Genomic DNA, 53,392 nt, shown 5'->3' with positions numbered 1-53,392 from the left:
AAGTAAGGATTGGATTAAGGGCTTCTGTGTGGCAGCTTCAAGAATTTAGGACTATGGTTGGTGGGTCTTGATCATTTGAGTTTTTCTGATTGGCAATTTGTTCTGGACTTGCATTTGGAGTTATATGTGCAATCGGTTATAATTCAGGGGTTTTAATTTGTTTCTTGTTGGTGTTACTTTTCATTTTCTGGGATTTGGTCTTAAGAGTGGCAAATGAGCATTTCAGAATGAGTGGGGCAGGAGGATTACTTGTCAATGGATGCCCCGGACAAGACATTCTCTGATATAGTTGGCATCGTGAAATCCTGGATCCCTTGGCGGGCTGAACCAGCTAATGTGTCAAGGGACTTTTGGATGCCTGATCATAGCTGCAGGGTATGCTACGAGTGTGATTCACAGTTTACAATATTTAACCGTAGACACCATTGTCGACACTGTGGACGGGTGTTCTGTGCCTGGTGTACAACAAACTCGGTCCCTGCACCCTCTTCTGATCCAAGGATTCCTAGGGAAGAGTGTGAGAAGATTCGGGTCTGTAATTTCTGTTTCAAGCAATGGGAGCAGGGCATAGCCACTCTTGATAATGGGATCCAGGTTCCCAGCCTGGATTTCAGTACTCCATCATCAGCAACAAGTGTGGTTAGCCCTAAATCTACTGAAACCGCTAACAGTAGTTGCATTACACTTAGTTCAATGCCATACCCAGTTGGACCTTATCAACGTGTTCCTTACAATTCAAGTCTCAGCCCACGTCAATCAGCACTAACAGAAACAGGCATAGATAGGCAAGGCATAGACATGGTAGCATCCACAAGGAGCAACAATCCTATTGCAAGCATGGGGGACCCGTCTCCAAATCAATTTGGATACTGCATGAACAGGTCTAATTTCATCTCCCATCTTGTTTATTTTTCCTGTTGTTCACTCCAGAATATTTTGCTTGTTTAGCAACCTCTAATTTTTTTGCTTAAGAGTTTTTTTTCCTGCCTATCCAAAACCAAAAAAAAAACTATAATTTATTCTACTTAATTGGTCTCCTGAAAGTTTTGCAACTTGTTTTAGAACTGGACAAAGATGTCCTGTGCTTAATGGATCCCATGGCACCTATAAACTGACATGTGGAATCCAAGTGGAAGGCATAACATGATCTGTTAAACTAAAGGTACGCCTGGCCTTCCTGAGGTAGAAGGCTAATATTTTCCATATCTTCCAGAAAAATGATCCGCAGTGCTTCTCATTTATGGCATGTTAAGAGTTTAAGATGCACTGTACAGATTTACTGGCTGTCCATTGAATCCATTGACACTAGCACTATGATATAATGACTCAAGGTCTTTGGCATGTTGCCGCCATAAAACGTCACTAAGGTAACAATATGCCCCATTCCTTTTAATGTGGTGCAGACATTCCCATCCTCCTTAGAAGGACGGATTCTCTACTGGTATTTGAGGGACAGTTTGCACATGTTATTTGATTGCTCCTATAGCCTGTCATGGTACTGCACTTGCGCTCAGACTGCTTGCTGAGGCTCTCGCACTTGCTAAACTGGCTATATAGTGCTCCAGGGCATTATTCAAAAGCACACGATCAGAAAAATCTGAGCCTTTTCTTTTTCTGGTTTCTTAAGGTCTTGTTTATTCATAAGTCAAAATGAAAGTACTCTTTTCTCCCTCCCAAGCTTCCTCCTGGCCTGCTCCACATTCTCCTCGTATTTGCTTTCTTTTGCGATCTTTACATCATAATAACTTCCCCTTATCCCCAAGAAGAACCTTCCCACTCAGAGTTGCTTGTTTTTGCACATATAGAATATGCATGTATTCAGTTGCTTATTTTTGCACATATATAGAATAGGCAGGTATTCATCTCCAACCTGGAAGACAACTATACTATGGTAATATGTATAACCTATTTTATTGAGCTTTATGATTTTCAAAGTAGATTGCTCAGTTGGCAGTTTGAAGCAGTAGGTGTTATTTCAATTCACAATTTAATGTAGTTTAAATTAAGTCCACTGATCGGATGGCCTGGATCAATGGGCAAACCATGAGGGATGTGGTTTTTATTGCATGTTAGTAGAATAGGACATTGCTAGGTTTACTAGTGTTTGTACCATGTCTTTAGCAGTTGTTAACTGATTGTTGAGTACTTGTTGCTTTCTTGTTCTCCGGTATCAGGAGTGATGATGAGGATGATGAATATGGTGTTTATCGCTTAGATTCTGGAACAAGCCATTTTCCTCAGGCAAATGATTTCTATAGTCAAGTTGACTTTGATGAGATTGATAATGACTATGGTTCACATAAAGTTCATCCTGATGGAGAAGATTCCAACACAAAAAGTTTGAGCAGCTCTCCATTGCACCATAGTTGTGATTCACAGGGTTTGGAAGGAAACCAAGAGGTGGGGAAAAAGGAAGATGAACATGATATTGGAGATGAGTGCGAAGCACCTTCCTCTTTCTATGCTGCAGAGGATGTTGACTCAGAACCTGTAGATTTTGAAAATAATGGACTTCTCTGGCTCCCCCCTGAACCGGAAGATGAAGAAGATGAAAGGGAACTTAGGGAAGCTCTCCTCTTTGATGATGACGATGATGGGGATGCAACAGGAGAGTGGGGCTATTTACAACCTTCCAGCAGTTTTGGAAGTGGGGAATATCGCAATAGGGACAGATCTACTGAGGAGCACAAGAAAGCTATGAAGAACGTAGTTGATGGGCATTTTAGGGCTTTGGTAGCTCAGCTATTGCAAGTTGAGAATCTTCCTGTAGGTGAGGAAGATGATGGAGAGAGCTGGTTGGAGATAATTACATCATTGTCCTGGGAAGCTGCTACACTTTTAAAGCCTGACATGAGCAAAAGTGCAGGAATGGACCCAGGAGGATATGTGAAGGTGAAATGCTTGGCTTCTGGGAGGCGCTGTGAGAGGTAAATGTTTTGATAATTTATGTTATCTTTCATATAGCATCCATCATGATGCTCTTGTTGCATATCTCAACTTCTTTCCCTTCGATGAAGATTTTGATTACTTTTCTTGCAGTATGGTCATCAAAGGAGTTGTTTGTAAGAAAAATATAGCTCATCGAAGAATGACATCAAAAATAGAGAAACCACGCTTGTTGATCCTTGGAGGAGCTCTTGAGTACCAGCGGGTTTCCAACCTCTTGTCAAGTTTTGATACTTTGTTGCAACAGGTTGTGATCATTTGCCTTTCTATCTGTTCAGCTTGCTATCTATACTTGGGAATGTAAAGAAAAGGGATATAAATTCTGTGACCTGGAATACTTTATTATTCTAGTTACTGGTTGTTAGTGCATGAGCAAAGAAATATGTTTATTTACTGGATTTTTACTTTAATGGGGTTTACATACTTTATAGGAAATGGACCATTTGAAGATGGCAGTTGCAAAGATAGATGCTCACCACCCTGATGTCCTTCTAGTTGAGAAATCAGTTTCTCGATTCGCACAAGATTACCTTCTCGCAAAAGACATCTCACTTGTTCTTAATATCAAGAGGCCACTTTTGGAGCGAATAGCCCGATGCACAGGTGCTCAAATTGTCCCTTCAATCGATCATCTCTCATCACAGAAGTTGGGGTACTGTGACATGTTCCATGTGGAAAAGTTTGAGGAAGAGCATGGCACTGCTCGACAGGGTGGGAAGAACTTGGTGAAGACATTGATGTATTTTGAAGGCTGCCCAAAGCCATTGGGTTGTACTGTAAGTTCAAACTTCCCGTGCTTGTGGAAAGTATTTAAATTTGTTATTAGTGGACCATGCAATTGAACCTTCTAATAACTAAGTTGATTTGATAGACCTTCTACATAGAATTCATCTGGCCCTTTTCTTTTTATCTATTGCAGATTTTACTTAGGGGTGCTAATAGGGATGAATTGAAGAAAGTGAAGCATGTAATCCAATATGGAATTTTTGCTGCCTATCACTTGGCTTTGGAGACGTCTTTTCTTGCTGATGAAGGAGCCTCTCTTCCAGAACTCCCATTGAATTCTCCTATAAATGTGGCACTTCCAGATAAACCATCAAGTATTGACAGGTCCATTTCAATGGTACCTGGTTTTACTGCCCTTCCTAGTGAAAGGCAACAGGAATCTCAGCCTAGTGATGATGCACAAAAATCCAACAGTGTCCCTCCACTGATGAATGCCACATTTCTCCAAATGGAAATGGCATCATCACCTAGTTTACCTAATGGTCCCAGCTTGCAATACACACAACCTATTTCAAGCTCCATTAATTCTACTGGTTTCTCCTTCATTCCTTCTTCAAAGCAAGAAGTTTCAGATTCTTACCATAGTAATATCCTTCCTTATCATGCATTTGTGGAAAATAAAATGGATTCCTCAGAATCATTAGAGGTGAGGGATTTTGCAACCAATGCTGGTGAAGCATTTATGTATAATCATCTCAGTTTTAGAGGTTATGGGTCTCTAGAGACAATGGGAGAAGGTGGTGTTGCCAACAATGGCCAAAATTATTATGATGCAACTGTTACAAATCAGCTAGGTACCTCAGAGATGATATCCTTGCAACAAGATATTAAAAACCATCATGGGGAGCCAGGATCATCAAAAGAAGAATTTCCTCCATCACCTTCTGACCATCAGAGCATTTTGGTTTCCTTGTCGTCACGGTGTGTGTGGAAGGGGACTGTCTGTGAAAGGTCCCATCTCTTTCGCATCAAATACTATGGCAACTTTGATAAACCTTTGGGGCGGTTTCTACGAGACCATTTATTTGATCAGGTAAGGTTTCTGTTTCTCACATTTTCACTCTCTCAATAAAAACTTGTAACATTCTGTAAGACTGAGGAAGCCTTTGTTATCAGAGTTTCCGGTGCCGATCTTGCGAGATGCCATCAGAAGCACATGTTCATTGTTATACTCATAGACAAGGCACCCTCACGATTTCCGTTAAAAAACTGCCAGAATTTCTCTTACCAGGTGAAAGGGAAGGAAAGATCTGGATGTGGCACAGGTGCTTGCGGTGTCCACGAAATAATGGTTTTCCTCCAGCAACCCGAAGAATAGTGATGTCTGATGCTGCTTGGGGTTTATCTTTTGGGAAATTTTTGGAGCTCAGTTTTTCAAACCATGCAGCTGCAAGCAGGGTGGCTAGTTGTGGTCATTCCCTACACAGAGATTGTCTTCGGTTCTATGGGTATTTCTTCTTCTCCCAAATTTCTTTTACTTGTAAAAAATACATAAACTTGAGTATTATCAAGAGCTCTTGTTTCCTACAGAGGACCTGTGCAAAAATGGCTGTGAGCTGATCCTGGAAATTTCTTTATGCCATTTGTGTGGCATTTTTGGATGAGTTCAGATGAACCCTGCTGTTTTAATTAATCCTGTCAGTTGATATCAATTCCCATTTTGCATGTTCACATAGATTTGGTGAATGGTCCCGGAAAAAAAAATCAAATTGGTATCATTGTAGTGTCCATCCAAATGAGGGATATTCGTAATCTGGTTGATACCTTGGATGGGAATGATTAAAAGCAATAAAGTTATCTTTTTCATTCATTTATGTGCACGATATCCATCCCAGAATTATTTCCCATCTGTTCCTCTGTTACAATCTTGATGTCACGGCCATCCTCCCACTGTCTGCCTCACCTTCTCACTGGCTGTTTTTACATCCGCAGATTTGGGAAGATGGTTGCTTGCTTTCGCTATGCATCGATTGATGTTCATTCAGTCTACCTTCCCCCCGCAAAACTTGAATTCAACTATGAGAATCAAGAGTGGATACAAAAAGAAACAAATGAGGTGCAATGATTATGATTTTGGGTTTCTGAAGTCATTTGAAATCTCACTGGTCCTCAGTGATCTAATTATCTGGTAAAAAACAGGTGGTTGACCGGGCAGAACTACTATTTTCTGAAGTATGCAATGCTCTCCATCGGATTTCAGAGAAAGGACATGGGATGGGGTTGATTACTGAGTCAAGACACCAAATTGCTGAACTAGAAGGCATGCTACAAAAGGAGAAGGCAGAGTTCGAGGTGAGGTTCTTGGTTTTGTATTAAACTTCATCCAGCCTTGGTAACAGTGATTCTATTTACTCCCAATAAAATAAAGCAATCAATAATGATCATTCAACTATTAATAATTTCTGTATTATGTTCATTGTTCTACTTGTAAACCCTTCTGATTAATCTTCAATTGTTTTTCATTTGGCCTGAGGAATGCCAGACATTATTTGGTTATCTCAAAGTGCATAGCTTTGTTAATGAATCCTTTGGTTTTATATTTTTATGTTTGCATCAGCATTATCCTGTTTGAAGTGAAAATGATATCTTGAAATTTTTATTAGTATGTTGAAGATTTTATGTTCTAGAACCCAAAAATGTAAAAGATTGGAAATTCTTATAATGCTCCAAATTTAAAACCCAACTGCTTTTATTTTCTGAGTTCTAATTGATTTTTTTTTTCTTTGACATTGTTTTAGGAATCACTCCAGAAAGCCGTTAGTAGGGAAGCTAAAAAGGGCCAACCGCTTGTTGATATTCTCGAAATCAATAGACTACGAAGGCAGCTACTCTTTCAATCTTATGTGTGGGACCACCGCTTGATCTATGCAGCTAGTTTAGACAAAAACAGTATCGTGGATAATGTCAGTGTATCCATTTCAGAACATGAGGAGAAACCCCAAGCTACTAGTGACAAGCTTATTGACATAAACAGGCCTATTAAGCCAGGCAAGGGCTTTAGTAGTTGTGACTCTCTTCTTGTGGATGCAAAGCTCAATAAGGGCCCTAATCAAGGAGAGGGGATTAGTAGTCAATCTAGCCAGCATGACACTGTTTATCAAGGAACAGACATGGTTCAAGATTCAAATCATAAGGAAGAAGACCAAGGTAATCTTCCTGCAAGCAGCAACGTCTGTGATCAGCCTGATCCTCTGGAATCTGGGGTAGTTGTTCGCAGGGCCCTCTCTGATGGGCAGTTCCCAATTGCAGAGGATTTGTCACACACCCTTGATGCTAAATGGACAGGAGAAAATCACCCAGGAACTGGAGCACCCAAGGATAATACCTGTGCACTTCCTGATTTAGCCTTGGCAGATTCTTCAACTGCATTAGTTGTGCCAGAAAAGTTGGAGTTGGAGGACCATACAGAAGAGCGGACTGGGCTCAAGGTAACCCTTTCTTTTTCATCACTGTTACCTGCCAAGGGCCAAGATACCATTGAGGACTCAGCCAGCTGGTCAGGAATGTCCTTTCTAAACTTCTATCGAGCATTCAACAAGAATTTTTTGGGGAGTGCTCAAAAGCTTGATACACTTGGTGAGTATAACCCCGTCTATGTCTCATCATTTCGGGAGTTGGAACTTCAAGGTGGGGCTAGGCTTCTTCTCCCTGTTGGTGTTAATGATACTGTCATTCCAGTTTATGATGATGAGCCCACAAGTATTATATGTTATGCACTGGTTTCACCACAATATCATGCCCAATTGTTGGATGAGTGGGAAAGGCCAAAAGACGGTGGAGAACCTATGAGTTCCTCGTCACTTTCTGAGTCAGTGAATTTGCAGTCATTCCTTTCTTTTGATGAAACAGTCTCTGAATCTTTTAAAAATTTTAGTTCAATAGATGACAGCTTTTTATCCATGTCCGGATCACGTAGCTCCCTGGTTCCGGACCCATTCTCATACACAAAGGCTTTGCATGCCAGAGTTTTCTTTTCAGATGATAGCCCTCTTGGTAAGGTGAAGTATACCGTGACTTGCTACTATGCAAAGCGGTTTGAAGCCTTAAGAAGAATTTGTTGCCCGTCAGAGCTGGATTTCTTGAGGTCCCTTTGTCGTTGTAAGAAGTGGGGGGCGCAGGGTGGAAAGAGCAATGTCTTCTTTGCAAAATCCTTGGATGATCGGTTTATCATTAAACAGGTTACAAAGACAGAGCTGGAATCATTTATAAAGTTTGCTCCTGCATATTTCAAGTACCTATCTGAATCAATCAGCACGGGAAGTCCAACATGCTTGGCAAAGATTCTGGGGATTTACCAGGTATTTCCTGAGGGCTTCAAATGACAATTAGACTAGATTGTCAGTGCCCACATTAACCTGACATTTGCTAAGATCTACCACCCATATTGAAATGCTGGTATCTTTGCTATGATTACCTCTCCTAACTTAGCATGGATTTTTTTGCTTTATAAAGAGGTCATTTTAGTTAGAATGCCTAGATAATGACTGATGAAACCAACAAAGGAATTGTTGATTGATTATTGAGAATCTGCATTACTTCTAATAATAAAATACTGCTGGTGAAAAGCAAATAGTTATGGGCATTAAATAACTTGTATAATTTTGTTATAAACAACAGGTTGATTTATTTGGCTGACCACTGAAGCGCCAACCATAATAGTTGGCCATTGCAAGGTGTGTGCACACCTCGGTCATTGGTCATGCTAGTTACATCATGTTTGGCTTCCTTTTCTCTGCCTGGGTTTATTTTATGAGGCAATGCAGGTCCTGGCTTAGATTAAGCGGGTGCTTTAGGAGGTGTTAGAGATTTTTATTACAAGTGACTTCACTGCATTTTGTAATTAATCTGACAATTATAGCTTGTTATCTCAGAGTTGTCCAGAATGTTCCTGTAAATAATTCATCTAATAATTATTGTTTAATATAAAAATATCAGCTGAAGTATTTGAGCTACATTATTTTCAATCCTTTATAATTTGGGTTTTGAATATTGGTTATTCATTTAAGTTGGCTGTGTCATATTGATTGCTACTGTAAACTAGTTTTGGATTCTCTCCTATGGTCCTACCATATATGTCGAACAGGTTGAGGTCAATTAGCATCATCCTTGTCACAACTCAAATCCTATAATGTTTGTGAAGGTAGTTTTTCAGATGTTTAAGTGGGTTTTGTGTTGGGATGATACAGTTCTTCAATTGTCACTATAAAATCTCCTGCATTTAGAGAATCAAAGATGGTCTTTTGAGCAATATAGTGATGCAAGTATTTAGGTGTATGCTTATAACAAAAATAGATAGCTTTATACTTTGAGCAATATAGTGATGCAAGTATTTAGGTGTATGCTTGTAACAAAAATAGATAGCTTTATACAAATCTTAATTTTTTTCATTTTTTTTTAGTTAAATTCGTTATAGACCTTTTGAATATTGTGGTATAGAAATTTCATATGGTTACCTCTCCATAACAGTCAATTATACCCAAAGCTCCATCTGCACTGACTTTCTCTTCTTGATGTCTTTATGTTGGAAGGTTACGTCCAAGCATCTGAAAGGAGGGAAGGAATCAAGGATGGATCTTCTGGTTATGGAGAATCTTCTGTTTGAAAGGACTGTGACGAGGCTTTATGATCTCAAAGGGTCTTCTCGATCCCGCTATAATGCAGATTCTAGCGGGAACAATAAAGTTCTGCTGGATCAGAACTTAATTGAAGCAATGCCAACTTCTCCCATTTTTGTGGGGAACAAGGCAAAGAGGGTGTTGGAGAGAGCTGTCTGGAATGATACTTCTTTTCTTGCAGTAAGTTTTGAAACCGATTGTGTTGCTCCCAAAGTCAATATGTAGGCTGTTCCAATTTTCAAGTAGATTAAATGCTTGTATCCATTTTAATGTCTCTTTACATTATGCTATTACAGTCTGTTGATGTGATGGATTACTCATTACTGGTTGGGGTGGACGAGGAGAAGCATGAGCTAGTTCTCGGGATCATCGACTTCATGAGGCAGTATACATGGGACAAGCACCTCGAAACTTGGGTGAAGGCTTCAGGCATCCTTGGTGGGCCCAAGAACTCATCTCCTACTGTAATTTCACCCAAGCAATACAAGAAAAGGTTCAGGAAGGCCATGACCACCTATTTTTTGATGGTCCCAGATCAATGGTCACCTGCTACTCTAATTCCAAGTAAATCACAGTCCGAATTATGCGAAGAGAACACACAAGGTGGGACCTCCGTCTAGTTTACTGTGAATTATGTGCTTGTACATGTAGTACATTGTTTTTTTCTTCCATGTATTCCCCCTTCTCCACACTGCAATTCTTTTGGATAGCAGTTTCATTTGTATTCTTGTTAAAAATAGAAATTCAAGATTATTTGTTAGAAAGATGCGGAACAAGGCTGTTCAAGCCAAAGAATTCTTCTGGGGGTATGATATTGGATGACCTCTGCACGAAATCTTTGTACAAAAATATTTTTGATGTATCTAGAATTCCAATATGTATATGTAATCCATGTGCATTCTTTGTGCTTCATATTTGAAGTTTTGATGTCAACTTCCAATACAATCTCCTTCCTTCTCTATTCCTTTTCTATTTTCCTTGGAAGAGAGGGTAGATTCATTTTCTGATTAAGCTTTTGTGAACATTAGACTTGCATATCTTCTACTTATTTGCTCTCAGCTTAATGGACTCAGCCTATTTTGCTTTAGATGGCTCTCTTTGAATTCTCAGCTTCAACCAATTTAATTATATGGAAGATATCTAATGATATCCTGTATCGGATAGGGGGAAGAGGTTTTTAATACTACATGTAGTGAGTTCATCTTCACTACGTGGTTATATTTTAAAGTTGTGAGGATCTATCAGACCTTAAGTAGATATAATATCTACATGAAAGGGAGTAGCTCATTATAATAGCGTTTATTATAAATAGTATTAGTATTAGAGTTAATCCGAGTGAGTGTTCAATTTTGAGTAGCATTGAAACAACTATTACCTTGTATATGCATGTGGGTGGGTTCCTCTTAATCATGAGGACGCTTTCCAAAACCAGTCGCAAAGGCCCATTGAATTAAAATCGGATGATATCAACACGAGAGGTAGCAGATCGTAACAATACTGCACTCATTGTACCTTTTAGTTTTTTCACATCATCTAATTGTAAATGTCACCTCATCATACAAGCTCTCACACACACATATGTAACCATTTCTCCTTGCCATTTCCAATTTCCCCATTTCAGATTGGTTCAACTGTTAGAAGCACTGTGTTGGCATGTACAATTTTTATTTATTTAAAGGGGGAGAAGTGAAACAAGAAAATAATGGGGTGAGAGAGAAGGGGGAAAATGTTCTTTGTGAAGAGGAAATCGAAAGGATGCATTTCAATACAAGAACCAAAGTGTAAGCCTTTTTTACATACAGTTCATGGTTGAAGCAAATGGCATGTGCCCATGTTCTCTGATCACCAGTATGTGTTATAACCATTCCAGTTGAGGTCCTCTGGCACACCAACTGCGACCTCATCCCCTTTAACTATCTGAAGCCAGTTTTGTTGAAGAAGATCAATGATCTCTGCATCCCTATTACTCACATATCACAACAATTTGTTAGAATTAGGGAATTGGGTATATCTTAATACTCACAATTCTCTTCGTTAATTACCTTGGATGATAGTTTTTCCTCTGAAGCTCATGGTGTAGACGAGGGCCTTCATCATATCCTTCACAGACTATCTCCCCTTTATCATCTCTGTAACAAACTATACCCTTGGACTGATCCTCAAAAACCTGTTACAAACAACCCAACCACACATTCAATCATTCTCTAAATCGAAGTTTTTGATGAAACAAGATGTGGGTGTATCAAGAATTAGATAGAAAAAAAGTACCTTGTTTCTGAAGGAGGATTTGATCTCAAGTGCTGCTATCTTCCTGACTGAAACTTGACTCCTGTGTTCAAGCATCACCATGATTCTACCAACAGGCCTCCTGATAGGACAAGAATCTAGAACCAGGATTTGAGTGGTGGAATAAGCCCTTACTGCCATTGATTCTGTGCAACAAGAAGAGGAAGGAGGAGAAGGAGAAGACTCGGATGGATCTGTGGCTGAAATACCAGGAATTTAATAGTGGGTAATTGCATAGAAGTGTTAAAAAAAATCATATATAAAATTCGAAGGAATGGAAATGATAGGCGAAGTCTTGTCATGGTGAATTATTTATAGATATGGGGTTAGGCTGGCCCCCATGGGGCTTATCTTCTCACCATTGATGCTGTCGATGCCCCAAGCCATTTCGTAGGTTGGTGCCACGACTTTGTGTGTCTTGATATAACTGTTGATGGTGGTGAAAAAACCATCATCCGCTAGTTGACGAATGAATTGGTTGGTGGGTCTATTCCCACTTTATATATTTATATATATACTCCACCAGAGCTGTGGTTACAAGCTATTGCAGTATTACTCAAAGCCTTTCATGTATTGCATGTTGAATGATTGGACGTATTTCATGTCTTTTTTTAGAAAGGCCTGTACAACTCAAAAAATTTGGATGATTTTGAGTCGAGGTAGTAACTTTTTCCTATGATATTACATGTTTTTATCCGACCCCGCTTCAATACAGCTTGGACCCGATCATGGGTATGAAAAATGAGATGAAGGTGACCAGAGTACAAAGAATATGACCCAAGTATGAAAAACATAACAATGAACTAAGAAAGTTTGAATGATTTTAATTGTGGGTAATATCAGTTTTCGCTATGACATTGGATGTCATCATTTTTACTCATGTCACAAGATAAAAATGACAGGGTCTAAAGAAGGTGATCCTTCAGGGTGGAAATAAGGGTGAGTTTGATAGGTGATACTAAAAAGGAAAATTCATCATTTGATTTTGAGCCATTGGAAGAATGTGGCCTAACAAGAGGAGGCAGCCCCCCAGGTGGATGGCTAAGATCAATGGAACCATGTGACTGAGAATTGGGTTTGACATTTAAAATCAGGATCAATTATTCTATTCTGGTGGGGTTCTTGAGGGTGTCATCCCACCACAGCTTCCACCCTACAAACAACAACAAAGCTTACTGTATCATAGTTGTTATTTTTTATTATACAAACAAACTATGAGTTTGGCTATGATACCCTATGCTAACAAAGATATCTCCAATGAAAGGGTGCCACATATGAATTCCGAGTCCACTTTGGCTTATTTACTTTGTACTAGACATTTTATTCCTTTCCATCTTAGTTTTACTTTGTATCATGATTTCAATTTTTCCTTGGTCTTGTACATAAGTGTTTATATTTGACCGATGAATTGGTATTACAAATTTTTCTCTAGCCTATTTACAAAAGTTTATACTTGTCAAATCAAGCGACATTTTTTTATTCTCTAGAAAAGATATATGATCCATATATGGTCGATTCTTCAAAGAAAGGTGCATAAAAATTGACAGCATCCACCCTGCTGCTCAAGGGTACCAATCCCTTAGATTGGGGATGGAAAAAATTGAATGCTTTTGACAAAAACGGAATGTTGTAGACCTGAGAAAAAGCTTGTAAAAAGTAAAACCATAATGGCTGACATCACGTAAATATCAATTATATATATATAAAAAAAAAAGGAAGATTTAGGTGGTGTTTGTTTCTTGGACTTTTTGCTGAAATTAAGTTGTTTTCAGAATTTAAGTTATTTATTTTTTTATTTTTTTATAACTTATTATAAACTTTTTATTAAATGAAAAAAGTTAAAATATGTAATTTTTTTTTAAATAAAAAAATAACATATTGATTTTTCTTTATATTTAAATACTTAATATAAATAAAATACTATGAAAATAAATAATCTAATATTTAATATTATTAAATATTAAGGTTTTATTTTGAATTAAGTAAAAAAACAAACATCACCTTACACTTAGAGTCATATCCGTAGTGACCTAAAAAAAATTCTTGTTTTTCATTGAAGAAGAAAAAGGTTTTTATGCATATGGAGGGAAACAAATTTTGTTAGCAAACAAAACTCAATTGCACCGCCTAATGTCAGCAAACAATTAGATACTGTATCTCAAACAAGGCTATATTTTTATTAGGGCATTTCATAGATTATGCTTTTAGGTTGAATCAGTACTTCAAAGTAGTGTTAGAATAAATCCCACCATTTTGAAGAATAAAAAAAATGTGTTTAAATGGACGTCCTTGTCTCATCCTTATCTAATAACTTAAACCCTTAAGTTTAATTAGCAAGTTAAGCTGATATCATGACTTTATTTTATTGAACATCAGCCTAAAATTAATTGGTCAAAAGACAGAGATGTAACCCAGATCTACTGTGTGTACATTTGCTTGATACACATGATTAGTCCACTATAAGCAAAATTGGTGGCAAGGAGTTCAAAGGAACTATTAAGGCATTGAATGGATACCCGAGTTTGAATTTGGATTATTGAAAATATACTATGAAATTTAGGTTATTAAATATAAGTAAAAATATATGATATGATGATATAAATAAATGAGGTAAAAATGGTATAAAGTAAATAATATTGGAGTGATAATGCTCATGGAAGCCGTGTTCTAAGAGGGGCTAAAATAAAGAAAGAGTTGATAAGAGAGGGAGAAGGGAGAGAATAAAAAACCAAAGGAAGAAGCTTCGCTTCCCCAAAAGAACTCAAAATAAACAATGATGGTTGAGGGGTTTGTATAATTTTATAAGATGAGGAGTGATGAGTGCTTTTTCTTTCCACCTCCCAAGGCCTTCACACTATTCTTTTGATGAAGTACTATTTTGTCTTGTTTCTGTGAGAATTAAACTACGTGACTGTAGTGTTGTTTTGAAGCAAGAGCTCCTTCTCCATGTGAGCCTCTCCTCAAACAGTATTTTAGACCTTTAGTTCCTTTGCAGTCAATGCTTTTTCCCTGTTTGGCATTCCTGTTCAACTGCCTCCTCAGTCACTTTCCCAACGCCACCTCACTCTCTTTTATCAATATGATTCTTCTGAATCTCATACAAATCCCATCACCCCCAGCCCCGGGTTCCAAATAGCTTCTATCTCTTGCCTCACTACTCCTTTTTCACCCCACACCACCCCCCCCATGGATCTCACCAGCCCCAGATACATTCAAGCTCCTCCTTTGTTTGCTTCTCTTGGGGTATGCTTCCTTTTTCTTTTCTTTTCTTTTCCTTTCTTTTTTCCCCCCCATCTATCTGTGGCTTTCTGTTCATTCATTCTGGATTTTTATTTTATTTTTTTCAGGAAACACCATTGGAAGGGGACACAAGCCTCTGTGGGAATAGCAAGGGCAACCCATTTGCAGATGCCTTCTCTGACCCACTCTGCAAGCTCAATCTCAAGGAGACTTCTGAGTTTGTCAAGTCATTTCCGATGGCAAACAATGCCGCTGAGGGGGGCAGAGGTTTTCTTGATGTCTCAGCTCAGAGGAGGAGGGAGGGGGTGAGCTCAGTGGCACAGAGGAAGCTTGAAGCTCCTCCCACTCCTGGCAGACCTGTTTTCAGCTTCAGTGTTGGTAATCTCACCAGAAAGAGCTTTCCTTCAAAATGGGATGATGCAGAGAAATGGCTAATAAGCAGCTCCTGCCATGAATCCCCTGCTCACCCCATGAAACCACCCTCAGATTCCTCAAAGGTTTCAAAGCAATGTGATGAGGTGAAGCAACAAGTGGAGGTCTTTGCGGAGAAGTGCAGGGTCACTGAGGAAAAGGTCTCAAAGGTGGCTTCAGGCTTTCCAAGTCCGGTAGCTTTGGACCATCATAACTCAGCCAGACCTTTCAATGGGGTCTTAGCCTCGGCAGATGTACTTCTAAAAGGTTAAGATCTTCATTCCAAAAGCTTCATCACTTTTGCTTTACTTGCCCCACCAACTCCTTTTCTTTCTCTCCACCATTATCATCATTCTCTTCTTTTGTCTTCCACTTTTAAAACTCTTGCTTTCTCTCCGCGGTTTGATTTTTTTTTAACTTCCCATTACCTTACTCCATTTTTCTGGTCTTTCCATGGTCAATGGATTTAAACTTTGTTTGTGGGGAAGCAAAGGAAAGAAGAGAACATAGTACAAGTTTGACTCAGAAGAATGTGTTCTTTCTGGGGTCCCAAACAAACTGAAAATTTTAATTTCTTCTATTTTCCCAGCAACCAAAGGGACCATCATCCTCTCTAAGATGATCATTTTTTTTTTTTTTATGTATTACAAAAGTAAGCCTTTTTTTGTACATACCCAAATCCTGTTTTGGGGGGGAAATTGCAATATTAAAGCTATTTAATAACCATGACTCCCATTTGAATTTGTTACTGCAGATAAGTTCACAGATGGGGTGGACCCAATTTTCCCAAATTTCAGATACTCAGAGCCAACTAAAGAAGGGTTTCTGTTTGGAAACTCAGTGGATGAATCCATGAAAGATGCAGCCACAGAAGTGTTTCATGAGGTTCACCACAGAGACATTGGCACAGAGATGACTCCAATTGGCAGTTCCACAGTTTCAAGGTGTCATACACCCATCAAAAGCTCCTCACCAGCCCGCCATAACACTCCTGCTAATAGGTCAGGCCCATTGGCGTTAGGGAGCTCCAACAGCACCAACACAACCATTGACATTTCCCAGCTGCAAGAGTGTCATTTAGCTAAGCTGCAGCTTGGTTCACAATTTGATTCGGTTGGGTCTCATTGGAGTTCAAGGGAGGAGGAAGAAGAAGAGGTATCAAAGAGCCTTAGACACTCTGAAACAGGCAATTTCTGCAGAAAGAGTATCTCAGAGGCCAAATCTGCTTCATGGGAAGAAGAGGAGAAAACCAAGTGCTGCCTCAGGTAATTTGGCGCCTGAGCTTTGGAATTGTCTTGTTTTGTATCTTATGTCGTGCACCAATTCTGATTTGAGTTGCAGGTATCAAAGAGAAGAAGCAAAAATCCAAGCTTGGGTGAATCTACAGAAGGCCAAGGCAGAAGCTCAATCAAGAAAGCTTGAGGTACTGTTCTCCATCACAAGAACCTTTTTTACCTACTTCCATCACTTATTAACATTTTTCATGTTCATGAGCAGCATAAGATCAAGATATATCTAATTAATTATTCATGTCTTCTTTTCCATTTGTAGGGATATTACAGAACTTAATGCCCATAATTCTATAGTTACAAAATTGGTTTGATAGGAAAGAACCTGTGAGCTGCAGCCAAGCTGTGGCTTAGTATTAAAAATCAAAACCTTCCGAGTCTAAAAATGTGCTATCCCACATATGAAATGGCTGTATTATGTTGACTAAAGTTGGAAAATTTTGTCGGGTTTATCGTTGGCATGGTGGGTGTTCCTCGAGCCACCCACTGCTCCCAGACACTCCTCCCCTTTTATTTTTCTTTGCTGGTCCACCTCTTTTGTAGTGTCTTCACCTAAATATGCTGTTATATTATATGCTTTCACTCCTTAAGAGGAAGAATCATGGGAGGCCATGCCTTCATGCAAGACAGTTGTATTTGTAGAGCCCATGTGAAGGTCTGGGAAATTGGTATATTAGAAGAGGGGAGACTCTCTTCCTTGAGATTAGTTTTTAATTCCTCATGAATAAGATAATGGTGGTACTAATCATTAATAAAAGATGCCACTGCTTGTTTTTCGCCTACTTACAAAGTATGATTTTTGGGATTTTACAGTCTGTTCATTTCAATGATTTTTCAGGTGAAAATACAGAAGATGAGATCAAATCTTGAAGAGAAGTTAATGAAGAGAATGGCAGTTGTACACAGAAAAGCAGAGGAGTGGAGAGCATCAGCCCAGGTGCAACACTCTGAGCAAATTCAAAGAGCTGCTGAGCAAGCTCAGAAGATGTTGAACCAACACAACTCAAACTTCTCTGCCCACAGCTCCTGTGGCTGCTTCCCTTGCAACAACCTTCATCACTAAATCATAAAGTAAAGACCAGAAAGAATTTCATTTCTGTATCTTACATCTGTCCAGGAAAACCCAGACTTTACCCTTCCTCAGCGGCAAGAACCAAGCTCCTATCTTTGAGAACTGTCTCATTTCTGAAGCCCATGTGAGCTTTTCACTGTCTGCCAACTTAAAACCATGTTCATACATTCAAAATTTCTCAGCATTATCCACACTTGGGGGTAGAAGAAAAGTAACAAAGCAATCAACTTTTTAGCAAGGAACTGATGGGCAGTAGGCTTTTGTGAGAGTGCAGTGGAAAGCTAGAGCTTTACAAAAACAAAACGTAGCAGAAGCAGACTATGTAGGGTGAAGGAGGTCCTATGGATGTGGGTGTTGGATCTATTGTCTTGGCGTTTCTTCCTTTTGACAGATGGATGAGCCATTCTTTTAGAGCAAGCACTGCCAAATATCTCAGTGGATACACTCTGATGTCTTATGTGCTCTTTACGGTAACCAGCCTGCCTTGCCTAACCCCATCCACATAGCCATGGATGCACTAGCCTGCAATCTTGTCCCTCTAATGTTGTTTTTTTCTGGATGACAGTATAAAAACACAGGAAAAATTTTGAAGCACTGAAATGTATCTAACCAATGCACGAATAACATGATCGACTAATAAGATACGAAGGAGATAAGGTACCCAAAAAAGGTCTTTTGGCTCTATATATGTATATATATATATATATGGTTCCATTAACTGGGTAGATAATCCATTTTAAAGTCACGGGGCATTTTTGAATGTATACATGGAAAAGAGTTTACGATTACATGCATTAACCCAAAACCAAATTTACATTCCCTTAGTTTATATTATCAAATCTTAAGGTTATGTCCAGTTCCGAAAAAATTGAGAGAAAATGTAAAGGAAAAAAAGTAAAGCAACATAAAAATAGATTAAAACTTAATAAACTATTTTTATTTGTTATTTAATACTCATTTTATTTATTTTAACTCATCTTAAAATGTCCAAGTATGTAACTATTTTTAATTATATTTTAATATTTTTTATAGGATAATTAAATATGAGAAAATTATTTTTCTTACCATTTTTTTCTTTCTTTAGTATTTTTTGAGAACCAAATATAACCTAACATAATTACATATAATAAAAAAAATCACTCACAAAACTAAAAGATGACAGACATTTTAGAGTATATGTAAGAACATTGTTGATGATGTTTTAGAGTACATGCACCAACGAATCCATTGTAAACGCTTGTTTAATCTTGAGGACTTAAATTTTCAACCTTTTGGTTGCATTTGGTATGTGGACTAAGAATGGGGGTACAAACACAAACCGGTATGAATCAAAAGACTATTTTATACATAAGAATAAGAGGATGAATATGCACCAAGGTGAATCAGAATACCATGTAAAAAAAAATATAAAAAAAAACTTTGATTCTTATGATAATATTTCTTTTTTTATATTTTTGTTTATAATAAGATAGAGAATTCAAAGAATTTTTTACTACCTCACACCAAGCACAACCTTATGGTATTACTCATGCCATTAATTAAATGTTACATCAGATATTGTTTTGGCTTTTACCTTCTCAAAATTGATTATTATGCCCCTTTTATTGGAGATGAATAGAAACAATTGGTCAAATTGTGCAACATTACTCAAAAAAACACCTTTATTGGACTTATTTTCGAAAAACCATAGACATTTTTATTTTAAATAATAAATAGGTATTTTCAATAAATTTGCCTCTATAAGACCTTTGTCATGCAAGTCTCTTTCAATTTACACAATCCATTATTTCATGTTAAATGGGACCACAATTAAAGGTAGAAGAGACGTGTAAGGAAAGAGGAAAAAAAAAAAAAAAGCATAGCCAATGAGACTCACTTGATATAAAATAACTTAGGACGAGTAAAGTAAAGAAACATGTGAGACCCACAAAAGAGATTTAAAAAAATGCCACATTATTGGTGAGTAATACTATTATATTTTAATATATGATTTCATCTATGGACGGGCTTTCATATCTAGGGATATTATTCTTAACCTTGTCATAACTTCTATACCCATTTCTCTTGATTTATTTTTACTTTATAAGTATTTAAAATTTTATTTAACTGAGCTTCTTAAACTTGAGAAACAACGTTTCAAAGTTAAAAATAATATTTGAGAGTACAATAAAATTCTTTACCTATCGAAACCCTAATTATTTCATATATATGATTATGTTTTGCGATATTTGAAAATCACCGTCAATACCTCGGTGTAGGTTCGAGATAATCCTTTATTTCATAGTCCTATGGCTATTTACAACTAGCCAATTAAGAATTCTCAAATGTACTAGTACTAGCAATGCATCAAAGATGCAGTTATCGATTCTCTCGAGAGGCCACAATTACCGTGAGTAAACATATTAATGACGAAGAACACATTTTTGTTATGCTACTAATACTTGTACTTGCTTTGTTGTTCTGCCCAAGTCTAGCTGAGGAAAAGTTACAAGGAGTAAAACAAAGAAATATGTTGATTCGGGTTGGGCAAACTATAAGTAATGATTATATCATTCGCGATAAATATAAATAAAAAGTATGAAATCTACCTTATTAAATGAAGGTATAAATAAATGAAATTAAGATACAAATAAGTAATACATTTTCAAAAAATACTAAAAGAGTACCCTTTAATGATATAGTATGTCCCCGGGTTGAATATGTAGAAAAACTTTTCTTTTCTTTTTTTTAAAAAAAAGCCTAATATATGAAGTGAATTCTTATTTTGTTGAAAATATTAAAAATCATCCTTTTTTTTTTCAAGACATAAAATACACATGGGAATAGGAACGGAAATGATAATATCAAGTAAAAAAAGGATCAATCAAAATCTTAACGAGGATGAGATTTGATTTTTTTATGGAAATGAAATTTTTATTCTTATTTCTATTTTAAAAAATAATCCAAATTCAACAGGAATAAAACTGATTTATGATTTCCATCTTCCATTTGAGCGTTCCAAAGGTGGCCCAGAAAAGCTAAAGAAAAACCAGAATGGGCCTAAGTGGGATTGAATGCGGGAAAAGAATGGAAAGTGAATGGGCTGGTTCAGTTGGAATAAGGCCCACATGGTACATAGAAATGGAGATGGTTCGGCTTGCTAGTCAGACCCGATCCAAAAGTCAGACAAACCCGAACCCGAAGTTGCCTTGTTTCGCAAGAAGGCTATTACCTTTGTGAAGAAGCAGAGTGACATACAACACAAGAAGAACAAACCCACAGACTGAGAGAAACTATACGCAGAGCTTTTTCAGTGAGTTGCTCCACCTCTAATTCTAAATGCATTTTTCTTGTTATTTCGGCTTTATTTTATTCCGATCATTAGGTTTTTTTTTTTTTTTTTTGGGGGGGGGGGGGGGTGGTGGTGGAATTTGATTTTTGGTTTGTCATTCTGATATTTAGGGTTGTCTTTTCTTCTATTTTCTTCTTCAGATCCGAACAGTACAAAATGTTTCTCACAAGGTGAGAGCACTCTTTCACTGCCAAATCTAGGGTTTTTTTTTTGCATTACTTATTATTGTTCATGTAAATGTTGATTTTGGGGTCTGGTGGGATTTGAAGGACTGAGTACGACAGAGGTGTGAATACCTTCTCCCCAGAAGGCCGATTGTTTCAGGTTGAATACGCTATCGAGGCCATCAAGGTACGGTGAAATTCGTTTCTCTTATTTGTTTAATTTCATGATTGATTTTTTTTTCTTTTCAGTAGGTGAGGGTGTTTTTGTGATTTTGATTACAGCTGGGTTCAACTGCAATTGGGTTGAAGACGAAGGAAGGTGTTGTGCTTGCTGTCGAGAAACGCATTACTTCTCCATTGCTGGTATCTGTGCCTTCTGGTTTATGCATTTTCTTGTTTTGTTAAGCCAACCGTGAATTCGTTTTAGCTTCAGATAATCTCACCCATTTGAGAGTTTTCAAATTATTGATAAGCTATTTGAAGCATTTGACTGCATTCTTGAAGTCCAGTGACTGGAACCAATGAAAGGAGAGAAAAAATTGTTGAAAATAGCTTGAGAAAGACGTTTCTTTTCTGGTTACTGGATGTAAGGAATATGTCATGCATGTGCAGTCTAAATTAGTTGATTGATTCCGAATGTGGTGGTGATGTGACAGAAGTTGGGAGAGGTTAGAAGCAAGGGAAGTTCAAAGAGTTGAGGGAATCAGGACTTTTTGGCATTTTGTGTAACTAAACAGTTTTGAGGAACAGAACAAAAGGGAAACTGGGGCATTAGTTTTCTTATTAGCATAGATTATCAGCAATTTCCTCTCTTACTCTCAGTCTTTCCAAGTCTCAAATTGTTCACATTAGTTAATTTTAAAGACATGTGAATAGGGAACTTCTTAAAGAAGTTATGCTACTTCATCTACAGCCTATTCTTTTTCAATTGTTTTTCAGGAGCCCAGCAGTGTGGAGAAAATTATGGAAATTGATGAGCATATAGGTTGTGCTATGAGTGGATTGATTGCTGATGCTCGTACACTTGTTGAACATGCACGAGTTGAAACTCAGGTACTGTTTGTAATGATGTTGATGATACTCATGTATATATGTTTTACTTTTTTTTTATATTGGCAGATGTTATATTTTACTTTGCTTTGTGGTGTAGAAATACTGATTTCTAAATGTACTTTTAACAGAATCATAGGTTTTCATATGGGGAGCCAATGACTGTTGAGTCCACTACACAAGCTCTTTGTGACCTTGCCCTGCGATTTGGTGAAGGGGATGAAGAATCCATGGTTATGAATGCTTTACCTTTCCAATACCATTAGCTATTGTCATTTTTTTGTTTGAGGATCTAGTGAAATATTTGACACTATTATTTATTTTGCTTCTATGTTTGCATCTGATGATTATAATATTGTACAAAACAATCTTTAAAAAGACCATTCTAAAGTATCAGCTTAAAACCCTTGCTTTTATTTGTCAATAAATGATTTATGAGCATCTCGAACATCATTTCTTGCTTGTTTCTTTGCATCTCACTTTTGAATTGCACAATCCTTTCTTGAATTTGTGTCTCTCAATGTGATTTTTTATTTCAACATTTTTTTGTGTAAATATCCTTTTCTTTTTGTATGGAATTGAACTTGGAACCTTTCCATCCCTACTCAAAACCCTTTCCACTTGATTTGATTTAGACAATTGTGCTGAAAGCACAACATGTTGTTGGGATACTTAAGTTTTGTTGGTCACTATTTGATGTGGTTCTTGCTTTTTCATACCTTATATATTCATTTAAATTACACATTTGAGAATCATTATTGGTTCTATGTGCTTAGTTGGCCATCTTCTCCATATTTTATGTGATTATGTAGAGTAGACAATTGAAAATTATTGCCCTAACACACATTAAGGGGTTATGAAAGAGCCATTTGTTGGATATTGAAGCATAGTAGAAAAAACAAGGAAGACAAATTGAAAAACCTCATTTGGGTTTGTAAGACATGCAAAATGGCAATGTTGCATTTGGTGGGTTTTGTTAAAAAACAATTCATAATGGACAATTCATGAAAATATGAGTGAGTTAGTATGGCATAGCTAGTATAGTCTATAGGTTGGTGTGGTCCTTAACACTATGGAAAAGAGAAAATTCTTATAGTTTAAACATCAATTACTCATATTATATCTTTGTTGATACTCAAATTTGCATTTCCAATCAGATCTATGAGAATATGCTATGTGTCCATTGTGGTGTATAGGGCTAATTGTGTAAATACATCCCTTACATTCATACATCGATGGGTTCCCTCCTTGTGAAGCCCTTTATGGGTGTTTTATGTTGCTTTACCTTCACGCTGTTTTTTGTGATACTTTGGCCTTTACTTGTTTATTGTGCTAGAATGTTATCACAATCCACATAGATACCTCTACCTTTAGGTAAATGCTTGATTGTGGCAGATAGAGGGGGGAAGTCTCCTATCCATCTCAAGATGGAAGCATTTACATTGTATTGCATATCAAAGAAGGGTCATTCCCAACATACTAGGATTGACAATCTAGAGATCACTTCCTCACCTTCAAAAGTTGATATTACTAACTTCTTCTTACCTTATCTTGAGAGTATCCCCACTTGTCTCTATGTCATTCATAAGGTTGATTGAACTTGGTATCATCACATTGAATATTGTGTATACTTCCTCTTAAGCTACTTGGTAGCATAGTATTGAGGTGTTTCATGTCTTCCTAAGTAAAAAAAGCATGGCTCTAGAAGTCCAATTGGCTTGGTTGGTTGGCTTTTCCAACCAAAAAGTATATGGGATGATTCAAAGATCTTGGTTTGGTGGCTAGAGTTAGAGGTCTACCAAGGCAAGATTGACCCAAATAATATTGAGCTCGTTTTGGCTTGATTGGGAGGAAGGGGGACCACTTAGTTGGACATATATTGTTATTACCACATGTTTCTTGAATGAATCACTTGAATATGGTGGCATGTTATTGTCCTATGTATACTTGAGACTATCTTATTGGCCTATGTTATATCATCGAGTTGGTTCTTATCCAAAAATTCCATATAAATAAAGCCTAAAAGGCTGCCATTTATAGAGACTAAAATTTTTCTATCCAAAGATTACTACTAGTTACTTCAATCTACTCTTTTTCTCAATTTACTTCATTCTCTCATTGAATTGGGGCACCTCACCATCCACATAGTCAATCTCTTATGAAGAATTTTGCATAGGCATTGTGGCAACTTTAATGGGAAACACCATGTACATGGCAGGCAAAAAGAATTATTAAAGTGTCTATGCTAGATTCTTTATAAGAGAGGTTGGTCTCATGTAGAGTGGATTGAGAGGAATAGTGAGTTGGAGTAAACAACCATAATCTTTGGAGAGCAAATCCTTTAGAGAAAAATAAAATAAAATAACCCTTTAGGTGTCGTGATCTTTGAGGCCTATTTATAGGGAATTTTTCAATAATAACCCACTTGATGACACACTTTGGACCAAAAAAATGGTGCCATCTGTTCATGAACCAATGATGTACTGTCATGTGTACATATACTAATAATATATTGCCGCATGTCCATTCAAGTAATTTATTAGGACATGTGGTAAATGCTATACATGTTTTGCAAAGTGGGTCTCGCTTCTTTTAGGTTAGGTTTAAACAGGTGCAAGGATATTTGGGTGAATCTAATGTTGATGGGTCTCTAACACTGATCATCAAACCAAGAACTTCAAATCATTCCATTCATTTGATGGCAGGGTAGGTTAAGCCTACCATGAAGATACACCAAGCCTAATTAAGCTCCCTAAATCTTGCCCCCAACTTGGGGAGGCATAAAGCATCTAGGTGCTATACTACCAAGCAACTTCAAGGGAGGTATAGGTGATGGTTAATGCAATGATATCAAGCTGAAGCAATCCATCTATTGGATGACGGAGATGGCTACTTGGAACATCTTCATGATGAAGTGAGAATGGGTTAGTAATGACTACATATGAAGGTGAGAAAGTGACCTCTTGTTGCACACCCTAACATGTTTGGGATGAGCCTTTTATCCACAATACTAAATGAATGTTTCCATCCTAAGGTGGGTAGAAGACTAACATCAGCATCTACAACAATGTATGTTTGTGCATTATCTTGTCACCAATACTAACACAATAAAGAGTAGAGACCAAGGTGTCAATAAGAATCAACATGAGGGTAAAGCAACAAAGAGCTTTCATAGTGGTGCAAAATGAACCTATCAATGCCATGATCCTAAGCCATGTATTTAGATAATTAGCCTCATGCACCATAGCTGACACATGAAAATCCTCATAGGTGCAACTAACAGTTTGAAATTCAATTGTAAAAATTAAGAAACTAAAACTTAATGTTTTTACTAATAAACATGTTTAGTTTTGGGAAGATGGAAAAATCATATGTTAGGAAGTTTCTCAAGATCGGGGTTATTGGGTTTGACCCCAGGGCATTACCCCTAAAGCATGGATGTGTCTATGCAAACAGGCTTGTCATACAACCTGGTGGTTTTACTTTAATAATATGGTTTAGGAGGTTGCCATCCAAACTTCCATTTTATTTCATTTGGTATTCAGTAGGGAATACTTGTTAATGGAAATGCAAAACTGCTACCAGTTAATGGCTTATTATTATCTAGTGTATTGGCACTTAGAAGTGCAGAATAAGCTTGATTACAATAATGAGCCCATGGTTTAATCAAAGGGTATGATATCCTCAAACCTGCCTACCAAAAAGGGGTTAGCAAAATGTGTCACTAGGAAGCTTCAATCCTCATATGGAGTAAAAGGGATTGATTCTGAAGTTACCTGCTTAAATTCTCTGGGGATAGTAATACCAATGAAGTATTTCTTGTTATTTCCCAAGTGATCTTGCTTCCATGTCATGATATTTATTGAGCTTCTATGAGTCTTGCAAAATACCTCCGTCCTTACCCCCACCCCCCCTATAAGCAAGTTTTGCAATATACCTCTTCATTCTTAAGAAAGAGGCAAAATCAGTGTCTTGACTTCTATAAAGTAGTTGTGTATTATGTTTTTGCAAACAAGATTCTTTAGGTATTGGTTTGATATGTTGTTAATATGTGGTATTAGATACTATGCTTATATGTTTCTAATATTGTTTCTGTACAGTCTCGACCATTTGGAGTATCGCTTCTCATTGCTGGTCATGATGAGAATGGGCCCAGCTTGTAAGTTCTAATTTGTTTGAGACTCTAAAGAGAACTCAGCTGTTGTTTTTTACCCCTTATTTCTTTTTTTATTCACATATTTTATTTGCTTTACTGCGGATTAACATGGCTAATCTGATACAATATATGGTAATGATAAAATATGTTTAAGTTACTCTACTGTGTTTTCTTTTATTACAAATAGGCTCTCATTTGGCACTTGTAAATATATGCTGGGAACATTTCTATGAAATATTTACCAAGTAGTTGATCATATTCGCATTTCTGGAATTCAAGACAAGTATAGTTATGGGGTACATGCTGTCAACTGATCACCAATTTGGAATCCTTACAACATGGTTTAACTTTGAAACCTTAGGATAGGATAATTGTTTCAACAAAACCCAAGGTGGCTGTACTTATAATGCACATGCTGAGTTACCGAATTCCTGAGTTATATATAAAATATGACTGGTTCCTAACGCACAGGACCCATTGTGTGTGTTAATTCAATAAATCCCATGTTTCTTTGTCTGTTGAGTTTGTTAAGGCTCCCTGACTTTTTGATGCTGAAAGGAGAAGCTTTTGAGATGCAGATACTATACGGACCCATCTGGAACATTTTGGCAGTGTAATGCAAAAGCTATTGGATCAGGTTCTGAAGGTGCAGACAGTTCTCTGCAGGAGCAATTTAATCAGGTACGTGCGATTTTTGGAGGATTGAATTGTTATACTTGTTAACTATCCTTTTCCCTTTTTAGCAGTTGACCAGTTAGCACCCTTTAGATCTTCTATATTAGGCTCAGTGTAGTAGTGATAGCTAAAAGTTTAGAAGTTATTTGTAATTTTCTGTACTGTTAAAGTTGACAAAATCCTTTTTAATAAAATGATTTTCTGGAAAATTCGCTGTTTTCCCCACCTATTGCAGGACCTAACTCTTCAAGAGGCTGAAACAATAGCTCTTTCCATTCTGAAGCAAGTTATGGAAGAAAAGGTAGAAGCTTTTCCTTAATGCTATCTGCATTCTTGTATGTAAGCAATAATAACATTCGTACTTTTATTGTTAGTAAATAACTCCAATTGAATTGTGTTATTTGATTTCAGGTGACCCCTAACAACGTGGACATTGCGAAGGTGGCTCCAACCTACCATTTATACACCCCTGCAGAGGTGGAGGCTGTCATCAGTCGCCTATGAAAGAACTCCCTACAAAAGAAGTCCTCAGACCTCAAATCCGTTCCCCATGATATCCATACACCAATGCTATTTTATTAGTTTATGGGGAGGATCTTTATCTGTTTCTGATTTGGGATTTTGTCAGGGAAACTCAGGAAACTTTTTTTGGGTGTGTACTCAAACCATGCTGCTTCAGTTGTTGGCGTGATCAATTCTCTTGCACTTTACGATCTACCTTCGATAAACTTAACAAAACTTCGAGCTGCCGTTTAGCTAATTGATGGCATATGTTTGCATTTAAGTCATATTGTTAGGGGATGACCTATTAAAAGGGATGAATTATTCTCCACTTTGGAAACTAACCCTTCACCTATTTTTAACCTAAAAAAATATCAATTTTTGATAAAAATATCCTCATTTTTTTCTTGTCGAAGTACTCTTTTTCTCTTATATAACACATAAATAATGAAAATATTGAATACTATTTATGTCAAAAATGGGTTACTCTTTCGAGTTTAAAAATGAGGAGGTTAGTTTTACAAATTTGGAATGTTTTTATCCTTTTTAATCGATTAATCCTATTAATAGTTAGGTCATGTTTGTTTGTTTTTATCTTTTTTTTTTTATTTTAAAAAAAAACATCTAAATAAAATTTAATTTAATTAAACTATAATTATAACTTAATAGTATTAACAATTAAGTTGGTTTTTTTTTTTTTATTTTGTTTTTGTGAAGTATTAAGTATTAATAGGCCAGTGTTATATTGAGAATGCATTTTGAGTTGATTGTTTCAAAAAAGTTATTTGTAATATTTAATAAAAATAAAATATTTTTTCTTTTTTTATAAGGAAAAGTGGGTTTTGAGCTACTAATTTGAAAAAATGTAATAAAATGAATCTAATTTTTATAAATGGTATTTTTTTCATAAGTTAGATAATTATTTTTTCAAATACTTTTTTACTTAATAGTATTAAATAAAATTATCAAAAAATTAATTTATCATTTTAATTTAATAAAAATATATCACAAATATCATATTATAAGTTTCTATTATATAATATGCGATACAAATTATTTTGAAAAAAATCTTCACGGCCTAATTCTCTAATTAATAATGATTTTATATCCTATATTATATAATTTCATTCATTTTCTCTTTTTTTTTTTTTTTTTAATAAAATTGAATAAAATTTTATTAATCGATATTAATAATAAAGTAAGAAATTTTAAAAATTAAAAACTCAATTAAGACTAAAATACTTAAAAATTAAATACAATTAAATAAAAAAACTTACAAATTTAAAAAATAAAATATTGACTCTTATTGTATTTTCAATTCTTTTCATATATTTATGTTTTCTATGTTTTCTATTAATATGATTTAATGAAGTGAAAGTTAATATTTTATTTTATATTTTTAGTTTTAAAGTTTTTTAAGTTTTAATTTCATTTTTAATTTTTAAAGTTTTTTATTTTAGTGATCTCAAATTAATTTCCACGCTAAAAAAAATTCGCCATAAATGTTATTAACCTAAGTCATTTTAGGAAATAATTACCTAATTTATGAAAAATTACATATATTTTAAAATATTTTTATATGAATGAAGAGAAAGTTTTTTTTCTATATTTTTTTTTTAAATTAGTAAGTCACAACTCACTTTCTTCTTTTTTATTTATTCAATAAAAATAAATAAATATAAGTAATAAGTAAAAAAAAAAAAATTAAAAGCCAAACCATCTAAAAAGTAAATTGTATTATTACCAGTGAAAGACCTGGCAAAATAATTACCCGTGCAAGGGTACATTTTTTTTTTTTTGATAAATAAGCACTAAATATATTATCAAATAGCAAAAAGCCACAAACAAAGCATACAGAGAGTATACACAGTAACCTAAACCTCAAAAAGCAAAAACAATAGCCTCACCAGCCCTTAAGTGGACGCTAGCCACTCCAAAAAGCCTATAAGTGAAGAGGACTTCTCTCCAATATACACCCTATCCCAACTCCACAAGTTACATACAAAAGAATTTTTGAGTTTCTGTATAGCTAAGAATCCCCCCCTAAAAGCTAATCTATTCCTTTCCTTCCAAACCGTCCAAAAAATACACAACGGAATGGAATTCCAGATCTTTTTCCTTTTTTTCCCCACAAAAGGGTCTCTCCAACTAATTAACACCTCTTTAACTGTTTTCTGGGAACACCCACTGAATACCAAACAAGGCAAGAATGATATCCCAGAGGACTCTAACCACTATACAGTGTAAAAGAATATGATTTACAATTTCTTCTTCACAACCACATAAAAAACAGTGATTAGGGAGTTGCCACCCCCATTTTTGAAGTCTATCTAGGGTAAGAATCTTCCCCCATGTGGCCTCCCAAGCAAAAAAAGGCAACTTTGGTTGGGACTTTATCCACCCAAATGCATTTTTTCAGGAAGGCAAAATCGTTGGGAGCAAACAGCAAGTTATAAGCTTCCTTAACCCCAAATTTTCCATTTTCCCCACCCTTCCAAACAACTAAATCCTCTTTTAAAGATATCCTATAGTCCCTCAACATAGTAAGCAAATCTCCTATCAAATCCAGCTCCTAAAGCCTTTAGAAAATCTTAGATTCCAACCTCCTTGACCAAAATTCGAATCCCACACTTCATTTACCGTTGCATTCCTATGAACCGCCAAGGCGAATAATTGGGGAAAGTTTTGGGACAGCGCTGCGTTGCCACACCAACAATCAGTCCATAATTTGACTTTAGTCCCTTTACCCACTTTAAACTCTATATTATCTCAACACCAGTTTGCCTCTTTCAAGATCTTCTTCCAAACCCCTACTCCAAACGTCCCACTAGCTTCATTAGTCCTCCACCCCTCTTAGCCATACTTCACCAAAATCACCTTCTTCCAAAGATTGTCCTTTTCGTGGGCAAATCTCCATATCCATTTGTTGAGCAAGGCCTTATTCAAAAGATCAAGTTTCCTTATGCCTAGACCACCCTTCTCCTTTTGAGCATACACCACCTCCTAATTGATTACATGGACTTTCCTCTCTAAATTTCCCCCTCCCCAAAGGAAGTTTCTTTGTAATTTTTATAGTCTTCTTGCAACAATCTTAGGCATTCGAAATAGGGATAGTTGGTAAAGAGGCATATTGGCCATCTTGCTCTTAATGAGGGTGATTCTCCCGTCTTTGTAAATATATTGTCTTTTCCAAAGAGCTAATCTTCTCCTCATTCTCTCTTCCACTCCATCCCACATAGAAGGAGCCTTGTGATGGGCTCCTAGGGGCAGCCCCAAGTAAGTAGAGGGCATAGACCCCACCCTACACCCTAACTCCACTACCATTTCCTCAATCTCTTCCACCTCACCAACTGGAATAATTTCGCTTTTAGCCAAGTTGATTCTTAAGTCGGATGTAGCATCAAACCAAATCAAAATCCAGCTTAAGTAGGTTAGATGCTCTTTCTTTGCTTCGCAAAATACCACTATATCATCAGTAAAAAGCAAGTGGGATACATTCATCTCCATCCTTCCTCTTCCTCGAATTCTGCATCATGAAATAAAACCCCCATCAACAGCCCTTCTTATGAGAGCACTCAACACTTCCATTCCCAAAACAAAAAAGTAAAGAGATAGAAGATCTCCTTGATGCAGCCCCTTGGAGCTCGAAAAAAACCTGCTAGCACCCCATTAACTAGAACAGAGAATTTAGTTGTTGAAATGCATCTCCACATCCACTCCATCCACCGTGACCCAAAGCCCATCTTATGCATAACCCTCATTAGAAAGTTCCAGTTGATGCTGTCATTGACTTTTTCAATATCCAATTTACATATCAGTCCTTTCTTTTTTCGTTTTTGCCAAGAGTCAATCACCTCATTAGCTGTAAGCGAAGCATCCAAGATATATCAGCCCATCACAAATGCATTTTGATCCACAGAAACCACATTTCCTAAAACCTTCTTCAGCCTGTTTGCCAACACCTTGGCCAAAAGCTTATACATTCCCCCTAACAGGCTTACAGGCCAGAAATCCCCAAGGTCCTTAGCACCACATTTTTTTGGAATTAGGACCAGGAAAGTAGTATTAAGGCTTTTGGCAAATGAGCTTTGATCGTAAAAATCCTTAAACATTTCCAAAATCTCCTCCTTCACAAAATCTCAACAAGATTGTCAAAAAGCCACCGTGAATCCATCTGGGCCTGGAGCTTTATCACCATTCATTTCCATCAAGGCAGAATGTATTTCTTCCTCAGAGAAAGACAGCTCCAAACTCTCAGCTTCTTGGGAACTTAGATGTTTAAGATGCAACCCCTCAATGTCAGCTCTCCAGCCTGGTTCTTCTGATAATAGTTGATGAAAAGCATTAACTACCCCTTTCCTCACCTCCTACTCCTTAGTCAACCACACCCCATCTATCTTAATTCTATCCAATGAATTATTTCTGCAATGGGCGTTTGCCATTTGATGAAAAAAGCCAGTGTTTCTATCTCCTTTTAACCATAGCTCCCTTGACAGTTGTCTCCAGTGGGCTTCTTCTAGTAAGATCCACTTTTTATAATTTTCCTTTGCTTCTTTTTTCAACTATGTTTCTCCTTCTGATAGGCTCCTCTCACTTTCCACCCCATCCCAGACTCAACTTGTTGAAGAGCTGAATTTTATAGACTTCCAGCCTTCCAAAAATGTCCTTATTCCAATCAAACACAAAAGACCCCAGTACGCCAACGTTACAATTTTTGGTTAATATTTGATCCATTCTTTTTATTGACAAACCATTTTTGTGAAGATAGGGAAACTTTGATTTTAATATTTAAGTTTTCAAATAAAATTTTACTCCTAAAATCAATTTAAAATTATTTTTAGAAACTATTACTTTGAAAATCTCAAACCATTGTGTAGGGAAAAAGAGAAAAAAGATTTGAAACTCCATACCGTTGTGTATTTTTTGGACAATTTGGAATGAAAGAAATAAATTAGCCTTTAGAGGGGCTCCCTAACTATACAGAAATTGAAAAATTCTTTTGTTTGTAATTTGTGAAGTTGGGATAGGGTGTATATGGGAGAGGAGTCATCTTGGCTTTTAGGTTTTTGGAATGACTTGCCGTTCCTTAAGGGGTGGTGAGTGTTTTGTTCATGTGTTTTTGCTTCTAGGTTGCTGTGTATACTTCTTGTATGCTTTGTGGCTTTTTGCACTTTAATATATTTGCGCTCATTTATCAAAAAAAAAAAAGAAAATCTCAAACCATAAAAGAGTGATCATGTCATCTCATGTCATGATCATGTTTGTATGGAAAACTGAACAGTATCGCCAACATGTCATCCTCATCAAAAGAAGAGAGGCACAAAGTGCCTATAAACATGGCTTACAACGCCATGCCTTATTCAGAACTATGAAAGCAGGGCCCAGATTACATGCCTCAGTCTCGAAACTCCTCCATGAATCCTTTGTGGAATTCTGTCAGGCGGGAGACAACAGCCGGAATCTTATCTTCTTGAGGCAGTATTGTGCACCTGAAATGCCATGTCCCAGGAACCTGTCACAGAATCACAATACAGATCAATCAAAACTCGCAAAGCTGGTGGCAACAACAACTATTCATATATCGTGATACTTCATATCACTCAGCCCATTAGGTCCAGAGTTGAGAATATCATATTGAAATCAACTCAATCAACTTGACGGAATTTGGTGTTCTTTACGTGTATCTCACTTTCCAAATGTGTATGACCACCTGATTTGCTACTGTTTGAATAGGAACTTACTCCCATTGGAGTTATTAGCAGTCCCAACCACGCTAAGCTAACATATGTACACAAGGATGGAGTTCAGATTATGCAAAGCCAAACAAGACTTACCTGACCGAAGCCAGATCCAGGAACAACAACAATTCCAGTGGCATTTAGGAGGCGGCGAGCGTAAAATGCATCAGGGGCAGTTTTTGCAGCTTCTGCAGCTTTAATTGCTTTCTCAGGCAGGTGAATACGGGGGAAGAGATACATTGCTCCTTCTGCCTTGTTGCAAGTTACACCCTCCAAGCTATTGAGTGCATCTTCCAGTGTCTGCAGTCATGAAGGAAACAGGAAAGGAAAAATGATAAAACTAAGGTATCATCCTGGGTCAGCCTGAAACTAGCGATTGTATACTAAAAGAGGCAAATCAGTGTGACAATTGGTCTCAGTCCTGCTCCATTTAATCAGTATTCACTTGTCTAATTTTATGGAATGAGATTAATTCATTTAACTAACCTTTGCACGCCTTGCCAGGGATGAGAGTATTCCGTCCTTCTCCATGAAATAAGATTCATAGGATTCATCTCCAACCTGAAAACATCCACTTGATTTAATATGATATAATGGAAGTTTAATGAACATTGAAGTTTGGAATGAAATAGCTAGTCGTGATGCTGGAAAACCAGCTCTTTAGTCCATTAAACTTTTAGCATAACTAGGTTTCCATGTGCATATGTCCAATGTAACTCTGATTATTTGCCCCAAACTTTCCCACAAGCACAACTCCAACAGCTGGATTATTAATTATACCTTCCTTAACAAACATTATGTGTTAGCAATACCTTATTGATTGATAAGGAAAAAGAATTATAAGGAAGCCTAAAAATAATCCCACCCATAATATAAGTTGAAATCTAGAATTTTATATTGACAAAATTCGAACAAACTAACAAGTCAGACTGCTTTTAAGATTGTGACATAATCAATGATAGTAGTAGGAGCTTTGAAGATTGCTATGTAGTAGTAAGCATATTGAAGCCTATAAAGGGGGGCAAAGAGAACCAAGAAACTAGAATTTTATATTGACAAATTCAAACAAACTAGCAAGCCAGACTGCTTTTAAGGCTGTATATAATCAATCATGAGAGTAGTAGAGAGATTTTAAAGATTGCTATATAATATAAGTACTAGTAGTAATCAGATTCATACTTCTGAAGTTCTAATACAATATCATATTAACTTTCAAAGTAAAAGAAATGGTTCAAAAGTTCTGGTCTTGAAAATTCCAGACCTATAGATCAAGTTCCAAATCAAGATAAAAAAATAAAGGGGAAGGTAAAGATAAGTTGAAACTTCAAAAAGAGATTCCCTCCCACAGCTGGCTTCCATGACAAAAAAATATGTAAAAGAGGGGATACAATGGAGGATTAACAAACAAGTTGTGAGACCAGACAGGCCCAAGATAGTATGAGCCTGACATGCCAAGCTAAGTCTGGTCTCCAAATGGTAAATAAGTAAATATATAAATAAATAGACAAAAAGAAAAAAAGAAGCAAAGAGTTTGCTAATTTATAGAGGGAAAAAAATTAACCTTGGGTGGGCTCATCACAAGGCTTGCAAGAATTTGACCAGTGATATTAGAACAAAGATTCACAGATGCCACTTTGTATATCTGTTCCCGCACATCAGCGCCAAACCCAGTTACCTCCATGTAACCTCCTCTTTTTCCACACTCCCCATAGTACCCTGAAGCCAGCAAAGACACATGCTGATTAAATCCAAACTCAATATTCTTCTGGCAGTTATTTCCTATCTTGTTTTGATCAATTTGGCTGATAAGATCAACATACCTTTAGAGACTGACTGAAATGACACTACAGAGATATCTTCCTCGCCATACCCCATAGAACGGGATATCTTCTTGAACGAGTGAAACTTCTTGTCAGGAACATATACATTTTCCTGGTATACCTGTACAAAGTTCACTGGACATTGTCACAGGTCAACTAAATTTAACACTTGCAAACACATCTACACTCATTCGATAAGGCTCCACATGTGTGAGATAAATCATGTCAATAAATGGTTAAGCCAAGAGCAGGGGGAAAAACAACTTCGACTAAAGTTTCCTTCAGAAGTACTTGTCTTTAAATAGTACTAAAGTACATATACAGCTGAAGATTTCACAAACAACCTACCTCATCTGCCAGAAGAACAAGACCTTCTTTCTTGCAGAATTCCACAATGTCTCGCTGGTTGTCCTCAGAAAGAACCTGCAACATGAAAACCCAAGAAAATTCAACCATAGAAGGTCAGAAGTAAACCATCTTCTCATCCAAGAAGCCCTGTTTGAAGAAAATTTAAACACATGCTCTTTGCAAACCTAGCTATCAAAGCACTGATTATTGCTTACCTGCCCCGTTGGGTTGCCTGGATTTATTACAACCAAGGCCCTAACGGTGATACCCTTTGACTTTGCATCTTCCAATTGCTTCTGAAGTTCTGAAATCTCCAAGCCCCACCCAGTTGCTTCATCAAGATAGTAAGGAACCTGCAAAACCAAAGTAAGATTATATTCTTAAGAATATACAAGCCCTTTGGGAAAAAAGTGCAAATGCGGTGAGGATAATGTAACTCTGATCACTCTCCCAAGAAAGAGGAGATGAGGGGTCGTCATTAATTCAGTTTAAGCTTGAGTTGCAGCCAACTAAATAATACAGCTAAACGAATTGATTCTAAGTTTACAACTTTGGCATGCCCAGTATACTTTGTAAGGACATGGGTTGCCCCCCTTTTATTATGTGCTTTTTATTTACACATTAAAAAAAAAAAAAAAAAGGTTTACAGCTATTGCTCTTATATTATACAAACATACAAGAGTGCCACCATGTAGAACAATTGAAGCAGAGTACAAAGGGTACTGAGGAATGGGACAAAGAATTCCATCCTTCTCCGTTCTTATCAGTAACTGCATCATCATATGGACCTGATAAGAGAGGGAGAAAAACATTTGTTATTTATGCTTGAAATTTTAAAATCACAAATTTTCAATTAGTTGTCATTAAAAGATACAAAAGAAAGAAAAAAAAAAAACAAAACAGAAATTGAAATTTACTGCTGGGCTTGCACCATCAGTCAAGAAAATGTCATTTGGATTAGAAGGAAAACCATCACGAGCTTCAATTCCAGCAGCAATAGTATCACGCAATCCTTTGATACCCTGATGTGGACAAAAATACAATAAAATTGATATGACATCTCACCATAAAAAATGAATTAACATCAAACTTCCCAAAATCCCATGGTAGAGGGGGGTGTAATCATTGCCTGACTGTGACTATATGCACCAGTTGCTCTTCCAGGAATTTGATCCAGGATCTGCCAAGCTCGCTCTATGGCATCCGCACTGTAACAGGAGAATGTAAAGAAGAAGCCGATGATTAACAGAAGTCAAAAATGTTCTTTGCCACATTAAAAACTCCTGCAAGGCAAAAGAGTATCATAGCAGGAGACAACTTGTATTTTGTTTTTGACTGGCTCTATATAGTTAAGCATCACAACCACAGGAGTAGATATATGGGTTATTTAATGTCATCCAATCACATGTCTTTCAATGGTACAACTGAAGTCACTGGAAGAATTGACGAAGAATTAAATGAAGGTCAAGTCAAGAGCATAAAATCCATTATACTTTTTTAAACAAATAAAATTAACATTCTGCAATGCTTTTAGTTTATGGACAACCACATTTCAAATGTAAAAGATTTTGTACATCCCTTAATACCCACGAAATCCTGAGGTAGCAATTGAATTAACAAAAACAATAGCATTTCAAATATATGCTTTGTAGGTTGTGTGGCATCATCCACCATCTTTCCAATTTGGAATGGACACTCTAAGATAGAAATCCTTCAGTTGGAAAGAAGTCGATGGTTTTGGTGGACCATCCAACTGCAGTACTGAAAATCTTTACAAAAATCTTAGTACTCATCCATGATTGGAAAACGGTAGCTCAGAAAGCACATGACTTGCTATAAATTTTAATACCTGAACAAACCCTGTGTCTCACTTTTGTCCAAAATAGGTGGATGATCACATAGTGCAATAACCTACGACAGGGAGGAAAATGATTAGGAATTGCTCTAGCTGAAATAATATATGATACTATAAAGGTACAAAAAACCCACCTCTCGGAAAAAAGTAATTGGCTGTTGACCAAGAGATTGAGGATTTCCAATGTTGCAGTAAAGTATCTGTATGAGACCAGGGGAAAAAACAGTTCACAAGTAGAAAGGCTGCTACACATAAGGCAAATTTTATTGCAAAAATGGTGGCATTAGAGGCACATCTTTAGGACAAGGAACTTTCTTCTGCATCCCTTAAGTTAATTTTGTTTACTTTTTGAAAAGAGGCAATAGTAATACAACTGGAAAAACCAAATCTAGCAGTAGTACTGGCCAATTTGTTAAAGCACACTGGATCAATGGATAAGTCCAATCTTGAAAAACCTCTTTTTTTTTTTTCCATTTTGAAAATTGGAAATTCATCTGAAGTTAGTTGTTACATTTTGCTTATAGAACATGCTTTGGAAGAAGTAATCTTTGTATGGATAAAAAGTACCCTAGAAAACCAATTAATCAAAGCATCAAAGAGGAACAAACAAAAACAAGTAGTTAACTTTTAATCCATATTACCTAATACTGCAAAAATCCACTCAAAATAAAAATTCTGAAAGAAAAAACATACCTCATCAAAAGGAAGAGAACCTGGCTTTTCTTGTAACTCCTGCTGCAACCGCTGTGAGAACAGAACATAATAAAGGACACTCAGAGATATGGATAGGTTGATTATATTAAATGACTCCTATTCAGTATGCAAATCCTTTCATAAAACCATCAAGCAATTCATTGTTTCAATTTCAACTTTTAATGCAAGCACGATGACCTTTTGGAATTTAGACAACATGTGCATCCATATGGTAATGTTGGTAAACTGTTCCTCAGTCCACCAACAGCTATAACACAAGTCCAGATTGCATCATCTGAGTCTCTTTATAGGTGGGTGTTCAGGCATGTATGAATTCAATTTTAAATACAATTCCCATGAAATAGTTTTACATTCAACAGCTAGTAAGGAATGAGGCTAATTACCTGGGCAAGGGTGACAATCTCACCCCGGACAGCATACTCACATTCTAAGACCTGTAAGAGGACCAAAAGCAATAAGGGTCAACAACAACTGTAAATGCTAGAAGAAAGCCTAATAATGAGAAATCAGGGCAAGTTCAAAACCCATTGCTCTCATTCGTCAAGCTTTATAAAATCTACCAACCTCTTGTATTAGCAATAGAAAGAAAAATGAAAACGGGTGAAAAGAAAAAGAGGTAAAAAAAAATAATAATTGAGAGGTAGGGATTCATTACAACTAGATCACCTCTGCTGTAAACTTCAAATGGTTTCCAGCAATTTGGATCTTGAAAAGGACTGGGAAGGGGGGAAAAATAAAAAAAGCAAACTCAAACGATTTTCCCTTTTCCCCCTTTTCTTCTCTTTTCCTCAACCTTTCCTCAAATTCCCCTAAGAAATCAGAAATGCTCAGTCCCAAGTGTAAAGTTTCTAATATCATTTGGAAACTACAGAAGATGTATATCTTCAATGAAGCTGCTAAAAAGCTACTTGTTTTGCCCAGAGACTGAACTTGAAAATAGTCCTAGAGATCAAAACCATGATAGGAGTGCACCAAATCCACGGAAGCAGATTTTTTTTAAAAAAAGGCCCACAAATTTAACCAAAACAGAAAGCCATTAAAGAAATCATGAAAAGTGAAAGACGGGAAAATGATAAACTCGACTAGAATAGAACAACATTGAACTAATGGCAGACCAAAAAAGAAACAAACAAATAAGAAAATCTAGATTGGGAAGCACAGCACATAAAAAAAAGAAACAATTTTCATCCACACATCTAGAATAAACACAGACAAAAACCAAAAACCCAATAAAACAGTGAAGAAATCAACGAGAAACTAAAGAAGAAAAAGCAAACCCAGTTGCAGAATCACAAAAACAGAACGCCCAGAAGCGATATAATCAAAGAAAAAGAAAAAGAAAAACCATACCTTAGGGTTGATGGTTTCGAGAGTAACAGGAGTAGGCATGGCGGCGGAAGAGGAAGAAGAAGGAGAATCGGAGTTAGAGAGAGAAGTCGTGGAGGAGAAGAAACGAAGAGAGCGATGAGAAAGAGATCGCTTCTGATAACTACTGAGCACGCCGCTGACGAATCTCCGCATCTTTTTTATATGCAGGGGCCTCTACGTTTGTAAAGGCCAAAACAACCAAACAGTTGGATGCGTCTGCCGGCGCCCACACGTTTTACTTTGAAACCACCTTATTTCACCGGCTTTTTCTTCTCTTTCCCGCACACAGATTTGGCAGGTAGCCACCAGAGGCGCCGTTTCCTTAACTCCGCTCCCCACCCTCTTGTGTCTCCACCAAGTACCAACCCACCTCTTTTTTTTATTTTTTATTATTATTATTATTATTTAAAATTTTCAAATTAGGAATAACTAAGGAATACAAGCTCGTCTCAAATTTGACTACCATCTCTTTTATTTATTACCATGCACGTCGGGGATTTTACTTCTTGATGCTAATCCAGAGTTTATAGATAAACTAAGGTGATGTTTATTTTTTTGGTTTTTTGTTAAAAATCATTTAGTTTTAAAATTTAGGTTATTTATTTTTTTACTTTTTCATGGCTTAGTATAAACTTTTTACTAAATAAAAAAAACCAAAATATATGACTTTTTCTAAATAGAAAAAATAACACAATGATTTTTTTTACTTTCTAATACTTAATAGAAATAAAATACTACAAAAACAAACAACCTAATATTTAATACTATTAAGTATTAAGGTTCTATTTAGAATTAAGTAAAAAAACAAACAACACCTAACCCTACCATCCTTTCTATGCTCCCTAATGTTGAAAAATAAACATGCGGACTGTCATGTAAGACATTGACAAACTGCATTTGTAAAAGTTTGTCAAAATCATTTGTCATGAGAATCAATCATGAGTTTAAACAATGAAAGTGAAGAATGAAAGTTCTCTGAAACAACACCCTTATTGTAGATTTGGACAGTTCAATACATACAAAAACGTTGACAATGACTTCCATCAAATTTGCTCAAAATTTGGTAAAGATAAATGAGAAGATGTTCCGGCAAACCCATACTTAGGTTGAGTGAAGATGCGTTTTTAAGCTTCACCTTTTCTTCGATTCTTTTAGATAAATAGAACACCCACAAATATTTTTTAAAGTACAATCCCCAAAAAAAATGTTAAATGAACAAAGTGTCGTGAATCTATGCAGTAGAAGAACAATAACACAACCCACATCTGCTAAAAACTGTTGTGATGAGATAACCCGTTTATATAAATGTTCTGAGTTTGTTTGGAATCACAAGGATGCATCGAAGGTCACGCTGCTCTCTGACAACCAACTGGCGCCTTGGATGAATGTTCCGACTGTGAACTTGGCTGCCTCATCCTCTGTGATGTTGGTCATGAATCCAGCCCATTTGACTCTTTGATCAAGGGTAGCTCCTGGGCCAGTGTTTTGAAACTCAGCATAGAAGATGGTGCTGGGAGGGTCGACGCCGGTGACCCATTCCGTCCAGCCTTTTGGGTTCAAGAATGAGCCGATGTTTGACTGCATCACGATGGTGGTGGAGTAGGCCTTCCATGGCCTGCCCAGGTACGTGGGTGCTGTCAGAGTATTGAGAGCGGAGATGGAGCATTTTTGGATGGAAATGCCAGTGTTCTGATTGGGGTCCTTCTTGCCCTGAGCAGTAATGGTGTTGAATTGGTTGGACATTGGCTGCCTGGGCTGGATTTTGCAGGCCTGAAAGACGACAGCCGCGTTGCCGAAGATGAAGTCGATGGTGCCTGTGATGTCGCACTCCCGGTAGAACTGACGGTTGGAGTGGGCGTATAGGGTGTCCTGGAAGGCGTCGAATGAGCACTGGTAGAAGACGGACATGTCAGACCCTGAGCGGAAGGCCACCGCCTGATGCTTCGCCGCACCTGCCGTGTTCTCGAACCTCATGTACTTTGCTATAAACCCCTTCCCCACAGCGGCTGTAAATTAAAGTACTAGTCAGCTGTCAATTCTATATGGATAAGCCCCAGCCGCCCAAGTACAAACCCCATAGTGGGTCTGAGCCTGTTTGGCGGGAGAAGTTAATGGACGTGCTGGTGGGGTTAGTGACTAGGACCCAACAACAACCCTCCTATTTATTCTGATTTGTTCCACATGACTCATGGGACACAGACACTGCAGGCTGCATCCGAAAAGAGAAGGAAAAAAAAAAAGAAAAAAAAAAGGAAGCCATCGGGTGCAGCACATGGACATTAACCGCTGATGAGAATGCCTCGTCAAACCCACCAACCATTTCAACCTCTGGATTGAAGTTATGAAGATTTTCAAGACCTAAAAAGAGTGATAAAGTGTGTAGACACTGTATGGAATCTAAGGCCGGCCATGCTTAGATATGATTAATCCTATTTTTATTAAGAGAAATAAGTAAAGAAAAAAGCATGGCATCGCTGGAGAGTGAATGGTGAAAGTAGAGAAAAGGACAAAAGGGAGGTAAAAAAAAATGTACCGAAAGTGGCTGTGGCGAAGGTGGGGGTCCCATCAATGAAGTTCAAGTTGCCGGAGACGATGCTCTTATCCTTCCCGTCGCCGTATATCATGACGTTCCATTTGCTCTTGTCTAAAATGATGTTCTCCGAGTAGTTGCCTTCCTTTACGTATATCACGAATCGCTTTTCACTCTTCTTCGGCACCATTGCCACTGCTTCTTTTATGGTCACGTAGTCTCCAGTGCCGTCCTTCGCCACCGTCACATCTGGGGTTGGCTTTGTTTCCTGGAGCAGTCTCCGCTCGCCAGCCCCCACCCAATCGGGAAACTGATCGGAATTGGAGAAGCTCAGCAGTTTGCGGTGAACCTGGATGTCTAGGTCGTGGAGGATGCCGATTAGTTTAGCCACAATGGCCAAGCTGTTACTAGCGAAGACCGTGGAGTTCTGCATCGCGGTTTTGACCTCATTCAGGAGAGTGGAGTTGAGCTCCTCAAGAGCGTCCAAGCATGTTTCTTGGTCGGTAATGGTGGCGCTGAGCCACGTCTTGATGTCGTCGATCTTGGAGGCGGATAACAGCTTCTCCCCCTCCCGCACCTCCATCGACGAGATGGAGTCGTTGAGCCGGTCGATCGCGTCTTCGAACACGGTCTCGCAAACTCCCAACGCCTTCTTGAGTTGGGCATCGTTGGACTTGGCGCTGAGCTGCCTGGGTAAGGAAGATAGCTTGGAGAGCTCAGCAATGGCGACCCGGAGAGTGAGTCTGAAGAGCTCCTCTGGGTCGGTGGTGTTGGAGGTGTCGAGGGAAGAGATGCTGGAGACGCATGAATCTGGGTACTGAGTGACGCTGCACACAGCCTTGATGGAGGTGGCCGGCGATACGGGACTGGCCGGGACAGAGTTGGACTCAGACTTGCTCTTGTGGATCAAGGTTCCTGCAACCGCACCGATGATGACCGCCACTAACACGACTGAGGAGATAATGAGAATGATGAGGCGCTTGCGGGTCTTGCGCTTAAATGCTCGCTCTTCCAGCTCGTCCACCTTGCCATAACCCTTGAAGGATTTGATCGAATCCATGTACTATATCAGCAGCTAGAGATGTAGATCAGAGGCTTTGCACAAAGGATATTGGGTTTTGGGAGCTTTGGAATGTGTGGGGATGGCTTTTTATTATAGCTTATAACAGGGAAACCATTATATTTTTCTAGTTTCTTCGATGCTTCCTCGTTGAGATGTTGAATCAATCATTAAAACGACAAAATCACTCTGTTTTAAACCAAATTCAATTAGCTATCTATTAAATTTAGGAATGGCAAATGTGCCCCACTGGGCAACGGGGTCACATGCGTAAGTGTGGTGGGGTAGTGTTGTATATTTGTAAAACCATGTCCACACAAATGGCAACGGGCGATGGCCCAAGGTTCTCTGCCATACCCAAATGCCCAAAATATCTTTAAACAGCTTGACAGCTAGACAAAACCGTAGGTCAACTTCCCCATGCCCCAAGTCCAATGCCCACCCATGTTCTTTGCAGGCTTGCAGCTTCATAAACCACTTCTCAAATTCCCAAACCTCACTTACTAGTTACCAGTTACCACCTACCACCATCACATTTTGCATAATCATTCCTTTGTCTTCCGTTCTGTGGTCTTTCTTCAAGCCATTTTCATAGTGGGGAAGGGGCAAATTAAACTTTTGAGAAGGATGCCGATGTCTTTTATTCTTTAGTAGATTGAAGCTTAGATCAGCTTGATGTGGTGTTGGGTTCCTTTCATATGGACTAATTCAAATGGGCAACCGGCCATGTGCAAGTGCCAAACTTCATTGACGCGTGCCCGGCAATTGCGCCTCTTACACCTCTTGAGATTTGCCTTTTTGTTTAAGAGAAAAACACAAGGATTTGTGGAACTATCATTTGTTAAATGAGTTGTACATTATAAGATATTTCAGAAAAGAAGATTGAAAGGAAGTGAAACAATATAATTTTTGTTTAAGTTTGACCCTTACAACTCAAACATTACCATACCTAAACCGCGTCCAACAAAGTGGTGGTACGCACGAATGTTCCATATGTCCAGATGCCCTTCTGATGTTCCCTAAATTTTCAGAAATTTCTGGAAAGAAACGGTTTAGGACCCAAAAGAACATGATCCATGTTCACAGTATTGTTGAACCATGTCCATTACCTAGACCTCTAATGAGCAATGTTGATAACTCCTGTTTTATATCCGTCAAACAAGACCTTAATGGGCTTTTTTTCAGGCTAGATTCTTGAGTGGCTGCATCCTCTATCCTACTGTCCTGTATAAATCAAGTAATGTGATGGGGTAAACTGAGGATTCTGAGTAGAAATGAGTAGTACTTGAGGAAGGACTTGATAAATGATTGACCCTACTAGGAATGCCTCAAGGTGGTTCTTTCTTGAGCAATTGAAAAAGATGAGATCCTGCAATATGAAAATTTTAATGGTTGTTCAACCAAAGTCTCATTAAGCAAGATGAGGGATCCTGATTGAATTCTTACGCCCAGCGCATCCAAAAACACAAAACCAAGAGCCCTGCATCTCATGAACAACCCAATTGCTTTCTTCGCAATCTCTTTAGTTTTCTCAGAATCCAGAATCGTTTTACCTGTGTTGGGTCACCTACAAGGCCCAAAACATGGGAACTGATCTATGTTGATTTCAATCCTTATTGAGATGATTTCAAGTTTCCCACTTCAGCAAGAGGGGCAGAAGAATCCTTCTTGGATTCTCTGTTTTTGAAATGGGGTTGCTGTTTCTCTGCTTGGGCTCCTATATTTTAGGTGGATTTTCAGAATTTATGGTCTAGTTCTCTTTGGTTATGCCCATTGAAATGTTATATTTGTTATACAGTTATACAGTTATACTCCCCTTGTGGTACAATTTTTCTTTGGGTCCTAGATGATAAAATGTGAGTAGAAGTGGCAGGTTGCTACAGAGCACAGCACCCAGAACTCTTAAGCTTTTCTAGTGCAGCAGGAATGAAACAAACTAATGAGTCTCATTATGGTCCAATTGATAGAGAAGCATAAAAAATCAAGCTTCGAATGCAGCCTTGTTGTTTTTCCAAAGGAATTACATTGTCAATTAAGCTGACAAAAAACCTCCAAATGCATCGCTCAATAAATTAACTCATACTCAATACACTCGGCCAACACTAGAAGGATACTAGTTTACAATTACAGACCAAGAGAATAGGGAAAGCCGGTGGAGCCCAACCAACTACTGCCTGCAATGAACGTCCCAGGAGTGAAACCTTGAGCCTCACTAGCACTAGTAATCACCTTGAAGCCCTTCCATGTTACTCTCTTTGAGGTTCCAGCCCCAGCCCCGGTGTTTTGGTACTCTCCATAATACAATGTGCTCAGTGCAAAACTCCCACTCCATTCATGCCATCCAGCAGGGTCGATCACATTGGTTATTGATGTTTGCATAACAACAGTCCTCGAGTATTCCTTCCATGGTCTCCCAAGGTATGTTTTGAAGCTGCTAATAACAGCTTGGAGGTCAGAAGTGGCACCAATCCTGCACTTCTGAATCACAATTCCAGTGTTCTGGTTAGGGTCAGTCCTGCCTTGAGCAGTAAGCATGTTCTTTTGGCCTGAATTGGGGCGGCGAGCATGGATATCACAGTCTTGAAACACAGCTGCAGCATTGCCAAAGATGAAATCAACAGTGCCTGCTACAAGGCAATTTATGTAAAATTGGCGATTGGAGTGAACATAAAGGGTGTCTTGGTATGCCAGCATATCGCATTTGTAGAATGCTGATAAGTCTGACCCAACTCGAAGAGCAACGGCTTGATGCTTTGAGGGCCCTGCTGTGTTTTGGAAGGTTATGTCCCGGGCTATAAATTTTTCGCCAACCACAGCTGCACCCACATGAAAATAACAACTCATGTTAATGATCTAAAGGCCAAAGCAAGTGGCTACACATGTCACATAGAGAAATTTTTTATTCTTTATTTGCAATCTTATAGCTAGGTGAGGATACATGCAGAGATAGGTAACTATGCAGGAAAGAATTAGAAACCCATGTGCCTTCCTTATACATATGGCCCTAACTGTCTAAGTTTGAAGCCATTAATGATGTTAATGTGGGATAAGTGGAAGTTTTTATGAGAGATCAACTTTGACCTCGTGTAGTTTAGCCATCATGAAGTGAATGCATTCCTTAATTAGATAGAGTAGCCAATTGTCAGCATATTCTTTTTTGTTATACAGTTAAAAAGGCAGCAACCCTGGCCCATCCTAGCTGGTTTTTCTTTGCTTTTCCCCATTAGTTTATGATCTTTTCCCATTTTGGTGTTCGATATCTAGCGTCTCTCCTCCATTTTCAACATGAAGGATAGTTTTTCAAAACTGAAATATATGGCTTGACATTTAACGTTTGTTCCTTTTCAAAGGGACCATAATTAAAGGAAACAGCTAGCACTCATGCAACAAGCAAAAAGAGAGTGAGCCAGACAAAAGGGTCGTGAGCTGTGAGCCACCTATTCAAAGGGATATAGAGAACTAGAAGATAATAATAGAAATGTTGGGGACAGACCAGAGCTCAGAGCCCCACAATTGTGAGGATTTCGGAGCTCTGGTCCTGACGTGTGTCCATCCAGAGTATAACCCTTCATGTCCTAAATAGACACGGAATAGGTGTTAGAAATGCCTAGCTGATGACTACAAGTGTCGTCACCATTATGCCCCACTTCCATAATTTGTCTCAAAGGTGACTAAGCTTCGGGATCACACTTATCTTCTCCTCTTCAAACAATACGTCTTTTCCTCATTATGCTTGGTGAGACTGGTTTTCTTCTGCAGAACTGTAGTTTTATAAGTTGGATCTGGCCAAACCCTCAGGATGTGAAAGGAATATAAAACAGAAGGCAGAGACATAGAGGCTGCGGAAGCCGGGCATCATTGTGAACTGGCCCGGTGACCTAATGACCGAGTCAGGAAGTATCACATTGGGAATTGTTAGGAATGCGGAAAAATAGACTGACACACGCATGTTGGTTTGGAGGCTGATGACAGTGCAAGTGGACCCTTGTCTTTTTCTCTGGCTTGTTCTATCGTTATGATCTCTAAAATTAGCTGCAATGGGGTGGTACGAGAGATGAATCTCAATATGCGCGTAGAAGGACTATTTTGAAAAAGCGACAAAGAAGGAAACTTACCAACAGTTGCAGAGTTGAAGGTTGTGCTGCCATCTACAACATTTTTGCTTCCAGTGATGATAGTGTTGCTTCGGCCATCTCCCAAGAACATAATATTGGTCTTCTTCTTGCCCACTTCTACGTTTTCCTTGTAAACCCCCGCCTTGATTCCGATAATGTATCTCTTACTGCTCTTCTCAGGGGCGGCCGCCACCGCTGCCGACACCGTCTTGTAATCCCCACTCCCGTCCGCCGCCACCACTACATCAGGCGTCACTGAAGACGACTGCAACAGCCTCCTGTCCCCTGCGGACAGCCACTTGGGCCACCCGCTCTCGTCCCTCTCCTCCATGAGCTTCCGGTTCATGGCTTCACGTTCTCTGGCGATGTCAGTGTCGGTCATGTTCTTGATCATGGCCAGTGCGTTACTGCACATATGCTCCACGTGCCTCTGACCCTTGAGCAGCACCTCGCGGACGTGCTTATCAGCGTCGTCATGCGAAAACCCGTCGAGGCACGTCTCTTGGTTGGTCATTGCCGCGCTCATCAGGGTCTTGAGGTCATCCGCATGCTGGGTTAGCGATTTCTTGTCGGGGTATTCGTCCAGGTCGTCCATGGCCACGTGCAGCTCATCCAGCGTCTCGTCGATGGTCTCCAGGCAATCATGGAGAGCGGCCTTCTCACGCTTGGTGAGATTCTTGAAATCCAGGAGCTTCTCAATGGTGAAGTAGTTGTGCTCAACGGCGGTAACGGTGATGTTAAGAGACACCGCGATCACGTCCTTCTGGCTGGTCACCTTCTTGCTGGCTCCGGGAACGGTTGCAATGGCGGAGTAGCATAAATCCGGGTACCGAGTGCTGCTGCATGCAGACTTGAGAACCGCATGTCCAGCAGTCAATCCCACATCGTTGGTGGAGCTCTTCCGAGAGTGGACGCCGGCGACAATGCCAACTACAGCTGCAATGAGCAGCACAGAAGAAAAGACAAGCAAGAAGAGCTTTTTGTTTCTCTTGGAGATGGAAGTGTGCTTGCCGGAATCTGACATTCCCGTGAAGAATTGCTTTACACTGGGCATCTGTGGGATTTTGTGGCGAATGGTGTAGACAATGGAGGGGGAGAAGGGTGGTATAAATAATACGGAGGAGTCAGGACAACGATGCTTCATGGATTTTTCCTTTCCTTTTTCCTTTTTCTTTCCCTGTTTGCTTTTTCTTTTTCTTTTCCATGCGATACAAGAAAATTTTCTTTGTTTTTTTTATTCTTTCTTTTGTTTAATTTAATAATACGATGCAAGAAAATTTTCTTTGTTTTTTTATTCTTTCTTTTGTTTAATTTAATAGAAGCCCACGTGAAAGCCCAAGAGGAGGTTCCTCTTTCGTTTACATACCTTTCATCATTTCCACTCACTTTTAATATTTAATTTAAAAAAAAATATGTAGACCCATCTACTTTTTCAAGTTTGAACTCACAAGTTGGGAAGCTCTGTACACTACACACATTCCAATGGGAGGGTGGTATATCTTGTTTCTTATCAGTAATTGTCCTTTGGTTTCCACCATCATTAATTTTTCTACTCCCACCCTCATCCTTTTTGGGCACTTACTTCATGCCAATTATTCATGCATGCAGTTAGGTGTCATCATTTATCATGTGGGGGGTCTGATAATTGCACCGATTTGGTATTTATAGAAAAACATTATCGTTTAGGTGATATGATATGTATATAAGTCCTGATTCCTATTACTTTCTATTGTATTGTTTTTATATATATTTTAATCACATTTATTTAATGATTTCTACCTGTATTCAACTATTCAATGTCATTACACCTAAATTTGAAATTTGATGGAGACATTCAATATCTTAGATTTTTTTCCTTACAATTTCTATTGGGATATATCATATATCTGTCAATAATACTCCTGATGGTGAAAAGCTGTATCTAATAAAAAATCAATGCGTTATCAAAGGAGAAATGAAAGGTGTCAGACTCTTTTGTATCTTGGATAAGCTGTATTCCCTGCGGTATTCCCTTTACAATAGTCAGCTGTACCCGAATTGATTTTGTGGTAGATAATGGAAACAAATATAATTCCCTTTTTACCTTTGTATTCTGAGATGTCAATGGGCCGTAGGAGATGCCAGTAAGCAGGACAAAGGTACTACTTCCACTTCCACATCTCCACCCTCCGTGATTTATGTGGATGCCCTCCAAAGTCCAAACCATACCCTAAAAAACTCATCAGGTAAAAAGTAGCAAAAGCAAAAGGCTGAATAATGCCAAAGGCTTCATGGTTGCAATGATGCCGCTGCACGGAGAATGAAGCCACTGACTGGCCTTGAATCTGAACCTCCATTGCTGATCAGCTAACTGATCTACTCTCTTATGGTGTAAAGGGAAAGATCCAAAAGGTAAAAGAGTAGAGATCGAGCTATTTCTTGTTCTCTGAAATCTCTGCAAGTTTAATTCACTGAATTTTCAAAGAAAATTAATTGGGTTAATTTGATGTGACATTAGTCCATGGAAACAGGCAAGTGGCAAGACAAACCTTTCATGCTCAAGAAGAAGTCATTGTGTGGACCCCGCATTTCGGCTCAGTGCGTTTTCCACTCGATGGCGAGCTCGACTCTTATTTTGAAAAATTGATTTGGATTAAAAATGACTTGGAGTCGCCACTTATTTTTGTTTTATTTTTAAAGGGTAAACAAAATAAGAAAGAAAAACCCTAAGTGTGACTCCTTGTTTTGGAAAAAATGGTCTGTGAAAAACCGGATCGGGTTCGGGGGTCAGGTTACTTATCGGGAAGGTACGGTAGAGACCGTAGCACCCCTCTAAATCCCTAAATTTGGGTCTCTACTAATAAAGTGAAACTGACGTGGCAATCGAATAAGAAAGTCAATGGGTACTCACATCAATCATGCATATATGAGAATCAGAATATATATAGTGAATGATCAGAATGAGTGAATGCATACCTGGGCAGCAAACAGCAACGCGCTATCATGGAATGAGGTTAGTGAATAAACGCAAAATGATTATATGTATATCAAGGAACAGAGTAAATCGATCACACATGGCAAATGAATCGATCAATCAGTCAATCAATCATGAAATCTCATATGTGGGGCCCCCACCAAAGCCCATTCTATTTTGCACGAATTAGTCCCGCAAATTCCATTATTCTGGAATTATGAAAATAGCATTCGTGCTTATATAAAATCAAGAGAAACCGAAGATTATTTGAAACCCGAAGAGAATTAAAACTGTTAGAGAGAAAATTGGATTTTTGAAATTTATTTGAAAATTGGAGTATTGGGAATTAAATTTAAGAGTTGGAAATTTAGGATGTCAGACTTGAAAGAAATTAGAATTTTAGAAATCGGAAATTAAGTTCGGAAATTGGGATTCAAAAAAATGTTTAAAAATGGAATTTTGAAATAAATAAATGGAATAATAATAATAAGGACAAAAATAATGATTAAATAAATGAATGGGAATGCTGGAATTTTCGAAATTGGAAATTAGATTTGAAGGCATAAATTTTAAAGAATTGTTTAAAATAGAATTTTAAGATAAATAAACAAACTATTAGTGATTAAATTAATGTGAATATAAGAATTTTCAGGATTAGGAATTTAATTTGTAAATCTGAAGTTTTAAAGAATTGATTTATAATGGAGATAAAATACTAATGATTAAATAAATTAATGGGAATATAGGAATTTTCGGGTTTGGGAATTTAATTCGGAAATCAGAAGTTTTAAAGAATTTTGATTTAAAATGGATTTTTGAAATAAATAAATAAAATACTAATGATTAAATAAATTAATGGGAATATGGGAATTTTTGGGACTAGGAATTTAATTTGGGAATCAGAAATTTTAATGAATTGTTTAAAATGGAATTTTTAGAATAAATGATCAAAATAATAATAATTAAATAGATTAATGTGAATATTGGAATTTTGGAATTAGAAATTAAATTTGAAATTCGGAAATTTTAAAGAATTGTTTAAAATGGAATTTTAGAATAAATACATAAAATAATAATAATTAAATAGATTAAAGTGAGTATGAGAATTTTCGGAAATTGGAATTGAATTTTAAAGATCGAAATTTTGAAGTATTATTTGAAGGTTGAATTTTTATAAATTGGGCTTTGAATAGGTATGGAATGATGATTTTAATTGATGAGGATAAAATTTAGGCGAATTGTAGAATTTTTATGATTGAAAAATTAAATTAAGGCATGAGATTTTTGAAGAATTAGATTAGATAGATAGATGAATATATGATAGTAATTGATGATCATAAGATTTAAACGAAAATTTGAAGAATTAAATTAAGACATGAGATTTTTGAAGGATATTTGAAAATTGAAGTCTTAGAGATTATTTGAAAATGGGGTTTTTAAGAATTAAATGTAAGAATGAGATTTTTAGAAATTGTAAAATAGATAAATATAGAATAATGTTACTAATTAGAAAAACGATATTTGAACGGATGAAAAGTGGATGGTGAAATTTGAGATTGAAGATTAAATTAGGGAGTCAGGATTTTGAAGAATTGAACTTTAATGATTGGGTTTTTAACGAATTAAATAAATGAATATAGAATATTAATAATAGTAATAAAATAAGTAAGCGTGAAAATTGAGATATCAGGAATCGGAAATTAAATTCGAAAATCGAAATTTTGAAAAATCGTTCGAAGGTGTAAATTGGAAAATGAACGGATAAATAGATAAAATAAAATAATAACGATAGAAGTAGTAAAGATTTAATGGACGAATGTGAAAATTGGATTTTTTGAAGGTTAACTTTTGGGAAATTGAGAATTCGGAAATTATTTGAAAAACGGAAACCTGGAAAATTAGATTTACGAAAAGAATTTTGAGGAATTAAATTTTGAGAGTGAAGATTTTGAAAGTTAAATTCGAAAGTTAAAAGGGGAACCGGAAATTAAACTTTGGTTTCAAATATGAAGAATTTGCATAAAATAAACAAATAGGTAAACGAATAAATGAATAATCTAAAAGGGGAGTGGACGTTAGGGAGATGGGCCAAAGCTGGCCATGTAAGACCATGCAGAGTGGAGTCCCGAACTTGGGGATTTGTGAGGCGGCAAGAAATAAAGGATTTTCAATACGTCAAACTGACAACTCCACCAGCTGTTTGAACATCACTGGTTTGTGTTTCCCGTAGCTCGGGCTCCACCTCTTCGACACCTCACCACCTAATACTCCTGGAAAGGTCGCCGCATTCCCGTTCAGCACCATTTAGTCTTGAAGCGCTGATGCATCGGACCTATACACCCACAAATCCACCATCATAGACGGCGGCAAGGGCGGAACCTTCTTGCTTTGGTGGCTAGAGAACCACCTTAATGACCGCATCAAAGACAGTCTTCACGTTCTTGATGACTCCAACAGCAACAGTTTGACGCATGTCACGAACAGCAAAACGACCAAGTGGGGGACTCGGAGAAAGTCTCCACCACCATGGGCTTGGTGGGAATCATCTTAACAAACCTTGCATCACCATTCTTCAAGAACTTGGGCTCTTTCTCAAGCTCCTTGCCAGGTCGCCGGTCAATCTTGGTCAGTATCTCAGCAAACTCAACAGCAATGTGGGAGGTGTGGCAGTCCAGAACAGGGGCATAGCCATTTCCGATCTGACCCGGGTGGTTCATGATGACGACCTGGGAGGTGAAGTTGGCTGCCCCCTTTTCAAACCTCTCGATAACATGCTTGTCAATATCTCCAAGCTTGCAGATCAAGTGACCAGGGAGGGAACATATGATGTGGAAATTGGTCTTGGGAAGAAAAACAATTTCTGGGTGACCCCGAGGTATTTGGTGGTCCAGGTTAAGGTCTTCAATGTTCAGTAGGTCCAAATTGACACCCTGATTCAGATTCTTCTGAATGAATTCGAGTTGGGACTGAGCGGATTTTTCTAAACATCCAAGAGATGGCACAATGGGGTCCATCCTCAACTTTCTGGGCTTTCTCTTTTGCATCTCTCAGCATTTCATGAGTGTGGTTCACACACTTTACAGGTATCCAGAATTTTCGTTTGTATGAGAATCGAGCTTCTCATGGGGCTCTCCCATAAATATCCCAACCAAAATGATCAACCCAACTGAGATATCCAACACTTTGAACAGACCAGAAACAAAGGAGAACAATCGAAAACAGAGTACAAACAGAGCACAAAAGAATGAAATAAAACGAACCAGTCAGACAGCCACGTTTCATATTACAATCCATGTGCTTAAACGAAGGTAAGTGAGATCAATAAATTTTAGACAAAGACCCAGGCATGATTTAGACATTTTATAGGAA

The 53,392-nt window shown here is 37.7% G+C and overlaps 7 protein-coding genes and 1 pseudogene across 8 annotated transcripts in view; 3 read left to right on the top strand and 5 right to left on the bottom strand.

Moving 5' to 3' along the window:
• The window catches only part of LOC100254952 (1-phosphatidylinositol-3-phosphate 5-kinase FAB1B), an 11,286-nt gene extending 1,019 nt beyond the window's left edge, over nucleotides 1-10,267 (top strand). The window contains exons 2-13 of the mRNA XM_010656070.3: nucleotides 1-60; nucleotides 206-881; nucleotides 2,175-2,927; nucleotides 3,040-3,193; nucleotides 3,378-3,722; nucleotides 3,866-4,765; nucleotides 4,849-5,180; nucleotides 5,665-5,788; nucleotides 5,872-6,024; nucleotides 6,471-8,030; nucleotides 9,261-9,527; nucleotides 9,644-10,267. The exon at nucleotides 1-60 is cut by the window's left edge and continues 106 nt beyond it. Coding sequence (XP_010654372.1) covers nucleotides 256-881; nucleotides 2,175-2,927; nucleotides 3,040-3,193; nucleotides 3,378-3,722; nucleotides 3,866-4,765; nucleotides 4,849-5,180; nucleotides 5,665-5,788; nucleotides 5,872-6,024; nucleotides 6,471-8,030; nucleotides 9,261-9,527; nucleotides 9,644-9,967 — 5,538 coding nt within the window. The 5' untranslated portion in view covers nucleotides 1-60; nucleotides 206-255 and the 3' untranslated portion in view covers nucleotides 9,968-10,267. The remainder of the gene's footprint in view (nucleotides 61-205; nucleotides 882-2,174; nucleotides 2,928-3,039; nucleotides 3,194-3,377; nucleotides 3,723-3,865; nucleotides 4,766-4,848; nucleotides 5,181-5,664; nucleotides 5,789-5,871; nucleotides 6,025-6,470; nucleotides 8,031-9,260; nucleotides 9,528-9,643) is intronic.
• Nucleotides 10,268-10,995: 728 nt separating this feature from the next.
• Nucleotides 10,996-12,073, bottom strand: LOC100258290 (uncharacterized). The gene is made up of 3 exons (XM_002265858.4): nucleotides 11,616-12,073; nucleotides 11,390-11,514; nucleotides 10,996-11,307 (listed from the first exon to the last, which is right to left on the bottom strand). Exons 1-3 carry the CDS (start codon nucleotides 11,772-11,774, stop codon nucleotides 11,190-11,192), a joined length of 402 nt encoding a protein of 133 aa, XP_002265894.1. The 5' UTR covers nucleotides 11,775-12,073; the 3' UTR covers nucleotides 10,996-11,189.
• A 2,507-nt stretch (nucleotides 12,074-14,580) lies between these two features.
• LOC100260045 (uncharacterized) lies at nucleotides 14,581-18,233 on the top strand. Its single transcript, XM_002271182.4, has 5 exons — nucleotides 14,581-14,876; nucleotides 14,981-15,551; nucleotides 16,039-16,549; nucleotides 16,626-16,707; nucleotides 17,412-18,233. Exons 1-5 carry the CDS (start codon nucleotides 14,820-14,822, stop codon nucleotides 17,634-17,636), a joined length of 1,446 nt encoding a protein of 481 aa, XP_002271218.1. The 5' UTR covers nucleotides 14,581-14,819; the 3' UTR covers nucleotides 17,637-18,233.
• A 2,566-nt stretch (nucleotides 18,234-20,799) lies between these two features.
• Nucleotides 20,800-27,736, top strand: LOC100263432 (proteasome subunit alpha type-5-like). Of its 2 annotated transcripts, none has more exons than XM_002265527.5 (10): nucleotides 20,800-20,937; nucleotides 21,117-21,146; nucleotides 21,246-21,327; nucleotides 21,423-21,503; nucleotides 22,080-22,193; nucleotides 22,322-22,423; nucleotides 26,291-26,349; nucleotides 26,925-27,027; nucleotides 27,257-27,322; nucleotides 27,433-27,736. In XM_002265527.5, the coding sequence occupies exons 2-10, from the start codon at nucleotides 21,133-21,135 to the stop codon at nucleotides 27,523-27,525; spliced, it is 714 nt and encodes a 237-aa protein (XP_002265563.1). In that variant the 5' UTR covers nucleotides 20,800-20,937; nucleotides 21,117-21,132; the 3' UTR covers nucleotides 27,526-27,736. The 2 variants fall into 2 exon arrangements, with proteins under 2 accessions (XP_002265563.1, XP_010654370.1); XM_010656068.3 differs by having other exon boundaries at nucleotides 21,087-21,146.
• A 4,994-nt stretch (nucleotides 27,737-32,730) lies between these two features.
• Nucleotides 32,731-39,728, bottom strand: LOC100241156 (alanine aminotransferase 2). Its single transcript, XM_002265258.5, has 15 exons — nucleotides 39,348-39,728; nucleotides 38,381-38,431; nucleotides 37,977-38,027; nucleotides 37,418-37,483; nucleotides 37,278-37,339; nucleotides 36,558-36,636; nucleotides 36,346-36,450; nucleotides 36,106-36,216; nucleotides 35,644-35,781; nucleotides 35,429-35,503; nucleotides 35,081-35,201; nucleotides 34,822-34,976; nucleotides 33,747-33,821; nucleotides 33,357-33,560; nucleotides 32,731-33,034 (listed from the first exon to the last, which is right to left on the bottom strand). Exons 1-15 carry the CDS (start codon nucleotides 39,516-39,518, stop codon nucleotides 32,918-32,920), a joined length of 1,581 nt encoding a protein of 526 aa, XP_002265294.2. The 5' UTR covers nucleotides 39,519-39,728; the 3' UTR covers nucleotides 32,731-32,917.
• A 754-nt stretch (nucleotides 39,729-40,482) lies between these two features.
• On the bottom strand, nucleotides 40,483-43,278 carry LOC100232847 (pectinesterase 3). The gene is made up of 2 exons (XM_002265181.5): nucleotides 41,899-43,278; nucleotides 40,483-41,371 (listed from the first exon to the last, which is right to left on the bottom strand). The coding sequence occupies exons 1-2, from the start codon at nucleotides 42,953-42,955 to the stop codon at nucleotides 40,692-40,694; spliced, it is 1,737 nt and encodes a 578-aa protein (XP_002265217.1). The 5' UTR covers nucleotides 42,956-43,278; the 3' UTR covers nucleotides 40,483-40,691.
• A 1,604-nt stretch (nucleotides 43,279-44,882) lies between these two features.
• LOC100251413 (pectinesterase) lies at nucleotides 44,883-48,270 on the bottom strand. Its single transcript, XM_002265135.4, has 2 exons — nucleotides 47,071-48,270; nucleotides 44,883-45,771 (listed from the first exon to the last, which is right to left on the bottom strand). Exons 1-2 carry the CDS (start codon nucleotides 48,212-48,214, stop codon nucleotides 45,080-45,082), a joined length of 1,836 nt encoding a protein of 611 aa, XP_002265171.1. The 5' UTR covers nucleotides 48,215-48,270; the 3' UTR covers nucleotides 44,883-45,079.
• Nucleotides 48,271-52,403: 4,133 nt separating this feature from the next.
• Nucleotides 52,404-53,052, bottom strand: LOC100853617 (elongation factor 1-alpha-like; annotated as a pseudogene).
• Nucleotides 53,053-53,392: the final 340 nt, after the last annotated feature.

This window comes from Vitis vinifera, chromosome 9, assembly GCF_030704535.1.
Source record: "Vitis vinifera cultivar Pinot Noir 40024 chromosome 9, ASM3070453v1".
NCBI classification, from domain to species: Eukaryota; Viridiplantae; Streptophyta; class Magnoliopsida; order Vitales; family Vitaceae; genus Vitis; species Vitis vinifera.
Note: the sequence above shows the minus strand (reverse complement) of the source record. Positions and strands in the feature narration are given on the sequence as shown.

Excerpts from the sequence above, each read along its gene's own strand:
- LOC100258290 (XM_002265858.4), bottom strand. The coding sequence starts at position 11,774 with ATGGCAGTAAGGGCTTATTCCACCACTCAAATCCTGGTTCTAGATTCT. Across the intron at positions 11,515-11,615 it reads AATCCTCCTTCAGAAACAAG|GTTTTTGAGGATCAGTCCAA; the intron begins GTACTTTTTTTC and ends TGTTTGTAACAG. Across the intron at positions 11,308-11,389 it reads AGGAAAAACTATCATCCAAG|GGATGCAGAGATCATTGATC; the intron begins GTAATTAACGAA and ends TGTGAGTAATAG.
- LOC100260045 (XM_002271182.4), top strand. The coding sequence starts at position 14,820 with ATGGATCTCACCAGCCCCAGATACATTCAAGCTCCTCCTTTGTTTGCT. Across the intron at positions 15,552-16,038 it reads GGCAGATGTACTTCTAAAAG|ATAAGTTCACAGATGGGGTG; the intron begins GTTAAGATCTTC and ends TTGTTACTGCAG. Across the intron at positions 16,708-17,411 it reads CTCAATCAAGAAAGCTTGAG|GTGAAAATACAGAAGATGAG; the intron begins GTACTGTTCTCC and ends ATGATTTTTCAG.
- LOC100263432 (XM_002265527.5), top strand. Across the intron at positions 21,328-21,422 it reads ACGCTATCGAGGCCATCAAG|CTGGGTTCAACTGCAATTGG; the intron begins GTACGGTGAAAT and ends TTTTGATTACAG. Across the intron at positions 21,504-22,079 it reads GCATTACTTCTCCATTGCTG|GAGCCCAGCAGTGTGGAGAA; the intron begins GTATCTGTGCCT and ends ATTGTTTTTCAG.
- LOC100241156 (XM_002265258.5), bottom strand. The coding sequence starts at position 39,518 with ATGCGGAGATTCGTCAGCGGCGTGCTCAGTAGTTATCAGAAGCGATCT. Across the intron at positions 37,484-37,976 it reads GTTCTCTTCCTTTTGATGAG|ATACTTTACTGCAACATTGG; the intron begins GTATGTTTTTTC and ends GGTCTCATACAG. Across the intron at positions 36,637-37,277 it reads GAGACACAGGGTTTGTTCAG|TGCGGATGCCATAGAGCGAG; the intron begins GTATTAAAATTT and ends CTCCTGTTACAG.
- LOC100232847 (XM_002265181.5), bottom strand. The coding sequence starts at position 42,955 with ATGGATTCGATCAAATCCTTCAAGGGTTATGGCAAGGTGGACGAGCTG. Across the intron at positions 41,372-41,898 it reads CTTCGCCACAGCCACTTTCG|CCGCTGTGGGGAAGGGGTTT; the intron begins GTACATTTTTTT and ends TTTAATTTACAG.
- LOC100251413 (XM_002265135.4), bottom strand. The coding sequence starts at position 48,214 with ATGAAGCATCGTTGTCCTGACTCCTCCGTATTATTTATACCACCCTTC. Across the intron at positions 45,772-47,070 it reads CTTCAACTCTGCAACTGTTG|CTGTGGTTGGCGAAAAATTT; the intron begins GTAAGTTTCCTT and ends ATGTGGGTGCAG.